The sequence below is a fragment of the Cryptomeria japonica genome, chromosome 6 (genome assembly GCF_030272615.1).
Source record: "Cryptomeria japonica chromosome 6, Sugi_1.0, whole genome shotgun sequence".
NCBI classification, from domain to species: Eukaryota; Viridiplantae; Streptophyta; class Pinopsida; order Cupressales; family Cupressaceae; genus Cryptomeria; species Cryptomeria japonica.
In genome coordinates this window covers 405329350-405401438 of record NC_081410.1, presented here as the reverse complement: position 1 = coordinate 405401438, position 72089 = coordinate 405329350, and positions in this window count along the sequence as shown.

The following is a 72089-nucleotide window of genomic DNA, read 5'->3' as shown; positions in this document are numbered from 1 at the left end:
TTATACCTCTAGTATTAAGCTTAACCAGAACTGTAGTCAGACATAGGAGATGCTATTGTTTCAGTTCATTCTTATTTCTGGATTGTAGTCTAGATTTATTTTGTAGTCAGTGAGGATACTTTGTGATGAGTGTATGCTCTAGGTTGTTGGCCTTCCTGCATGCGCGGGCCCCTTATTCTAATCACATACTTAGTGCATAAGTATTATCTGACTATGGATAGGCTTCCCACCATGGTTTTTCCCTTTACCGGGTTTTCCAAGTACAAATATTGGTGTTATATGTTGTGGATGCATGGTAATTGGTTTATGATTTATGTTTGTGCTTAATTGATATATCTACTATTCTAATATTTGGTTTATGCATTCCGGTAAAAGTTTTTGTGTGCTTTAAGTTTCATAATCTGTTAACAACTGATTCCTCCCCCCCCTTAGTTGTTCACTGATTATCCTAACAATTGGTATCAAGGCTTGGTCCTCTCTGCAGAAGCTTAACCACTTGAGGAAGACCCTATGGCGACTAATCATTCAACTTCAATTGCTTATCATAAGGACAACCCTAGGCTCAAAGGAACAAATTCCAGAGTATGGAAGCTTTGAATGGAGACTCATTTGAGATGTCTTAGCAAGGAGATTTGGGAGATCACTGAGAAAGGCTATACTCCTTATGATCTAGCATTTGGAAACCCTCCTCTAACAGACTTGGATAAGAACATTGAAAATGATTGTAGAGCTAGAGAAGCCCTTTTGAGTGTCCTTTCATATCAATAGGTAATGGTATTAACAGACAAATCATCTGCAAAGGCTATATGGGATAAATTGGAGACTCTAAATGAAGGTGACCCTATTGTTAAAATTGCTAAACTTGATGGTTATCGGGTAAGGTATGAGAACTTGAGAATGGAGGAAGATGAAAGAATTACAACTTTTATGGAAAGAGTTAATGAAATTGTCTTGGGAATTCAATGTTGTGGTGGATCTCTAAGAAAAGATGATATTGTTTTTAAAGTTTTGAGAGCTTTTCCATCTACTTACAAAATGAAGGCTACTGCAATTAATGAGCTGAGAACTATGTCTAACACTTCTGTTAACAGGGATTCTTTGGTTGGAAAGCTATCTACTTTTGAGCTTGAAGAATTTGGTCCTCAAGGAGTTGCAAAGACAGATTCTGCATTCAAGGCATCTACATCATCAACTGGTAAGAGTGATCAGAAAGCATTATATGCGAAGGAAATGGAGGATATGAGGAAACAAGATGAAGAGATTCAAGAAATTGAAGCCCTATTTTCTAGAAGAGTACCTAAAGGTCCGACATGAAGTAAGTATGAAGGAAAATCACCTTTCAAATGTTTTGCATGTAATAAGATAGGTCATTTTGCATCTAGATGTCCTGAGAGGAATTCAAGATTTGAGGAAAAAGATAGAAGTTATTTTAGGCCTAACCATGATTATCAGAACAAGCATAAGTACATGAGGAACAAAGATAAATCATGCTACTATGCAAATGAGCAAGGTGTAACTGATGATTCTAATAATGAACCGATGAAAGATTCATCTAGTGGATCTGAAAATGGAAAGGAATGGGTATTCTTGGCTTTCAAGGAAGATACTTCGAAACTTGTCAGTCATAATGAAGAGAAGGAACTTGTTGCTAAAGTTGAAGACAAAGATGAATGGCTAATAGATAGTGGATGTTAACATCATATGACTAGAGATAAAAGGAATTTTTTATCTTTGCAAGAATTTGATGGTGGTCTTGTCAGATTTGGAGATGACAAAGCATGCATGATCAGAGGAAGAGGAACTATATTATTGGATGGTAAGCATAACACTGGTAAAATTTATTATGTTGGAGGTTTAAGGCATAATCTTTTGAGTGTAGGACGGTTGGTGGATACAGGATTTCAATTACAGTTCAAGGATGGAAAATACAAAATAATTAATAGATCTGGATTGGAGATTGCAACTGGTACTCAAACTAAAGGTAACATATTTCATTTGAACTCTGGTGAGTAGATATGTTTGATTGCACATATTGATGAGAGTTGGCTATGGCATAAGAGGTTGTGTTATGTGAATTTTGATTGCATTGTAAAGATCAGTTCAACTAAGGAAGTTAGAGATATACCTAAGATTGTGAAGCCTCATAATCAAGTATGTAAGGAATGTCAAATGGGTAAGCAAGTCAAAACTTCTTTTAAGAGTATACAAGAAAAATCTAATGATTTTCTTGATCTTATTCATACTGATTTGTATGGTCCTACTAGAGTAAGAATTTTTCAGGTTGATAGATATTTCATGCTAATCATTGATGACTATTATAGAATGATGTGGGTTACTTTTCTAAGGGAGAAATCTGAAGCCTTTGAAAAGTTCAAGATCTTTAAAGATATGGTTGAGATAGAGACAGGATTGATAAAATGTTTAAGACTCGATCATGGTGGTGAATTTAACAGTTATTGTGAGAAACATGGGATAAGGAGACAGTTGTTTGTACCCCGGACACCTCAGCAGAATGGTGTTGTGGAAAGAAAGAACATACCTATCTTGGATGTAGCTAGATCTATGATGATGGAAGTTAATTTACCACATATCTATTGGAGAGAAGTTGCGAGGACGGTGGTGTACACATTCAACATAGTTCATATCAAAGGAAACATCGGTAAGACACCTTATGCGTTATGGTTTGGTCATACACCTACAGTTAAGTATTTCAGAATCTTTGGTAGTAAATGCTATATCAAAAGATGATTCCATTGGAAAGTTTGATCCTAGATGTGATGAAGGAATATTTCTTGGTTATTCTAATAAAAGCAAAGCATATAGATGTTATAACAAAAGATTGCAGAAAATTATGGAGAGTGCTAATGTCAAGGTAAAAGAGCATAACAGAGATCAAATCAAAACTTATGAGAGAGAACCAAAAGTGGAAATGGTTATACCTAAACTGATAACACCTGTACTAGAATAGAATGTTGAACTAGTTAATGCAGCAGTATCAGAAAATTCAATAGTAACTGAAGATCAGAGCAGGGAATCAAAATGTCAAAAGACTCCTTGATATGTAAGGTTGAATCATTCAGAAGATCAGATCATTGGCGACAAGAGCAAAGGAGTAATGACAAGAAGAAGGTTGGTATTTGAAGAGGTATGTTTAATTTATCAAATTGAACCGACATCAGTAGATGAAGCATGTAAAGATGAATGTTGGATAAAAGCTATGGAAGAGGAATTGGATCAGATAGAAAAGAACAACATGTGGACTTTAGTTCCCCAGCCTAAAAATAAGAATGTTATTGGAACTAAATGGGTTTTTGGGAATAAATTGAATGAAGATGGAAAATTTGTGAGGAACAAGGCTAGATTGGTTTGTAAAGGATATTCTTGGAAGGAAGGAATGGATTATGATGAAACTTTTTCTCTGGTAGCTAGGATTGAAGATGTGAGATTATTTATTGCTTATGTTGCCCAGAAGAACTACAAGGTTTATCAGATGGATGTTAAGTGTGCATTTTTAATGGATATCTTGAAGTGGAAGTTTATATTGAGCAAACTGATGGATTTTCACTTTCAGATGACAAAAACATGGTTTGCAGATTAAGGAAAGCTTTATATGGATTGAAGCAAGCACCTAGAGCTTGGTATGCTAGATTGGACAAATATCTTTTGAAGCTTGGTTTCACTAAAGGTAATGCTGACAGTAACATGTATTATAAGATCACTAATGATGACATATTGATTGTTGAGGTCTTTGTTGATGATATCATTTTTGGAGGTAAGGATAAGTTATGTATGGAATTCTCCGATAATATGAAGAATAAATTTGAGATGTCTATGATTGCAGAAATGAGATTTTTCTTAGGTTTGCAGATTACTCAGACTGATAAAGGTATTTTCATCTGTCAAACTAAGTATGCTAGAGAGTTGTTGAAGAAATTTGGTATGGAAAATTCCAAACTAGTTGGTACTCCTATGGTTACTAGTGAGAAATTGACAAAGAAAGATGAATCAACCCCGGTAAATCCTACAAGGTATAAATCTATGATTGGAGGTCTGTTATATTTGACTCAGACTAGACCGGATATTAGAGTGATCTGAGAGAGAATCATGAGTGTAGTGAAAAGGATTTTCAGATATTTGCAGGGAACAACTGAATACAGTTTATGGTATCCTAAAAATGATGACTTTACACTATGTGCATATACAGATGCAGATTGGGCTAGATATATAGATGACTAAAAAACACATCTGATGGAGCTTTCTTTCTCAGAAAGAAACTTGCTTCATGGATCAACAAGAAATAGTCATGTACTTCTTTATCTACTACTGAAGCTGAGTATGTTGTTGCTGCTACAAGTTGCACACAAGTTCTATGGATGAAGCAAATGTTGAAGGATATAAGGGTAGATTTTAATGAACCGATATTTATTCACTATGATAACTTTGTTGCTATTGAGATATCAAAGAATCCGGTATTTCATTCTAAGACAAAGCACATATCAATCAAGTATAACTTTTTGAAGGAAAAGGTGGAAGCAAATGAAGTCGGATTGGTTTATGTGAACACTAAAGAGAAGATTGCATATATCTTCACAAAACCTTTGCCCAAGGAATCATTTGAGTATTTTAGAGATAAATTGGGGGTCTCTACCCCTCTAGTAAAGACTTGAGTGATTTTGATTGGCATCAGTCCGGTATGCATTTATCATAATTATTATTCATTCTGGATTGATGAGATGGTGCTACTACTCAGGGGGAGTAGTCAACTGTATGTTTCAAAGGTTTTATGATTTTTATTTGATGTTTATGTCAGATTTTTGGCATTGATCTCAAAGGGTGAGAGATATTCATGTGAAAAATAGAAAACAAAGCTTAACAGAGATATCCATCACAAGGGGAGTTTGGTCTTTGGTTCAGAACTTCATTGATATATCATTTGTTGGATGTCTTCCATTGGGGGAGACTTGTTTGGCATTTTCTTGGCACTTGGATGTTTTTCACATATAGTGTTGTCATCAATGCCAAAGGGGGAGATTGTATGCAATTTGGAGGAATTTATTATGTGTTGCATTGATGTTTGTCATTGATGTCAACACTAGCTTGTTTGGTTGTCTACCAAATTCAGCTAGAGTGGTTGGACTTTACTGATGATCAGGAGATTTGTCTCTGGTATATTCTGATTGGTGGAATTGGTTTGGTTTGGTCATTCATGTGGTTCAGATGCTTGTCACATTCAGCTGGTAAGTGTTTTATCGACAATGCTTTGTTGAATACCATTTGATGAATTTGATAAGTGGTGTTAGTGTAGCTTCTAGAAGGTTTTCAGGATGCTGATGGTTATCATGTTTGTTTTCCAGTTGATTTGGTGGTATGTCATTTGTCTTATGGTGACCTATTTTAGGTCAGGTGTTATTCTACTAGGTTATGGACCGGTTCATGTAACGTGTTGGCAGATGCTCCCGATGCATTACTGGTTGGATTCATTATTTGGTTAATGTTGTTTCATTCTTAGGCTGACTTTATTTATCATTGGTTTGCGGGTTTATGTAATGGATTTATTGTATTATCTTTTAGGAGGTCAACCTAGTTGTTTAGGTCCCGGGTTGGTATAAATATGATGTAAGATCTCTTTATAGATCGTGGTCATGGTCATGGGATTATTTGTGTATGAATAAAGTTGTAATCATATGTAGAGGATTTGGTCGATCATAGAAGATCAAATTGGGTTTGTGTAAGAGGTTTTAGACCTATGGTATTGAGCTTAACCAGAACTATACTCAAGCATAGGAGATGCTATTCTTGCAGTTCATTCTTATTTCCGGATTGTAGTCTAGATTTCTTTTGTAGTCAATGAGGCTCCTTTGTGATGAGGAGTACGCTCTAGGCTGTTGGCTTTCCTGCATGTGCAGGCCCCTTATTGTAATCACATACTTACTGCAGAAGTATTATCTAACTGTGGGTAGGCTTCCCACCGTGGTTTTTCCCTTTATCAATTTTTCCACGTACAAATATTGGTGTTATATGTTGTGGATGTATGGTAATTGGTTTATGATTTATTTTTGTGCTTAATTGATATATCTACTATTCTGGTATTTGGTTTATGCATTCCAGTAAAAGGTTTTGTGTGATTAAAGTTTCATAATCTATTAACAATTGATTCAAGCCCCCCGCTCTTAGTTGTTCACCGGTTATTCTCACACAAACGTCTCCAATTCTACCCAGCACTCAAAATAGTAGCAAATTCATAACTTGTCACATAGAGATGCCAGGTTAAAACTTCATGAAACTTACTCCCTCCATTTCTGCCCCTAAAAATTTTGGAATCTTAAAATAAATACATGCAAATGAAATTCCCCCAAGTGGCATGAATTTTGGATCAAGGAATGTCAAGTTATTGACATTTTTGTACAAAACCCTGGGAAATGAGGGTTTTCAGACCCGATTTTAGAAAAATGGTTGGATCTTACTCAAATATGCACCAAAAGGCCTGAAACCAGTAGGGAATGAAACCTAGTTCTCTTTTCTAATAATCCATATTATTTCCTTTTATCAATAAATACATACAATAAAGATATAAGGTCTGCAACATGTATTTTTACAACAAATCTGCTAGAAAACAGCTAAGTTTTTGTATTCCAATCACCAAAAAATACATCAACAACCTTCCTCTCAATTTTAGAGAGGTTTATATAGACCACATACATCCTTCCAGTCAATCATAACCACCATTTGAACCTTATGACCATTGGAAACCACCTTTTTTCAAAAAATTGTCATCAAGAAAGCAAAAATTGTCTTGCGACTTTTGCAATGTTGACAACTTTTCACTCTACCCTATCATACTCACCTAGAATAAACAAAGTAATTAAAAATAGACCAAATGTGGCTCAAATATTCTATATACATTGATCTCACTTAGTTTGACACCTTTGGGTGACCATTGACAACTAGTTGACCAAATACGTCCTGATAGGTTACAAAGTCCAAAATGACAAGAATGCCTTACATAATTGACAAAACAAATGAACTAGTCCAAGGGACCTTATTACATCATAAGAAAATGAAACAACACAAAAACAAAAAGATAAAATCCTTTTGAGTCACTAGGTGCTCCTACACCATACTCCTAGGGAACAGAAAAACTCAAGTCCCTTGAGGAACTAGATCAGCAACATAAGTACCATACTTCAAAATATCTTCTTCACTCATCCATGTTGCATCTTCAGCAGGTAGGCCACTCCATTTGACAAGGTACTCCTTGTAGGTCTTATTTCTAGTCTTCTTGACCACCTCGGTGTCCAATATGCTCTCCAACGTCAAGGGTTGGCTAGGTGGTAGATCCTTCACCCAAACTTCATCTCCATTTGATTGAAAACCTGCATCTGGACCTACAACAACACCTTTGTAAGGAAAAAAATATGAGATGTTAAAAATAGGAGATATTACTAAGTCTTGAGGAAGTTCAATTTCATAAGCATTAGGACCAAATTTATGCACAATCTGACAAGGTCCAATCTTCTTCATGAGCAACTTAGTTGGCTGCCCTTTAGGGAGTCTCTCTCTTTTCAGATGTGGCATCACCAAGTCCCCTACCTTATACTACACATCTCTCTTCTTCTCATTATCCTTCTCTTTGTACTTTTTAGTGTTCTTGTGAAGGGTTTCTCTCACCCTATCATGGATGTCTTTCATAGCCAATGCAAAATCCTATCCTTGAGCACTCCTTCTTTCCAATCCTTGTAGGTCCCTTAATTCAAGAATACCTCTTGGATGAATCCCATTGACAACTTCAAAAGGACTTCTTCCTGTTCTTTTGTTGATAGAATCATTATAAGAAAATTCTTCTTGAGGAATGATCATGTCCCATGCTTCTCCATGTTGTTTTGTGAAACATCTAAGCATATTTTCTAATGACCTATTCACCACCTAAGTTTGTCCACCAATATGAGGGTGATAGGCTAATGTAAAGGACAATTGAGTGACCAACTTCTTCCACAAGGTACGCCAAAAGTGGCCCACAAAATTAGATTAATCCCTATCAGTCATAATGTTAATAGGCAAACCATGTATTCTAACAATTTCTTTGAAGAATAGCCAGCAATATGTGAAGCATCATTAGTACATTTACATGGCAAAAAGTTAGCCATCTTACTGAATCTATTAATCATAACAAAAATACTATCAAAACCTCTTTGAGTTCTAGGAAGAATCAACACAAAATCCATACTGATACTCTCCCATGGCCTATTAGGAATAGGGATTGGTTGATATAAACCTGCATTTGATGATGTACCCTTGGCCCTTTGACATATGCTACAATCTTCCACAAATTTCCTATCATCTAATTGTAACTTAGGCCAAAAATAGAATCTCGTCACCTGTTCAAGTATTTTATCCAACCCAAAGTGACCCCCCAAACTTCCACAATTCTTTTCGTTGATAATAGTTTTCCTCATAGAGCATTTAGGGGTACACAACTGACTCCCTTTGAACAACAACCCCTATTGCAACAAAAACTTAGAAAAATTAGAATGATAGGAATCTGATAATTGAGTGCAAACCTCATATATCTCACTGAAATCTTCATCATCTTTGTACATTTGTTTGAGGGAATCAATACCCACACTCTGCAACTGAATCTCCTTCACCATGCACACCCTCCTACTTTATGCATTTTCCACCTTATTGGCTTTCCCCTTATTGTGTTTAATAGTTAATGTGTAGGCTTGAAGATGTTCAACCCACTTCATATTCTTGTGACTAAGCTTCTCCTATCCATTCAAAAAACTGAGAGCATGATTGTCAGTATAAACAATGAATTCTTTAGGTAAAAGTTAATGCCTCCATTTCTTCAAGGCTTGTACCATTCCATAGAACTCCAAATCATATGTAGAGTACTTCCTTTTAGCATCATTGATTTTCTCACTAAATAAAGCCACTGGTTTGCCCTCTTGACTCAAGACAACCCCTATGGCAAGATTACTAGCATCACACTCCACTGTGAACAACTTGTTAACATTAGGTAAAACCAGAATGGGTTATTGTTCTACTCTCTTTTTCAGATATTCAAAAGATTCATTTGCTTCATTTCACCAAGAAAACTTACACTTTTTCCCTCCTTTGATTGTGTCTAGGATAGGTGCACATATATGACTGAAATTTTTGATTAACTTTCTATAAAATGTTGTCAATCCATGAAAACTTCTTACATCACCTATTTTCTTAGGTGTTGGCCATGTCAAGATAGCCTACACCTTGGCTGGATCCATCTTCAAATCCCCTTTTGAGATTACAAAACCAAGATATACAAGCTCCTCCTTCATGAAGATACTCTTTTGCATGTTGATCATCAACTTTTCATCATGCAACTTCTTCAAAACTAGGTTCAAGTGCTCCAAATGCTCCTCCTTCTTCCTGCTAAACACAAGAATATCATCAAGATAAACCAAAAAAAAATTACTAATAAATTCTTTCAATACCTCATTCATGAGGCACATAAATGTGCTTGGGGCATTGGATAGCCCAAAAGGCATCACCATCCACTCATAGAGACCTTCATTTGTCTTGAAGGTTCTCTTCCATTCATCCCCTTGCCTTATTTTGATTTGACAATACCGACTCTTGAGATTAATTTTAGAGTAGTAGCAAGCCCCTCCCAAATAGTCCATTAGGTCTTCAATTCTAGGCATGAAAACCTATATCTTATGGTAATCCTATTGATGGCCCTAGAATCAGTACAAAGTCTCCATTTACCATCCTTTTTAGGTGCTAGGACTGTTGGGACAACACATGGACTAATACTTTTCCTCACCAACCCCTTATCCAACAATTCTTGCACTTGCTTGGCAATCTCCTCATTCTGAGATGGAGTCATCTTATAAGATGGTTTGTTTGGTAATGTAGACCATGGTATGAAGTAAATCTAATGGCTTATGTCCCTAATGGGTGGCAAAGTGTTAGTAATTTCCTCAACCATTATACTCTTATACCTGTCCAACAATTGTTACACCTCCTTGGTAATTTCTCCCTTACCGTGACTAGGCACATTAGGATTGTTTTTGGGCTTCAAAATCAAAGCATACCCAGGGGTTCCTTCTTCCTTTAGAATGTCTAGAAACTCTTTTCCACTCACTAACATGAAACTTGACCCAATTTTATTATCCACACTCTCATTCAGTAAAGGATCCATCTTATATTTTCTCCCATTTTTGGTTATGAGAAGTTTTCCCATCATGTTGGGATTGTACATCATATTGTCATGGATGTTCTAACAACAAATGGCAAACATCCATGGGGATAACCTCACACAATATTATATCCTTGTATTCCCCTATCTCAAACTCTACCCAAGATTGTTCATCCACTAAGACCCGCTGCCCCTTATTCAATGATGACACCTTATAAGGGTTAGCATGAGGTAATATTTTCAATTTTAATTTGTCTACCATCTTTGTGGAAACCAAATATTTAGTAGAACCCGAGTCAACAATTACCTTACATAGATTACCATAGGCCTTGCACATGGTTCTAAATAATCTCTTCCTCTAAGGGGGTTCTTTCACTTGAGGCAGCTTCAACATGGTTCTCCTATCATCAATATTTCTCCATCATGGGACGGGGCTACACTTCCAATTAGGGAATTGACACTTTGGAAATCTTCTTCTTGAATCAGTTGGTTGCTTCTCTCTCCTCCTTGAGAGTTTGAGGCTTTCAAGGGACACTTGCTTGCAGTGTGCCCTACTTGGTTGCAATTGAAGCATCTCCCTGTGAAGACACTAGGACCGCTTCTTGGTCCTCCAAACCTACCCCTTCCATTGGGTCTCCTTCCTCTAAAGCCTCCTCTTGAACCCAAGTCTCCACTTTGTTCTTGTTTGCTAGACTCACCTTGGGGTTTTTGAGATTTTCCTCTTCCCCCAAAATTTCCCTTTCCTCTAAAGCTCTTGCCTCCTCTTCCCCTACTATATTTCTCACCTTTTCTTTTCAACTTATCTTCATCCCTCAAATCCATTTGAAAGAATTCATCTATTGTCTTAGGAGTCATCAGACTCATCTCATCTTGAATGTTGAATTTGAGTCCATTTAAGTACATAGCAAACTTCTCCTTTACATCTTCACGGTGTCCTATGGAATTCCTCTGTGTAGGAAACCACATCCAAATCCTTCTGCTTCAAGTTTTTCATTCTCTTATATAGTTGCACTTCATAATCAGCAGGCATGAATTGGGCCTTGAGTTTGGACACCATCATGTCCAAAGAATGAATCATACTCTTTCCCATCTTCACCCTTTCACCTTGAGTATAGTACCACCAAGTCAAAGAAGAACCCTTTAGTTTGGTCTTTGCAAACTTCACGTTCTTCTCTTTAGCCACTTCTTTGTACTCAAAATAATTATTCTAGGCATCTATCCAATCCACAAGTTCTTCAGCATTCATCTTCCCACTATAGGTAGGAATCTCCATCTTTGCTTTAGAAGAGTATTTTCCTATTGTCTTTAGAGCTTCAAGGAATGGTCTTTGATCAACAGGTGTCTCTAGCTCCTGCATGGGGTTCTTCTTCTTAATCATCTTGCTCCCCTTCTTCATCAGTCTCCTCACTTGGCCCTTTTCCTTTCTTCATTGCCTTTAGTTCAGCCTTGAGTGCCTCCTTGACCTCGTTCTTGATCATATCTTCCATCTCTTGGAATTTATTAGCCACCTCTACAGACATTCCCTTTGGAGGCATTATGCTGTCATCTTCTTGGCTCTCTTCTACTGACATACACCAAAAAATTTCCTCCCAATGATCAGACTTGCTCTGATACCAATATGTTGCAGAACCTTGAGAGGATTGGGTAACTTAGACCAACTTTGGTCACCACTTCCAAAATTTGTTTGGGACCACTTAGATTAGACTCACAATCAATCTTAGACTCCTCACAAGGATCTAGGCATCAACAAAAACATACCAAGCATGATAGACCACACATCATGCAAAATCAAGCCTAAACCCCACTAGGCCTCAATGCTCAAGCATGAGACAGCCATGAAGTTGACGTGGAACTCTTAGGGAAGACATAATAACACCTTGGCACATGTTTATGAAGACAATTTAAGACCCCAAATTTTTTTGTTTTGATCCCAACTTCAAACAATGACTATCCACCATGTAGATCAACCCCTAGGCCTAGTAGCCCTCAACATAGGACAACACCAAAATACACAACCTCAAGGTGATTGAACCCAGATTATATGCATTAAATTTTATTTCTCAACAAGGCCTTAAACATAGTACAAACTCAGACCTTGAGTCTTTATGCAAACCCCCAAAGTGTAAAATTGACCTACTAGGCCTAGAGCCCCAATTAGGCCACTTTTACAAAGAAAGTACCCTCAAAATAATTCAAATAAACATTTCACCACTTGAGAAACCTCCTAATAACTCTGAATCCACCAAATCCATAATAATTTATGTTCCAAACATCTCCAATTCTACCCAGCACTCAAAATAGCAGCAAATTCATAACCTGTCACATAGAGATGTCAGGTTAAAACTTCATGAAACTTACTCCTCCCTCCATGGATTCCCCTAAAAAAAATTTAATCTTAAAATAAATACATGGAACTAACATTCCCCCAAGTGGCATGAATTTTGGATCAGGGAATGTCAAGTTATTGATATTTTTGTACAAAACCCTAGGAAATGAGGGTTTTCAGACCTAATTTTAGACAAATGGATAGATATCACTTAAATATGCACCAAAAGGATTGAAACTGGTTGGAAATTAAATATAGTTATCTTTTATAACAATCCATATTCCTTTGATCAATAAATCCATAAAATAAAGATATAAGGTCTGCAACACGTGTTTTTACAACAAATCTACAGGGAAATAGTGAAGTTTTTATATCCTAATCACCAGAAATTAGATAAAAAAACTTCCTCTCAGTTTGAGAGAAGTTTATAAAGACCAAATACATCCTTCCAACTGATCATAACCACCGTTTGAACCTTATGACCATTGGCAACCACCTTTTTTCAAAAAAATTGTCATCAAGAATGCAAAAATTGTCATGCAACTTTTGCAATGTTGACAACTTTTCACTCTACCCTATCATACTCAGCTAGACTCAACAAATTCATTAAAAATAGGCCAAATGTGGCTCAAATATTATAAATACATTGATATCTCCCACTTTGACACCTTTGGGTGACCATTGACCACTAGTTGACCAAATACATCCTGATAGGTTACAAAGTCCAAAATGACATGAATGCCTTACATAATTGACAAAGCATCATGAATTGGTCCAATGGACCTTATTAAATCATAAGAACATAAAAAAACACAAAAACCAAAAGATCAAATCCTTTTGAGTCACTAGGTCCTCCTGCACCAAAAAACCCACTCAAGAGTACGCTAGGAGAGATGATATCCCCAATGCATCCCAATTTGAAATTCCTCTATGGGGTGATGAAATCCCCAGTCAAAGATATCCGTCAACTACTAAAAGAAAAAAGTGGGTGTCGTTATCACCTTTCCCTCTCTCCCAAAACCCCGAAGGCGGGTGGAAAGGTACTTAATGCAACAATGGGCCCACCCTAGACACAAAAAAGTTAGTTTTCCCTTATATATCACAATGTGTGATTTATTCTATTGATAAGGCAGATTCATGTCAATTTTAAATCCCAAACTGAGGTATGAGATATGCATGTACATGTCTATTTTAAACACCAAAGTGAAGTGTGAGATCATGCATGTTAATTTTAATCCCAAGATTTATTTTAAGCACCAAGATGAAGTGTGAGATCATGCATGTCAATTTTAAACCCAAAATCCAAAAGTGAATTAACCCTAAAGGATCCTGCAATCAAATTATCAGTAGTCTCAAAATAATCTAATATGATAAAGCCTTCTCTGTAATTTTTCCACATGCTGCAAATAGGGAATCGGTAACCAAAAAAACCCACAGAAAACAAGAAACCAGAAAGCCAATTATCTACCAAACGAATGTGGTACAATAAACCTATGAATGTGTAAGCCTGATTGAATGAATGAAGAATTCTGATAGGACGATTGTGTAACACTATTAGGATGATTGCATGACCGTAACATGACGAATGCGACACACAAAAAAGAAGAGGATTAAAACCTAACAAAAAATAAAGACAAACAAAAAACCTGCAAAACCGAATACTAACCCCTAGGTAGATCTCTCATCAACTAGTTTATGTTAATCAAGTCATATTTAACTATGTATGATAGAACAAAGTTGTCAAATCTTGCAATAGCCACTTGTTTTTCTTGATTCTTGTATTCTTTTTTCCACTTTTAGGATTCACTGGTAATGTCTAGATTGCATTTTCTGTTCAGTTGTTCTTTGAGCACCTGAAATCTTAAACTTCACTTTGTGTGCCATGAGATATTATATTTAAAGTAGCATACAAAGGTAAACTCTTCAAATTTTCAAAATTTAATGATGAGTTAGACAAAACAGAGAACCAAAAATAGAGATAACATAATTGACATAATGGAAAATTAATAACAATGAATGCGTAAAGCTGTCTAGACTAATGTGTAATCATATTTGCATGAATGTGTAATATTGTCTAAATGAATGCATAAATATGTCTATATAGTTGTGGTAGCATGTCTGAACGAATGCGTAATATTTAGATCTTCTTACGGAATCCATACAAAACCTGCCAAAATCCTCAAAATCCATACAATTATGCAAAAAACACAAAAGAAACGCAGAAGGATAATTAGTTGTTATTCACATCAGGTTCACCAAAGACTATTGCAGATTTTGAAGATTCCCAGAGGATTCTAAGTTTAGAAAATTGTGGAATATAGAGAATCCCTCTGAAGCATATGATGATAGTGATAATGAGATACCCTCAAGTCAAACTCCAATAGTTGTTACAAAATCTGCAAAAACATCTATTTTGAGTGAGACCATGCTAGAAAAATATTCTTCAAGGGCAGCCATAATGGAAAGATTGGGTTATCAAGGTGGTGGTCTGGGGTCCAAAGGACAAGACCCTTAGATGCCACTAGAGAATCATTGAGGCATATCGTCAAGGCATTAGAGTTGATTCAATAGGGAAAGGTGATAATTATAAACCTGAACCTCATTTTATTTTAGCTTCAAATCCCGATACTCAGATTCAATCATAACTAGAACATGGTGGAGAATCAAGTGCTACTGCCATTGGTGGGGATGGTATGGGTACTAGTACTATTTGTAGTCAACAAGTGCAAGAAGAAAAAGACACTCAGAAGAGGCCAATAGTAGAAGATAATATATAGAATCCCAATGATCAAGGCATGTTGAAGTAGCCAAATCTTATGACAATAATGACGAGTATCTGTACAACTCCAACTACATCAAGTTCCATTATGAAGGTATTATTTCCAGCTCCAAAACAAGTCCTTGGCCCTCAAATGAATCTGATAACCCCAAATGTAAGTCAGAGTGAGACAAGATTAGGAATGGGTTTTGCATCTTTTGCTACACCTCACAATGAATTGGTTAGAGCCATAGGTATAGGTGGAGGTGCCTACATCACTGCAAGTGCTATTTCACCATTCAAACATTCAATTGTGTCAGCAACCCCAGATTTTAATTACAATAATTTCTTTGATCAATTTAGAGAGAGTAGAAAAAAATAAAGAAAAAAGGAAGTTAATGATGAAGGTTGCAAGTACTACAACTATAGAGGAACAACCTGCAATGAACAGGGTATTTCCCACATATGACCCAAATAAAGAATTGATGGAGTGCATGGTTGTTATGCCCCCAATTCCAAATCAAAATAAACTAGAGAATTAGATTGATCCCTCCCAATTGCACATTAGCACCATCCAAATAGATTTCTCAGGAGTTAATAATGTGGACACAATTAATGTGTCAAGAAAGACCAATGAAGTGGTGTACACATCATTTCTCAAGAGAGAGAGAGAGAGATAAGATGGACATACACATACAAAAGTTACAGAGAGACCTATAAAATGAGAAAGCAAAGAGGAAAGTTGCAGACAACAATAGAAGTGAATTACAAATAAATCTACAAGTGGAGAGAATGAACAGTCAGAGGTAGAACTGAATGAACTGAAGAAAAGCTTAGCTGAAAGCATCAAAAAATTCGAAAGTGAAAGAGCCTCTTCAATACAATTATATAAAAATCTCTAGAATGTCACTACCTCAACAAAAAAAATTACAAGACCAATTGAAAAGAGAGAAGGAAAGAGCAAATCGGTGGGAAGAAAAAATAAATAATGAAAGACTGACACAAGAGCTGCAGAAGGCATACAATGATATTAACTCTCTCAAAGACAAATTGAGCGGATCTTGGAAACAAACAATGAGGTTTATAAAACAAAATATTTTGGAGCAAATAATGCTTTTTGCTGAACAATTATGTCAGTTGTTTGAATTGATTGGAAATCTCAGTGTACATTATGTGAAGCTTATTGAATACATTGCTCAGAATAGAAAGTTGATTTCAAGAAGAATATTGCAAATCAAATTTTGCAATCAGTCTACATATCCATTGACAAATATTTGGCATCCAAGGGAATTTATGACCAAAATTATGCCTCAGTAAAGGCTTCATCTGTCATTCAAAAATGTAAGAAACTATGGGAATCAAAAGAATGTTTGGGTAAGGCTGAAAAAAAGATGAAGAAGAAACACGGAAAGGTGCAAAGATTGACAAAACTTGGTATGCCGATGAGTTTTGATGCAGCACATCAATACATTGGAGATGTTGCTTTCAAAAGTAAGATGGAGGAAAAAATGAAGCTTGATTTGGCCCTGTTTTCTAAGGACACAAATGAGGCTAATTTTTTGGCCATGGCCAAACCATTGATAACCTTAAATGCAGCTTTGGATGAAACATTGATGTCAACTTCCACTTCCAATTATGAATTGCTGACAAATTTGCAAGTCACTTACTATATGTTAGAACAATTTGGAGTTCCATTAGATAGAGAGTGGAGCATGCTACAGAAGCTCATACAATGATTTCATAATATGTATTATATAATTTGTATTCCCAAATATAGTCAAGCTTTCTAATTTACTTTGTTTGTAATTCCAAGAATGTTGTAATTTGTCATGGCTTGAATTAACTTTGTTTTATCTTTGTTTTAATTCTGGAAAGGTCCTTAGACCTAAATCGGAGAGGAAGGTAAACCTTAGTGTTGGGAAATTTTTTAAAATTTTTTCCATATGGTTTAGGGTTTATCTTCTATGTTTTCAAAAGTTTAAGCCTAAAACCCTAAACCCTGGGTCCTAGCCACGTTGCATTCTCTTTTTGATCTATTTCAGTAGTGACCCCCAACAAAGTTTTTGGTGCCTTAAGCTATCCATTGAGGCCCATTATGTTGTCCTATGACCGACCCTTTATGTTATCCATCTGGTTCACCCCTCTTTCCTTTTTTGTTTAACTATCCTTCATCTTCGATCAGATCCATGACTAGTGCTTGCACATAGTTGCATGATTAAATTAATGGGCTGCCAAATGTTAACTCCACTACCCCACCGCTTGTGTGGTAGATGGGACCCACTCAAGATCATTGTGCATATATGTGGACCAATCAACAAGTGTCACATAGAGGGTAGGTTGACATGGTAGAAAGGTGGGCCCGACATGGTCGTGTCCTTTGCAGTTTACTAAGCAAATAGTTTGGCAAATATCAACAACCAAAAGTGATTGTGTGACTGTGCAACTAATCAAAGATGCATCCAAAGTCTTATCCCGCAATGTCGCTGTAGATGTGGAAAGTGGGACCTGTGAAGGCTGATGGTACATGTCTTGACCAATAAGACAAGAGCATATGGACAGCTAAGCCACACAATAAGAGTGTCGGACCTACGCCTCCATTTTCTAAGTGCGATAAAGGGAGACACTTTCACAAGAGATCTATGGTTGAGATTGTCGTGCGATTGCATGATTGGGAGAAGGTGCATGGCCAAGCTAACTCTACAATACCGAGGAGGCTTAAGAGGTAATGGTGAAAAAAAATATATTAAATCTACTATGTACCCCAACGTTCAAATACGAATTATAACCATTACCTCCGGCCATTATACCTGCATACGTGCCCACAATTAATGAATCCATTTTGCCTGTTACGATCTGAATTTCTCTGCTATATTAACATTGATCTCCCTCTAATTTGTATTTACAATGCTCTGCATATTCTAAAAATTGTTTTTTACTTTTTTCTATCATAATTAGGTTTTTTAAGAAGTGATTGTTCTCTGCACTTTCATTACACTCCTGCTAGCTTTTGACCTCCTTTGCATAATTCCATATTGCTCATTATTGTCTGAATGTTGTAGGATTTAATTGGAGTCAAATTATATAATCTTCTCTTTTCTCTTAGTTTGTATAACCCTAACCCTAGGAATGGAAGATTCTTTTGATTTGGGGAAGAGAAATTTCTCTAAAGAAATAATTGCACAACTCCCTAGATCATCAAAGACACAAAAGAGATCCAAGTCTAGGTCCTGTCTAGATGAATTCATCATTGATCACTATGCTAGAATCAGGGATGCATCGATTCCACCATTAGGTTTCAATATCTAGAGGAGAGGCTACAACAAGAAGAAGGAGAGAGTTCCAGTGTCCAACATATGGAATTTCAATCTGGCAAAACTTGCAGTGTCAAATGTCTATGCGAATACTGAAATGATTGTTGCAATTGCTGCAAATTACAAGGCTGATACTAGAGAGATTGTGTCCAGTGAAGGTGGTAGGTTAACAGAGATCACCAAAGATGTTATCAATGAAGTGTTCATTCTCAACCCTAACATAGATTGGGTTATTGATCTGCAAGAGCTAGATATAGAGTATAAGAAAAATGAGCTCTTGTATAGAAGAAGATTGGCATCATTCAGGACTCCACACATAAAGGGAGATTATAGAAAGTTGACATCAAAGCAGACTGTCCCTTATAGAATAGACCTATTTATCAATTACTTTTTGGATACGTACTTTGTTTTATGTCAAGTCTATGTTGCAGATGCAAGGGACTTGATTCTAAACTAGATGTTGATGGTTTGTATGGATATCCAAAGCAGGGATAACAATAAGCCTTTCGACTATGCTTTTGTGGTAGCTCAGGGTTTGCATAATGCCTTGTGTGATTTCAAAATGGGCAAATATTTTTTTTTCAAGTATTACTATCTCCTAGTGCATATACATTTATACAAAGGTCTTAAGGTATGGCATCCTAATTTGCATATTGTAACCATGGCTAAAGGAGAGAAGCTTTTGATTCAGGAATGGACCTATATCTAGGACTCACATATGAATGAGTCAAACTATTTGGTTTTCAAAAATTTCTTTGTGAGAAAGCTTGTGAGTATTTTGCAGAAGGAAGTTAGGTGGGGTCTAAGCCCAATAGCTAAGGAATTTCTTAGACCCCAAGCCCTTAAGCCTGAGTTAGGTATCACCCACAATTGGGGATCTTGGTTCTACTTTAAGGACCACACAATCATAAGGGTTTTTGGTAGTCCTGTTACTCCTAGGATTTTGCCAATTACTATTCAGGATAGGGTGGCCTTTTTATAAATCATGCATCAATTAAATGAGGCTAATAAGTCTTTGATGGGAGGGCCACACAATAAAGGATCAATGATCCCATCACAAGTTGTTGGGATGTATCACTTTTTAAATAGGAAGGCATATGATATCTTGGATTTTATGTTGAACAAGTATAGAGTTCCTCGAGCTAGATATAGGTTTTATGACTCTGAATGGTTTGTCAAAAAGCTTGGGAAGACTAAAGCATCAGAGCATCAATGGGATGAGGAAGATGATGAAGAACTCATAAGGATTGCAGAAAACTATGAAGAAGTATTGAAAAGAAAGGAAAGGTGGTATAAAATCCAATATAAGGAAAATAGAAGAAAGAAGGGGACAATTCTTACTCCCCAACATGGGAGATGCAACTAATCCTAGAAGTAAGGATGAGAGAAATTTTTTCTACTTATATAGATGTTGATAGAATGCCCCTACCTCATGAGAGACCCCACTTGGATGTTATACCCCCAATGCAGGTAGTAGAGGAGGAAAGGTTAGAATCCCCTCAATCAATTAGCTCTCCCATTGGCCCTTCTTCCCCTCCCCTGAGCCCTCAAGAACGTCCATCCACATCTTCTCTTGATCCAAAATCATCACACCCTTCCCCCTCACAAATATTGCTTGCAAAAGATGCCATGAAGAGGCCCATGAGTGCACCATATTTGAGTGGTTCTATTTTTCAAGTCCCAGAGAGCCCTAGGGTTGTCACTCCCTAGCATATATTGTCTCCAAGAAGAGAAATCTCTTTCTAGTCATATCAAGGTTTTTAATTCCAAGGGGATGAGCCCTTACCTCTTCACAGGTTTGATACAAGGATAGGGGTTACCATTCAAAATCCTCCTAAGGAGTGGGCCTTGATACTTTTAAACTTGGGGGAGATCTCGGTGAAGATGTGAGATTGAATGCTTGTGAACAATTCATGAACGATGATATTTCATAAATACCAGGGAATTCAAGCATTTTGTTATAAGAAATTTGACACATGAAATGGAAAAGACCAGAGGTATTAACTTTGATAATTTGGAGAATGAAGAAGGATTTAGATTGAAAGTTGAGGTCCTAGGAGTTGCAAAGGAACAGGTTTCTACTATGACCCTAGAGATAGGAAGGCATGTTGTAAAGAGGAGTGTGGTACTCCTTTTGGAAGGATGGGACATCTCTTTTGCTATTGTTTTTGATGAATTGAGAAGGAGACATGGAATATATCTAGACTCAATGGATCCAATGCAGAGACGGGAAGTACTTTTAGGAGCACTATTTGATATTGATCATCTTGATCAACTAGTTATTTGGTGTCTTCATAGAGTCACAAAAAGGCCTAGTATGAGCTATGAAGTTGATCAATTATTTGGGGGTCTATTAGTCAAAAGAGTGGCTGGCACTTCCATTACAAAGGCAACAAGCCTCAATCTAAATGTGGCAAAATATATAATCATGAGGTGGATTTGAAGACAAAGGAAGAGGTCACAATTTTGAGAGAGAAGGTGACTACTCTAGAAGAACAGTTGAGAGAAAAACCAACATACACACGTCTAGGTAGGATTGAGCATACATCTAATGAAGATATGGGATTAAGGAATGATCTGTCTCAAGCTAGATTGGAGATAGTCAGTTTGAGTAATGAAAGGGATGTGCTAAAGATGGATGATTTGCAGATGGAGACAAGAATAAAGATAGATATGGAAAAATCATTGTTGAAATCAAAGATCAATGAAATTTTGGACCATGTTGATGCAACATGGGATGAGCACAAGGATTTGCTGAGGTTTTCTCAAGAATATTTGAGATGGCAATGTTTCATGGCCTACTCATTATCTCATATGAGCAAGATAATTTCAGTGTTGGATATTTCATTGATTAAGCCTCTCCCATGTTTCAAACATGACATGATCAAAAGTTTTAAAACCAAGTTTGAGATGTTAAAGCAACTCTTTATTATTCAAAAGATGAATACACAGAAAATTAGTGGTGAACTCAGAGGCTTTCAGTGTTTAGTCGTCAACCACATTCCTACTTTGCTTGATAGAGAAAGAATCAGAACAAAAGGAGAAAAGGTCCCAAGATCCAAAGGAGATTGGAAGGTTGATATCAAAACAATTCAAGATCAGATGTTTCCAGATATAACTTTAGATGATAGACAATTCATTAAGAAGTTAGAATCCTACATGGATGCACTGTCAAGGTTCAACAGTGGTATGACCAGAATAGAGGTGATCAAGCCAAAAATTGAAGATGACAACTATCAGTAGCATCTCAAGGCGCTTCATGACCTCAAACAATATGGATTTGAAGACTTCTAATATTTTTTCCTCTCTTTTTTATGTTTCTTCTAGTTTTAAAATTTTGAATTTTCAAATGAAGAAAAGGAAGACTCCAGATCATCTCAGGTTATCTTCAACAACTACCACTTGTGGAGGAGCAGAAAAGAATATATGTCTTGTCAGAAGGCTCAAAAGTTTTTTGTCTTTTTCCTGTCATTCGGTCACCTAGATTTTGATTTTGTAAGAGGCCCAAAGCTTGTTGCATCCTCAAGTTTTCTATAAGAGGATATTCAAGGCCTTATTTAAAAATATTCTTCTTCCTCAAAAAAAATATAGTTCATATATTTTGAGGCTATTATATTGTTATTTACTAAGGGTAAACAACATACATCAATGTTCATATGTTTTATGGTGCAATATTGTGATCTTGTGTCATGTTCCATTTGTAGTTCTTCAAAATTTTGAATATTCAAATTTGCATTTGGCAAAAACAAAATTGAAAAAGGAGGCTACTAAGAACACATCAAGAGGATTCAAAAGTTCAAGCAACATGGATTTGATCACTTCTAGTCCTTTTTCCTCTCTTTTACTTAGTTTTCAAATTTTGATATTGTAGAAGGCCTAAAGCTTGTTTCATCCTCAATTTTTCTATAAGAGGGTAATCAAGGCCTTGTTTTTCCCACTCCTCCAACTTCTATATATACTACAAAAGTCCAATAGAAGTAGATATACTAATTCACCAAGGATGAATAATATACAAAAAGTCAACAGTTGTTATCTAGAATCATGAATCAATGAAATTGAGGATTTTTTGGTTGAGGTTCATATGTCTACGCTGTGTTGTTCAGTTTGAATGGTGTATACACATAAAATTGGCTATGAGAAATTAAATAAATATGTTAGATTTATTTAATAATTATTCTTCTATTAAATAGTTAATTTGAAAAGATTAATTAATTAAATTCATTTCATATTCTTCTATTAATTAAATTAATTAAAACATTTTATTAATTAATTCATTTATCCTTTCTTCTAATCAATTAATTAAATATCTTATATTTAATTATACTTCTATCCACTATCCTATAGTCTCACCAATTAAATAATTTCTTAATTATTTAATCTTCCTTTCCAACTCACTCTCATCTCCACATCACTTCTTTGCCAACTCATCAACATGTGGCTAAGATATTAATATTTTAAATATTAATATGCATCATTATCTTCAACTTCCCAATTTAGTATTCAAATAATGTGTGCATACACAAATTTCAAAACCTCTATATATTCTCTCCAACCTTCCTACATCATTGGTAGAAGTTGAGTCCACTTGTCCTCTTATCCCTAAATCTTCTCCAACTATCCTATATTCTCTCAAGTCTTCTTCTCAGTCAAGGTGAGATGAATGACACTCGGCTTCTCCTTCCACCTTTTCCTCCATCCTATAGGTGTAGGAGGAACATCTTCCACCTTTCTCTCTCACATCTTAACCTCTTCCTCATAGCCATCCAATTTGCAAGATTTAATCATGACCATTGATCTCTTCCACATAAGATTATGTACTCAAAAACCTATAAATAGAGGTCTCCTAAGCCATTTTTGATACTAATAGCTAATCTCATAGTCAATCAGGAGTCTTTATCTTTGTATCTGTGAGTTTATTTCCTTAGAATTTTTAGAGTTGTTTTTGAGAAATTTGGCATAAATCATTGTCATAGTTTAGCTTTGCGTATTATATCAACTACCAGTTCATTCCACACTTGCCATCTTGGAAGCTACCAGTGCTTGTTTGAGAGCAAAATCATCTACAACCAAGAACAATGGGGTTAGGACACAATGAGACATAAATCATGAAGGTATAATCTTTTATTTGCTTTTTCATTTCATGGTGTTTCATTGGTTGAAGCTTGAGTTATATTTGATTGATAGACTAATAAGTTTGCAGGTTTAATCTTTGAGGTGAAACTTAAGTTTATACATTCTGGTGCCCACCATGGGGGCGAGGCCTCCCACTTCATTTTTTAATATCATGTCTAATTCTCGCTAATGACATGGATTAATGCTTTTGTAAACCTGTTTCATGCCTATGTGAAATAAGGTAGCGCTTTTATAGCTTAGGATAGTGCTTTTGACCCTCAGTTTAGCACTTTTTCTCTTTAAGTTAGCATTTTCATTTCACAAGTTAGCATTTTTGTCTTACATGTTAGCACTTTTGCTTCCTAGATTAGCGATTTTTCTTAAGAAATCATGCATTTACTTAGCAATTTAGCACTTTGATTGCACAGGTTAGAGATTTTTTCTTGTAGGTTGGCACTTTTGCTCAATAAGATAGCACTTTTATTGTTTTAGCGCTTTCATTTCACTCTGCTGCAAAAAAAATGGATTTTATAATCTGTCTTCTAACGGATCTTTGTAGGTTTGACCATCCAAGACCAATTTTGGCAAATTATTGACTTGTGTGCTTGTAGGTTTCATTTTGAGCAACTTTAATGCATTTTCACATTTAATTTAACGAGGAGTATTTTGGGAAGTAAAAAAATCAAACATGTTTCACCTAGCTTAACTAAGGGGTAAATGAACAGCATGCAACTTGTATCATGTGTTTTCAGTAAGGTAGTTGTGCATAGGTAATTTAAAGGGTAAAAGAGCCATTGTCTATCGTGCTTGTTTGAAAGTAGTAGGTGAGTATGCTCTCACCCTAATACGATGATCAGAAAGATAAATATACTTTTATTCCATGTTTTACCTTTAGAGGGCCTACCTTCTTGAGCTTCCTTGAGGGGTCCAGTAAGAGGGGAACGACCCAAGTGGAAATGGGCTAATACTAAGTCATTCCGATCCACACTAAATAAATCGTATCTATGACAAATGGACAACATGTGTTGATTAGTTCATACCGACAATATGTTTCCCCATAAACTCTATGGAGCACAACCTCTATAGGCTGGGAACCTTCTTTATTTACAGAATGTAAAGTACCACATGTATGGCCACATGACCGGAAGCCCTTACTAAAAACCCTTTTGTATTAGTTGCCAAAATCCTTCTAATTGTTGGCTCAGGAGCTCGGACCTCTTAAGTAGCTCACACACATACAGTTCTTAGTAGAGATATGCAGTTTGCGCCCATGGGGAGTTTTCATGGAAACTGGTGCTTGGCTGCCCCAGAGAAGTGAGTGTAGAGGGTGGAGCTAGTGGGGTCAAGCACCTAAATATCAACTTTGAATAGTATAGCCTTGGGAGAAACCCCATGTAAGATTCAACAATTATTGTCTCAGCCTACCCATAGGATTTATGCTTTCTTGTGCACTTTGCTTTCTAAACATTGTGTCTTTTATGTCTGCAAAATATTCTCAAAATGGTCAAAAACTTGAAAAATCATTAGTCTAAAATGAGTCAAAACTTTGAGAACTTGCTGGAAAACTAAAGATTTCATTTGACACAATAAGAAACACGCTTTTACATCTTTGGTTCTCAGAAAGGCGCTTTTGCAACACAGAAAGGCGCTTTTGCAACTCAGAACAATGCTTTTGCATCTTAAAACAATGCTTTTGATCAATAGTACAACACTTTTGACCTTTAGGATCACGCATTTCTCAACAAGACAACGCTTTTACATCTTTGGTTCTTGCTTTTACTGCACAGTACAACACTTTTGTTTAATAGAGTAGCGCATTTGTTGCGCAGAACAACGCTTTTGATCAATAGGTTAGCACATTTGTTTTCCCTCATCTGCAACAGTGACCATTTCCACATATCAGACCAAAATTTCAACATCATTTCCAGATACCCTTTTTTGAGGAGGTTTATTTTCAACTGTCACAGGTCTTCAAACTAGTCAAACAATTAAGTTATCAATCAAATAGGCTATTTTCCAAAGGTTTTTATAGGCATAAACATCCAACAAGTTAGTGATTCAACCATCTTAAGTGCAAATCAACATCATTATCAATTTCTTATCGAGATATATCAAATTCTTTATCACGAAAATTGATCATATCAACCTTTGTTTATTATCTTGGATATATCATTCCTCTTTGGACCTAGGTTTTTATCAAAATCAAGATTGCACTCACATTGGAATCAAACAACTTGTACATCATTAGATGCTTATATGACTTTTAGATATCGCCTCAAGAAAAGAAAACCAAGTTGGAAGGCTATCTTGAGCAAAAGGAAATTCTTATACATTAATCGCAAGATCTTGTTAAAACATAGAACATTCCTACACCATTTTTGTCACTATTTACGTGGTTATGGAATAGAGTTTGATGGAGAAATTTTTCAAGCACATGCTTTTCAACAAAAAGATGCCTTATCACAATGCACTAATAATGGCGGTAAAATCAACAAAGCTTATCTTCCTAAACCAGTGATCACCTATTAAGTTGCATTTTAGAAAATCAAAAACTTGGGAAGTTTTCAAATCAAGCACATGTTAGTTTGGACTAGAGCTCAACACAAGTAGATGAGAAGACAAAAACAAATGGACGATGATGATTCAATATTTTAAACATTTGGGTACATAGATGTTGATGAAGAAGTTGTCAATAACACCATTAGAGACCTTGAACAAGATTCTAGATTGACAAACTAATGGAAAAACTATTGGAAAAACAAAAGAAAAAGTACATCATAATGTTGGCAAATTCAGGAGCTAAATTGCCACAAGATTTTAACATGGAAAGATCTAAACAAGATGTGGGAACAAGTAATAATCAAAACACTGATGATCCCAATGATGATAACATAAATCATGAGGAAACAAGAGGAGATAGAACAAGAAGAGACCATGGTGATGCAAGGAACCAAGATAAAGCAAGAAGAGAGCGTAGTGACAAAAGAACTTATGAGGATGCAAGGAGAATTTGTATTGATAATCCTTTGTTAACTCTCACTCAACAAATGCAAACCTTGCAACAACAAATACAAGATATGCAGAATGGAACAAGTTCCAAGAAATATTCATTGGAGGATAGATGTCCATATCCTTTTGATAAAAATTTAAACATGATACCATTCCCACAACATTGTGAAATCCCTAAATATGATAAATATGATGGGAAATCTGATCCTCAAGATCACATTAGGGAATTTTGCACCATGAGTATGGAGTTTGCACACGATAAAATTTACCTGATGCGTCTATTTCCTAGAAGCTTAAGCATACAATCAATGGAATATTTTTCAAGATTACCATCTCGGATTGAATCTTTTCAAGAACTTGTGACCAGATTTATCTCACAATGCTCTTACAACATACGAAATGAGATAACAATGCTAGATCTATGCAATATCAAGAAAAATAATGGTGAACCTTTCATGGCCTTTTTATAGTGATGGAGATGAATGTTCAATAGATATCTGAGAAATGTACCAGATCAAGAGAAAATAGACATATTCATTGACAACCTTACCAGTGAAATGAGTTATTGCCTCAAAATGCAATGTCCTCCTTCTTTTGCTAAAATGATTGAAAATGGTCTAAAGATAAAGGATACAATGGTAAAGAAGGGAGAGTTGAAACTCTACAACAGTTCGTACAACAACAACAATAACAATCACAACAACAACAACAACAATGGTAACAATAACAATGACAAACCTAAATTCTAGTCAAGGAATAGGAATGTTACCAATGGAGGAAATGATGATAACAATGCTATCAAACAACAACCACTATTTTACTTATCAAGTCAAGTACCAAACAAAAAAAACCTAGCGAATAGTAAACCCAAGTCTTTCTTCTCCAATCCCTGCAAAAAAATCACAAACATTGGTGAACCATTAGAATCAGCTTTGAAGACTCTTCTTGCGAATAAATTGTTTACCTTACCAGAAGCAAGAAATTATGAGCCTCAAGTCAAACTGAGTTGGTGGAATGACAATCATTTTTGCAACTATCACCAAAACAAAGGAAACCAAACCAATGATTGTCAAAGATTGAAGCACCTTATTCAAGATTTAATCGATAATGGAACTATCACAATGGATGGTCATAAAATGAATGAATTGCATCTAGCATTCAAAACCCCACTCCCAAATTATAAAAAGGTGAACAATCTAACCCAAAAGATGACAAGGGAAAAACTAAGGTAAACTATACTTACACATATGATGATATGGTCAATGTCATGATTGTTAAAGAGATAACACCTTCAGAACCAATCAATGTCATTATAAGAAGCAAAGCAAAGGTTATATTTTTTAGTACAACAAATGAATCAACATCCATTTCAGGACACTACAATTTAGTGGAACGGTTGCAAAAGATACCCGCTCAAATATCAATTTTGGAACTCCTAAAATTTTCACCTATGCATAAGGAAATATTGGAAAAATCTCTAGTAGAAACAACGGTCTCAAAAGATTTGGATGTGGATCAATTCCAAAACATGGTGGGACACCTCATAACCCCACATTTCTTATCCTTTTATGTAAATGATGACACATCCTTACAACACCCTCACAATGCTCCCCTACATATTGAAGTCACCATTCATACAACCCGTGTCAAACACATACATATTGAAGTCACCATTCATAATCCATTCATTTGAGGGACAAACGTCAGATGATGAGTCACTTGAGAGTGAATCACAAAATACCAATCTTGAATTTGTTAGAGTTAATTGGAGAGCGGTTGGGAGAGATTATCCTTAGGAGAGTTCTATCTATGACATAGCCTATTCTACACCAAACTATGACTATTACATCATGAACCTTGAAATACCCAATGATGATGATGACTATGACCTACCCCTACTTCATCTAGAACTGATTGATTGGGATAACTTAGAAAACCTTGAATTGGATGTATTTTCCAATGATCATGACTTAGTCGTATATCTTAATGCCATTGAGCCAATCACACCTAAGATATCTTCCACCAGTGAATCAAGTAACACTTCTTGCAGTTAGGAGAGTACCAAACTTTCCAGTCGCAAAATTGAAATAAAACAAGGGAAAAGACCTAGTGCTGAAAACCATTTCATGGCAACACTAGATCAATCAAGAGGAAAAATAAAGGATGTATCTCACAATGAAAACCTCCTTGAGGTGCAAGAATATGGAAAGTTTCACACTCTCCTTGCATATTTTCAAGTGAGATCTGCTATGTTGATAGATCCAACAGAAGAAGTAAACATTGACACATCAAAGGAGCCCAAGGTCCTTCATCCTGCTGCATCATTATTAGATGAAGTAAAGAAAGACTACATAGAATTCTTCAAACAAAGGTAGATAAATTTTGCTTGCTCCTATGCAGACATGCCAGGACTTGATCCATATCTTATCATGCACCATCTTAATGTGGATCCAAAAGTAAAACCAGTTAAGAAAAAGTTAAGAAATATGCATCCACATATTGCTCTACTGGTCAAAATAGAGCTTAAGAAACTATTAGATGTGGATTTCATAAGACCTGTCGCTTATCCAGAGTGGGTTTCAAGCATTGTGCCAGTGTTGAAACTGGATAAAAGCATAAGAGTCTACACCGACTTAAAATATTTGAATAAAGCATGTCCCAAAGATGATTTCCCATTTCCCTACATTGATATAATTGTAGACTTATCAACAGGACATGAAATGTTTTCCTTAATGGATGGATTCTCAGGGTATAATCAAATAAGAATCGCCCCTGAAGATCAGGAAAAGACAACATTCACTTGTGCATGGGGTACTTACTATTGGAATGTCATGTCATTTAGGCTCAAAAATGTAGGAGCAACTTATCAAAGAGCCATGACAACAATTTTCCATGACATGATGTATACATTTATGGAAGACTATGAAGATAACATACATGCAAAATCTCATACAAGAAAAGAACATTTTAACATCTTGGGCAAGATCTTTGACAGGTTTGAATAATATCAGTTAAGATTAAACCCAAAGAAATGCGCATTTGGAGTTACCTCTAGAAAACTTCTTGGGTACATTATATCAACTTGTGGAATTGAAGTAGATCCTGAAAAAGTTAAAGCTATCATGGAGATGGAGTCACCTAAAAACATAAGCCAATTGTGTTCTCTACAATGGAGATTGCAGTCAATCAGAAGATTCGTCTCTTAATTAACAAATAGATGTCATCCCTTCACTCACCTATTACACAAGAATATTCCATCCAAATGGGATCATAAGTGTGATGAAGCCTTTATGCAAATCAAGGAATATTTGGTGAATCCCCCAGTACTGGTATCACAAATCAAAGCAAAACCATTGTTGCTTTACATTTCAGCAACAAATGTATCACTATGAGCTCTCTTAGCACATCATGATGAAGAAGGAAAAGAAAGAGCAGTGTATTACATCAGTAGGACACTTTTAGGCTATGAATTGAATTCTACATCAATTAAGAAGACATGCCTAACATTTGTATTTGTAACTCAGAAATTGCAACACTGTATGCTAACTCATTCTATGAAATTGATAGCAAAAATAGATCCACTGAAGTATTTTCTAAGCAAGCCAACTTTGACAAGAAGATTGGATAAATGGGTTAGGATACTAAGTGAGTTTGATATAAAATATGTTGATCTAAAATCTATCAAAGGAAAAGTAATTGTTGATCAATTGGCTAAAGTACCCCTACAAGATGACACACCATTACACATTGAATTTCCTGATGCAGACATTTTGACAGTTAGCACATTTTTTTGGGAATTATACTTTGATGGATCCTATACATTACATGGATCAGGTGTTGGACTTTTGTTCATCACACCTCAAGGCCACACAATTACAAAATTATATAGACTATAATTTCCATGCACAAATAATATTGCAGAATATGAGGCATTGGTTATTAGGATAAAAATGGTCATTGAATGGAACATCAAGGAATTGCATATTAATGGAGATTCACAACTCATAATAAACCAGATAAATGATGATTATCAAACCAAAGATGACAAGTTGATGCCCTATAAACAGCTTGTTGAATATTTTAAAGAGCACTTTGAAGAAATGTCACTTACTCGGATCCTAAGAAATGAGAACAAAGCAGCAAATGCAATGGCTACAATAGCATCTCTTTTGCAAAATCAAGAGAATCAACAACATTACGAGTTCTTGGTGGAAGATATCTTGCATCCTACTGTTGAATCCTAGAATACCCACATGATTTTCCATATATCTGGAACCGATCAATCCTTATATAACCAAACTTATCAATACTTAAAATACAATATCCTTTCTCCTGACCTATCCTACAATCAGAAGAGAAATTTTATCCGTCATTCATCCCGATATATTATCATTTATAATACTTTATATAGATGAGGTCTATAAAGCACTATACTGAGATGTCTCAAACAAGAGGAATCTGATGAAGTCTTAACGAAGTCCATGTAGGTATTTGTGGCATGCACTCAAGTGGTTTAACATTGGCTAAGAAACTTATTCGATTAGGTTACTATTGGCCTACTATGCAGAGAGATTCATTTACATATGCCAAGAAATACAAATAATGTCAGATACATGGGAATCTCATCCGCACACCAGCACAAGAACTACATCCTATGGCAGGATCATGGTCATTCTCTCAATGGGGTCTGACCTAGTGGGTAAGATAAATCCTTCATCTTCTAATGGACATAAGTTTATTTTGACTGCTACTAAGTATTTTACTAAATGCATTGAAGCAGTAACTCTGAAAAACGTGACAGGAAATCAAATATCACCATTCATCCTGAATTATATAATCTGTTGCTATGGATTCCCTATGACCATCATCACTAATAATGGGAGGCCATTTAAGAATGAAGACGTGAAGGAACTATGTGAGTGATTCCATATCCAACATAGGTTTTCTACACCATATTATCCACAGGGAAATGGTCAAGTTGAGGCATCAAACGAGACAATCTTAAAGATCCTAAAGAAAACCGTTAATGAAGCTGGTAAAGACTAGTATATTCAACTAAATTCTACTCTTTGGGCATATCGAACCAGCATCCGCACACCAACGGGGGAAACTCCATACTGCTTAGTCTATGGATCAGAAGCTATATTACTAGTAGAAGTAGAGATACCTTCTCTACGAGCATCCTTGAAAGGTCTTATCCCAAAAGAAGAAGAACGAGTCTCTAGACTTCAAGAACTTGCGCTGATTCAGGAGCATCACCAAAATGCTTCAGATCATTTGAAAGCATACCAACAGAGAATGGCATGAAGTTACAACCACAAAGTTAAGCCACACATTTTTCATCTTGGAGATCTAGTTCGAAGGGAAAATCCACAAAAAATCAACAAGACCGAGAAAAGAAAGGTAAATTTGAGCCAAATTGGTTAGGTCCCTTTGTCATGGTAGCAACATATGGTTCAGGAGCATACTGATTATCTACACCAGAAGGAGATTGGTTTGATGAGCCTATCAATACTATGCATATGAAGAAATTATATTCTTAAAAGTATCAGCAAAAAGAAAATACCACAAAAACAGTGAAAAAGCAGAAAAAGCCTAAAAATCGGAAAAGCAGCAAAAAACCCTAAAAATCATAAAAAGAAAAATACAAAAACAATATAAAACAATAAAAAAAACAAAAAAAATTGAATATAAAAAAAATGCAATAAATTTAGATGGTGAAAACCCGATAAACAGGCGCTATCTAAAAGTGAGTTTCTCCATCTATGAGATCACTTTGCCCATTTATCCATCCTAACCCATCTGCTCACATCTATCTATCCTCGCATATCAATTCTATCTTTCGCATCCACTGCTTTGAATCATTAGCAGGAAATATGCATCTTATCAATAGTTATCACTCTTTGATATACTTATCATACTCACTGTCTTGAATTTTATCAGAATCAATATGCATTTGTATCCCACCATGGTTTGGATCATCCTTTGTACATCCATAATAAAGTTTGTTTCTACTGGGGGAAAAATCCTAAACTCCTTTTGATAAGGGCATCTTTAAAAGCTTTGAAAAACTAAAAACATTCAAAAAACTTAGAAAAACCACAAACACCTCGGGTTTTGAAACAAACGACAAACAAGGCAGCGAAGATCAAGACATTTGTAACAACTGGATCGTGAAACTCAGAATTCAAAGATTCAACCAACAAGTACCAAAGGATTATCAATGATCATTCATCAAGATGATTATATCAGTTAATAACCATGAGAACATATGTGCGACACACAAGATTTAGTGTTTATCTCTTGATTTTCACTAATCATGTGTCGTACGCAACTCATTGATGTCCATGACTAGAGGAGCTATGATGGGGCATGATTATTTTCTTTATTTGTTGTTTGTGGTTTATCTCCTTAGTAAGGTATGTACTTGTCTAAGGATATGATCAACAAAATATCATGGAGGACATTCTGAGTCATGTATGAAAAGGGATAATCCTTGTCTGTTCTACAAGAAATACTCAGGTCAACTTGATTCATCATATGAAGTTTCTTGTATAAACTTTCTATATCAAAATACATGTAAGAAGCACTCAGGTCAGCTTGAATCATTATGTCAAGTTGCTTGTATTTTATTTCAACATTTAAAAGCTCAATGATGAAATCAAGCACTATTGCAAGACAACATTTGAGGAATGGCAGTATCATTTAAGTTGGATAATTTTAGATTAATTCATTGTAAGTTGCATTATAAGAATTTCATTTGAGATCAACAGTCAAAATAAAGATTGAGTATAGTTGGACAAACAAAAACAATTGCATTAGTTTGCATTCAATTATCTAGGTTCATTACATTTAGGTTTGCATGTTATTATAATCATCATGTCATTTATCATTCATCATTTATCAATTGCATTCATTTTAATTACATTAGGATTGCACTACTGTAATTTGCATTGATCATATCATTATTAGTTGCATTAGATTAATTTATCGTTTGCATTTAGTTATCATTAGTTTCATTTATAATCATTTTCATTAGGTTCATTTAATTGAATTTGTGCATTTAGAATCATTAACCATATTATTATGTCATCATTGTTTATATTTCATCACCTAATCATTATAGGAATTATCATACATAATCATCATATTGCATTCAAAAACTCAAAATCATTTCATTATTTCATCATCACATGCATATACATCAAGGAATAGAAATAAACATCCATTTGCGTATGTCATCATTATAAGCATTTTCCATATAGATCATTACATTTTAAAATCATTTTCATATGAATATAATCATTTCACATCATCATTATCATGTAGATCATATAAGTCTTAGATAGAATCAATATCATCATCATAACATCAAGATAACATCATGTAATATAAAGGAAAGGCAAGATCATAATCATATCATCTATGTAATCAATATCTTCATCATATCAACCATGTAGTCAAATAATCATCATTATCATGTAGATCATATAAGTCTTAGATAGAATCAATATCATCATCATATCATCAAGTAACATCATGGAATATAAAGGAAAGGAAAGATCATTATCATATCATCCATGTAATCAATATCATCATCATATCAACCATGTAATCAAAGCATAATCAGCAAAGCATCATCCATGTAATAAATGCATATAGATCATATAAGTCATCATCATCAAAGTAGAATGCATAATAAATCATGAATCATAACCATCATATAGAGTCCATGTTTGCATATCATCATAAACATAAAAATGTCCAAGTATACAATGATATCACAAGGAAATAATCAATAAAAAAATAATCAATAAAATAGAATGTCCCATGATAAAAATCAATATCTCATATCAATATGTTAACTAGGATGAAGAGCACCACTCTTTTCAGATGTTTTAGGCCTCACTGATCCTCCTACTCCCCCCTTGATGAATAAATACATCTAGATCCTCCTGCAACATGATATCAACAAAATGTCAGTTCTTGATCCAATCAATCACTTTGATCAATCAATCAGCTATCCTATACTCTCACTTGAGATTTCTATCAATCTCTTTGACCACATATTAGTGGCGCTCATTCATCATGAGGTTATGCATCTAGTCTATCCAATCTTGAGTTTAAATTATTGACGTTCATCAATCATGAAGTCAATCAAACTCTACCCTATCAGATCATCAAAGCATTAATCAAACTCTATCAATCATCAAATCAAGCAGAATATCAAAGTAATCAAAGAGCAAACATTTTCATCAACCAAATTTGTAATCTTTTCAATCAAATTATCGTGAGATCAATCACTCAATCAAATTTTTTAACAATTTCATGATCAATCTCTCAAGGGGGTACACAATCACGATTTTCATCTTAGTCAGGGGCATTATCGAGACTTGATTTAATCTTTGAAACAATGTTGTCTCAATGTCATTTCAAAGAGGGGCAAAATGTATACACATAAAATTATCTATGAGTATTTAAATAAATATTTTATATTTATTTAATAATTATTCTTCTATTAAATAATTAATTTGAAAAGATTAATTTATTTAATTCATTTCATAATCTTTTATTAATTAATTTAATTAAAATATTTTATTAATTGATTCATTTATCCTTTCTTCTAATCAATTACTTAAATATCTTATATTTAATTATACTTCTATCCACTATCCTATAGTCTCATCAATTAAATAATTTCTTAATTATTTAATCTTCCTTTTCCAACTCACCCTCATCTCTACATCAGTTATTCTTTGCCAACTCATCAATCTTGTGGCTAAGATATTAATATTTTTAATATTAATATGCATCATTATCTTCAACTTCCAAATTTATTCTTCAAATAATGTGTACGTATACACATTCCTCAACCTCCTTATATTCTCTCCAACCTTCCTACATCTTTGGAGGAAGTTGAGTCCACTTGTCCTCTTATCCCTAAATCTTCTCCCATTATCCTATGTTCTCTCAAGTCTTCTTCTGAGTCAAGGTGAGATGAATGACACTTGGCTTCTCCTTCCACCTTTTCCTCCATCCTGTAGGTGTAGGAGGAACATCTTCCACCTTTCTCTCTCACATCTTAACCTCTTGCTGATTGCCATCCAATTTGCAAGATTTAATCATGACTGTTGATCTTTGCCACCTAAGCTTATGTACTCAAAAATCTATAAATAGAGGTCTCCTAAGCCATTTTTGAAACTAATAGCTAATCTTATAGTCAATCAAGAGTCTTTATCTTTGCATCCATGAGTTTATTTGCTTAGCATTTTTAGAGTTCTTTATGAGCAATTTAGCATAAATCATTATCATAGTTTAGCTTTTCATATCATATCAACTACCAGTCCATTCCACACTTGCCATCTTGGAAGATATTTGTGCTTGTTTCAGACCAAAATCACCTACAACCAAGAACAATGGGGTTAGGACACAATGAGACATAAATCATGAATGTATAATCTTTTATTTTATTTTTCATTTCATGTTGTTTCATTGGTTGAAGCTTGAGTTATATTTGCATGATAGACTAATAAGTTTGCAGGTTTAATCTTTGAGGTGAAACTTAAGTTGATACATTTTTGGTGCTCACCATGGGGTGAGGCCTCACACTTCATTTTCTAATATCCTGTCTAATTCTCGCTAATGAAATGGATTAACACTTTTGTAAACCTGTTTCACACCTGTGTGAAATAAGGTAGCACTTTTACAGCTTAGGATAGTGCTTTTGACCCTCAGTTTAGTGCTTTTTCTCTTTAAATTAGCATTTCCATTACACAAGTTAGCGTTTTGTCTTACATGTTAGTGCTTTTGCTCCCTAGGTTAGCATTTTTGCTTAAGAAATCATGCTTTTACTTATCACTTTAGCGCTTTCATTGCACGGGTTAGCACTTTTGTCTTGCAGGTTAGCGCTTTTGCTCAATAGGATAGCTCTTTTATTGTTTTTACGTGCTTTCATTTCACTCTACTGCAAAAAATTTAGAATTTTATAATCTATCTGCTAATGTATCTTTGCGGGTTTGACCATCCAGGACCAATTTTGGCAAATTATTGACTTGTGTGCTTGTAGGTTTCATTTTGAGCAACTTTAATGCATTTTCTCATTTAGTTTAACTAGGAGTATTTTGGGAAGTAAAAAAATCATACATGTTTCACCTAGCTTAACTAAGGGGTAAATGATCAACATGCAACTTGCATCATGTTTTTTCAGTAAGGTAGTTGCGCATAGGTAATTTAAAGGGTAAAAGAACCATTGTCTACCGTGCTTGTTTGAAAGTAGTAGGTGAGTATGTTCTCACCCTAATACGGTGATTAGAAAGCTAGACATACTTTTATTTCATGTTTTACCTTTAGAGGGTCTGCCTTCCTGAGCTTCCTTCAGGGGGTCAGTGAGAGGGGAATGACCCAAGTGGAAATGAGCTAATATCAAGTCCTTTCAATCCACTCTAAATAAATCATGTCTATGAAGAAAGTCATGGACAAAACGTGTTGATTAGTTCATACCGACACTATGTTTCCCCATAAACCCTATGGAGCGCAACCTCTATAGGCTAGGAACCTTTTCTATTTACAGAGTGTAAAGTGCCACATGTATGGCCACATAATGGGAAGCCCTTACTAAAAACCCTTTTGTATTAGTTGCCAAAATCCTTCTAATTGTTGGCGCAGGAGGTCGGACCTCTGAAGTGTCTCACACACATATGGTTCTTAGTAGAGATATGCAATTTTCCATGGGGAGTTTTCATGGAAATTGGTTCTTGGCTGCCCCAGAGAAGTGAGTGGCGAGGGTGGAGCCAGTGGGATCAAGCACCTAAATATCATCTTTGAATAGCGTAGCCTCAGGGGAAACCCCATGTGAGATTCAAAAATTATTGTCTCGGCCTACCATAGGATTGGTTCTTGCTTGTGCACTTTGATTTCTAAACATTGTGTCTTTTCTGTCTGCAAAATGTTCTCAAAATGGTCAAAAACTTGAAAAATCATCAGTCTGAAATGATTCAAAAATCCAAGAACTTACTGGAAAATAAAAAATTTCATTTGACACAATAAGAATCATGTTCTTGTAATGTATAACAATGCTTTTGCAACCTAGAACAATGCTTTTGCATCTTTAAACAACACTTTTGATCAATAGGTTAGTGCATCTGTTTTCCTGCATCTGCAATAGTGAACATTTCCACATATCAGACCAAAATATCAACATCATTTTCAAATACCCTTTTTCGAGGAGGTTTGTTTTCAACTATCACAGGTCTTCAAACTAGTCAAAGAAATATGTTATCAATCAAATAGGCTATATTCCAAAGGTTTTTATAAGCATAAACATCCAACAAGTTAGTGATTCAACCATCTCAAGTGTGAATCAACATTATTATCAGTTTCTTATAAGGATATATCAAATCATTTATCATGAAACTTGATCATGTCAACCTTTGTTCATTATCTTGGATATATCGTTGCTCTTTGGACCTAAGTTTTTATTAAAATCAAGATTGCACTTACATTGGAATCAAACAACTTGTAAATCATTAGATGCTTATATGAATTTTAGATATCACCTCAAGAAAAGAAAAGCAAGTTGGAAGGCTATCTTGAAGAAAAGGAAATTCTTATACATCAATCACAAGATCTTGTTAAAACATAGAACATTCTTATACCATTTTCGTCACTATTTACGTGGTTACGGAATGGAGTTTGACAGAGAAATTTTGCAAGAACATGCTTTTCAACAAAAAGATGCCTTATCACAGTGCACTAATAACGGTGGTAAAATCAATGAATCTTATCTTCCTAAACCAGTGATCACCTATTGAGTTGCATTTTAGAAAATAAAAAACTTGGGAAGTTTTCAAATCAATCACATGCCAGTTTGGATTAGAGTTCAACACGAGTAGTTCAGAAGACAAAAACAAATGGATGACAACGATTCAATATTTCAAACATTTGGGTACACAGATGTTGATGAAGAATTAATCAATAACACCATTAGAGACCTTGAGCAAGATTCTAAATTTGACAAACTAATTGAAAAACTATTGGAAAAACAAAAGGAAAAGTACATCATAATGTTGGCAAATTTAGGAGCTAAATTGCCACAAGATTTTAATGTGGAAAGTTTGAAACAAGATGCGGGAGCAAGTAATCATCAAAACACTGATGATGCCAATGATGATGATGTAAATAGAGTAAATCATGAGGAAACGAGTGGAGATAGAACAAGAAGAGACCATGGTGATGCAAGGAGCCAAGATGAAGCAAGAAGAGAGCGTAGTGACAGAAGAACTTATGAGGATGCAAGGAGAATCCGTATTGATAATCCTTTGTTCTCTCACTCAACAAATGCAAACCTTGCAACAAAAAATACAAGATATGTAGAGTGGAACAAGTTCCAAGAAATATTCATTGGAGGATATATGTCCATATCCTTTGGATAAAAATTTAAACATGATACCATTCCCACAACATTGTGAAATCCCTAAATACGATAAATATGATGGGAAATCTGAGCCTCAAGATCACATTAAGGAATTTTTCACCATGAGTATGGAGTTTGCACATGATGAAACTTACCTGATGTGTCTATTTCCTAGAAGCTTAAGTGGACAATCAATGGAATGGTATTCAAGATTATTGTCTGGGATTAAATCTTTTGAAGAACTCATGAATAGATTTATCTCACAATACTCCTACAACATACAAAAAATGCTAGATCTATGCAATATCAAGCAAAAGAATGGTGAACCTTTCATGGCCTTTTTATAGCGATGGAGATGTTCAATAGATATTTGAGAGATTTACCAAATAAAGAGAAAATGAACATATTCATTGACAACCTTACTAGTGAAATGAGTTATCGTCTCAAAATAAAATGTCCTCCTTCTTTTGCTAAAATGATTGAAAATGGTCTAAAGATAGAGGATGCAATGGTAAAGAAGGGAGAGTTGAAACTCTACAACAACAACAACAACAACAACAATTACAACAACAACAACAATGGTAACAATAACAATGACAATCCTAAATTCTGGTCAGAGAATAGGAATGTTACCAATGGAGGAAATGATGATAACAATGCTACCAAACAACAACCAATCTTTAACTTATCAAGTCAAGTACCAAACAACAACCAAGAGAACACTAAAACCAAGTCTTTCTTCTCCGATCCCTACAAAAAATTCACAAACATTGGTGAACCATTAGAATCAGCTTTGAAGACTCTTCTTGTGAATAAATTGATTACCTTACCAGAAGCAAGAAATAGGAGTCTCCAGTTAAACCAAGTTGGTGGAATGAAAATCATTTTGCAACTATCATTGAAACAAAGGACACCAAACCAATGATTGTCAAAGATTGAAGCACCTTATTCAAGATTTAATTGATAATGGAACTATCACAGTGGATGGTCATAAAAGGAATGAATCGCATCTAGCATTCAAAACTCCACTCCCAAATTATGAAAAAGGTGAACATTCTAACCCAAAAGATGACAAGGGCAAAGCTAAGGTGAAATATACTTACACATATGATGATGTGGTCAATGTCATCATTGTTAAATATAAAACACCTTCAAAACGAATCAACATCATTATAAGAAGCAAAGCGAAAGTTACATTTCTGGGTACAACAAATGAATCAACGTCCACTTCAGGACACTACAATTTAGTGGAACAATTACAAAAGATACCTGCTCAAATATCAATTTTGTAACTCCTAAAAGTTTCACATATTCATAAGGAAATATTGGAAAAAGCTTTGGCAGAAACAACAGTCTGAAAAGAATTGGGTGTGGATTAATTACAAAACATGGTGGGACACCTCACAACCCCACATTTCTTATCCTTTTTCTGAAAATGATGACACATCCTTACAACACCCTCACAATACTCCCCTACATATTGAAGTCACCATTCATACAACCCGTGTCAAACACGTACTCATAGATGGTGGAGTTGGCTTGAACATTTGTGCATTAAGTTTAATAATGGCTTTGGGATATTCATAAAATGTAGTGGATCCAAAGAAGAAAATAACTATCAAATCCTATGATGAGGAAGAGCATTCTTCTAAAGGGATTGTGGTGTTGCCAATCAAAATAGGACCCGTGGAAAGAGATACATTATGCCAGGTTCTAGATTTGAATCTATCTTATAATATTTTTTTAGGAAGACCATGGATTCATGACATGCAAGCAGTTCCTTCTACATACCATTAGTGTGTTAAGTTTCCTTATAATGGACAAGAAATCACCATATCAACAGACGCCGATCAATATTGCAATAATCTGAAACAAGCACAAGATGCAAGAGTTCCATATAACAGACAAGCAGTCTATCTCAGTAAGGAAACTCAAGAAAAATTGTGGGAAACCTTTGAAAAAAAGCTCAAATTAAATGATGAAGGAATGGGAAAGTATTCTTTGCATAACTTACCACTTTCACCTAAATCATATGGAAAACCTACAAATGCTCAACCATGTATCTCCCAGAAATCAGTTGAAATGTTTGATGGAGCATTTGTTAGAGCTGGAACACTTTCAGAGGAAACTGAAGACAAGGATAGTAGTAGGTTAATTTATTAACTTGTAAATAGAAATTTGAAAAATGCAATTGCATATAAAAATTAAATGACATTGATAGAAACATAAAATATCATCAAGCACAATTAGGATTTTGTAATGCGACAGATGAAATACATTATGCAATATGCAACTAAAAGTTTAATAAATACCTAGTAACTACTAGTGATAAATCTCTTAAATTTACCAAATCATCTCATCATCCTAATCATTGAATCGAGAGCTTCCTTGATTATTGTTTGTGTTTTCTTCACTCTACATACCTCCGCTTGACCACATCTCAAAACTAGTAGTACATGTGTCACTGACATCCATTATGTCACTGTCAATTGTCCCACTTTGGTTTGCAGTGTTGCCCAACCCTCTTCTTTTAGTTTTGGACTTCTAGATTCCTAGTGCCCTTTCATAAGGAAAACTTCGGACATCATACATTGATGTATACAACCATAAGCAATTTTCCAAATTCTTGTCTAGTTTGTTCCTTATCTTTTATTTTAAGAACCCCGAAGCATTGAAAACTCTTTCATCCTCCACCGAAACCAATATCATGTTTTGACATAAATCAACAAGTTTGAGAAACTCTGGTAATGAATCAACCAAGCCAATTGTGTGCTCTAACCTATATTTGTCTAAACCTTTGTTACTGATCTCTTTTCCAAGGGGTTCTCCACTTTTTTTGATTCTTCAAATTGATGTGTCATAGTTAATGCAAAATGAGCTGATTTCTCTCTAAGAATTGTTTTATTTAAAATTCCTTCTATAGTTTGTCCATTGATTTCTACAGATTTGCAAAAAATAGTTTATCAAAGTCATTATCCTATTGCAAAAATCAGCTGGATTGTTGAGTTCCCAATATTGAGGAAACACAATAGACATGGCTTCAAGTAACTCATCATGAGGGAATCATTTTCTAATTTATGAGGAAACAAAAGAGGCAACTTTCTTCAGACTAGCAAACGCATAATCAACAATCTTGCTAAATTTCCCTTGTGACACTTACTTCTTGCTTCTTAGAGCACTTTCTTGGTTCCGTGATTGTGGCAAGGTGGTGCATTGGTATCTCAAATCCACGTAAACTGACACATAACTCCCTGTTTGCATTAAATTGAAAAAAATTGTTAGGATTGTTCAAATCTGTCAATTTCTACCAGCTAGCAAATTTTACATCTACAAATGTTTGTTCTGATTGATAGAGATTATCGAGGGTCATGCATGTCTTTATGTAGCTTAGCATATTTTTCAATATACATAGCTCTTTCTCGGGATTTTTTCACAAGATGGTTAATTTCCTTTAGCATGGGGAGAAGACCTGCTAAAGTTAGGATTGTCTCTATATCACATAACCTACGAAGCAGGTGAGGAGCTTTGTCTATTGTGTTGCGATGTTCCTACATTACTCCAATCAAGAATTAATATTCTAAATAAACTCGATGCGTTGGACCATGCAAGGAGATCCATATGGTATCGACATCCTTAAGAAGCTTGTTCCCATTGGTTATTCCATCGACAAAATTTTGAAATTCCAAAAACTGTTTGGGACTTCGACAGAAGTATGAGTAGAGCTCTCTAATTAAATCTTTAACATTTGTTACTATAGGATACTTGCTCACAATTTTAAAATCTAGATTCATTCTATGGGCCATGCAGTGAATGGCAGTCATGTAGGGTGAACAAGAAGTTTGTAGCTTTATGCAAAGACTGTTCTTATGACCTTTCATTACTGAAGCTCCATCCGTTCCTACACATACAAATTTTTTTGCAATTGTCAAGTCATCCATAACTCCGTATTCAATTAATGAATTTTTAACTAGTTGAAATAGAGTTTATGTTGTCACACTCTCCTTCAATTTAGAAACACGTAGTAGATGAGGCTTGCAGACATTATTCTTTATGGTATAAACATGCATACATACCCAAGACATATTATCTATTGTTGTAACTTCATCCAAAGACAATGCAATAAAGTTTGACCCTAATTCTTTTCTTTATGTCTTGTTTTTCAACCCCAGCAAGACAAATTGTCCATTCCCAACCACTATTTACTGACCAGTGACTATTAGGAAAGTTAGGAATGCCCAAAAAGTATAATAAGGTATTAATTTTTGGGTAGTCTGTCAGATGACGCCCTCTAGTCAAAATATGAAAAACAACACTTAACTGAACAGTTTTTCCCAGTTGTGCTACTGCCATTACCTTTCCAAAAATAACTTCAAGAGAACCTCCAAATTCAACGATCTTTTTCTATCTTTTCAAATGTGTATCATATTATAAGGCACACTTAACATGCTAACATTGCTCCTTTCTTTTCCATCTTGTCACTGATTTTTCAATTCCATCTATGATTTTCTTTTCATAAACTTTGTCGATATTCTTTTCAATGGTGTCAAGATTCAGCTACAACCTCTTCTCATTTTTATATTTCCAACTACAAATCTTACACCTGAATTCTATTGGAGGGTAACCTTTGTTTGGATTCTCCATTGTTTCAATGAATGGATACTTTGACACCCAATCAATTTAAAAATGTCTTTCCATATCCCACTCCCAACCCATTTTGTTATTTGGATTTTCTTTTCCCCTTTCTTGCATCATCACCATCTATGTCATTGTCAACCAGGTCGATTATCACATTCCCGCTACCCTGGGTATCTACTAGATCTTCTTCTAAATTGTCATCTGAGATATCGCATTCGCCACGTTCTTCAATATTTGGTGTAAGTTGTGAATGTGGTTGTGGTATTTGTGATGATGTACCTTCATGATCATCTTTTTGACCACAAACATTGCTAAAGTAAGAATTTAAGGTTCTGCATTTTTCTGCCCTCTCTTGGCCTTCACCACATTAAGGAGTGTTACCCTTCTTCCTGTTCGACATCTCCGACAAAATAAAGGCTACAAAAAACTATCTACTTGTTTAAGAAGAAATAACAGAGTATAAGATTCATTGCCCCTAGGGCCTAGAATCTAAATGTCTAAGGCCTCCCTGCTCAATAAGAATGATCTAAAAATTGCTAACAGATTGAGATGAATAATATAACACTTCAAAGAAATGATCACTTACCTTTACATTCTCGGAGACTAGCACATAGAACTAGTAGACGGCAATGCAACAATGGTTGTCATTGTCTGTAACTTGGCTACTAATCCAATTTGAGAGCTCCAAACCGAGTACCGACCAAATTGTGTAAAAATAAATTTGATCTTTCATACAATCTTATAACAATCCATATTTGGTGAATATTGCATGAATTTGAAATGGTATACAAAAAATTTGGCGAATCCCACTTAATTATAACACATCTTATGGAAACATAGGGCGAATGAAACATCGACAAAACATCTATGTTGTAATTTACTAGTTGATTATGGACCATCCATTGGGATGGACTTATAATAGAATTGCCGAAATCAATCCTGCCACAACATTGAATGATTAATGGTATTGGCGAATATTAGGGAGAATTAAGACACTCTTCCAAAAATGTCAGGCGAATTGGGTCCTTATGCAAATTGAACTATTGTTGGCTATTGGCGAATTACGCTAGTGCATTAAGGAACACTTCCAAAAATTCAGGTGAAAATATTAAATAGATCGTTGTGAAAATGTAGACTCTATTAGTGAAATCTTTAAATCGTTACACATAATAGGAAAATGAAGGCGAATTGAAATGCATTTGACCAAAAAATTATAAATTTGGGGTGATCCGGCCACCTCAATCGGTCCAACTTATTCACCATTTTTTAAATGTCTGATACCAAATATTCGCCACTAAAATTTTATTTTCTTGCTCGGACTGAGGATTAGATAAAAGATGAACAAGATTTAATGATAAAAGATACCTGGGATGATCAAGATGACAAATTCTCTAGGATGATTGTTGAAGGGTGAGCTAAAGAGACATGGTCTTGATGACACATGACTAAAACAACACAAAAGGATGAGGCTCATTGACACATATGTACAAGCAATACATATGTACAAGGAACATGGAAACCACTAAGCACACCAAGGACACCTAAGATTGGATCGATGTATATAAAAATCACAGACACCAAGACAAACTATGTATAGGAGAAAACCACACAAATACCCTCATGGAATGTTTGGGTGGGAGATAAGGAGGCGAGCGTGCAGTGAGAGCAAGAAAATCCAAATAGTTGAATGATACCAAGCATGAACGAAGAACAAGGACCTAAGGGACAATGAAACTTCCCTTTACACATGGTACTTGTTTATAGGTTTTTACCACCTATACTTATCCAAGGCGTCACATGAAGTGGTTTTCACCATAGGATGAATTATTTCTCTTCACTATTTTAAATTTTTTTCATTTATTCAACTTTTTTTCCTCATTTCTGATTTTTTTGAATTTCTAATTTTCTTTTGTATTTTTTGAATTTTTGAAAAGTGGGGCACCCTTCCACATACTAGGCATAGAATCCTTTCAGGTATAATATATTGAGTGGATCATGAAGAGGGTCCCCCTCTAGTGTAGACAACTGATAGGCCTTTGAACCATATTTAGTTGTAGTTGCATATGGACCGATCCGGTTTGGCACAAACTTTCCTTTTGTTTCCCAATATTTCTCATTTTAGGGTTTCTCTCATAGGACCAAATCACCCACCTCAAGCTCATGAGGATGAACTTTCATCTAATATTGCTTCTAGAGCCTAGTCTGATATATATGGAGTTGATCATAAGCTCATTGATTCTGCACATCAAGGAGATCTAGTTGTGTGAACCTTGCCACCCCATAAGCTTCATCAGAGATGAAATCTTTTAGGGATATCTATAGAGATGTAAATTTGATCTCGATTGGTAAGACAACTTTAACACCATAAATAAGGGAGTATGGGGTGGCATCGGTTGGGGTTCAGATACTAGTGCAATAAGCCCAAAGGGTGGGATTAAGGTGGAGTTGTCAACCACAACTAGTTTCATTAACAATATTTTAAGGATTCTCGGCAAGGTTGTGTTGGTTGCCTTGGCTTGGTTGTTACCTTGTGGGTAGTATGGTGTGGACCAACGATGTTGGATATAAAATGTGGAATAAAGACCATGCATATGTTTGTTCTTGAAAGGGGTACCATTATCAATAGCAATTGTTAATGGGACTCCATAGTGATAGATAATATGATAGAGGATGAACTTGGAAACCTGTACACCAGTGGTGAGGGTGAGAGGGATGGCTTTAACCCACTTGGTAAAGTATTTAGTAGAAGCAATGATAAATTTGTAGCCTTTGGAGGAGGGGGGTGGATCTTACCAATGAGGTGAGGGCCCCAAGTAGAAAAAGATCAAGGTGGTACGATAGGCTACAAATCCTGTGTTGGGACATGAATTAGATCTTTGTGTTGTTGACAAGGCACACACTTTTTAACAAACTCACAATAATCATGTTCCATAGTGGGCCAATAGTATCCCACTATTAAGAGTTGTTTGGCTAAGACATGTCTACTTGTATGAGCATCATAAGATCCGGCATGCATGTCCTTCATTGTAAGATATTCCTTGTTGTCATCTAAACATCTAGTGAGGATGTCATGATAGCCCTCATGATATAGATTATCTCCCATAAATGTAAAGTGAGCAAAACGATGTATAAGATTTTGGCATTCATTTAGGGATAGGTTAGGCGAAAGGGTACCATCTTTGAGGTATGTAAAAATGTCTTGGTACTAGGGCAATTAGGGACCAATGTTGTTGCACACCATCTCCATGTGAGATGCCTCAAATGAAGGCTGGAGAAGTTACTTGAGCAAGAATTCATAGTTGGGATTAGTTGATTCAATATCAAGAAGCAACCCTATGGTGGCCATGGCATCAACAAATTTGTTTTGTACCCTTGGGATTTGATCAAATATGATAGATTGGAAGTTCTTCTTAAGATCATCATCTGTCCTTTTATAAGGCAATAACTTGTCATCCTTGGTTTGATAATCATCCTTTATTTGTTTGATAACCAATTGAGAGTCTCCATAAACTTAAAAATCCTTGATGTTTCATTAAATGACTATCTTGAGACCTGTTATGAGACCTTCATACTCATCTATGTTGTTTGTACACGAGAAGGTCAATTTTAATGATTTTGGGATAATGTCTCCTTGAGGGGTGACAAAGAGAAAACCCGACTCCGATCCTTTCTAAGTGTGTGAACAATCAAAATAGATCTTCCATGGGGGTTGGGTTGTGATAGTGCAAACATATTGGTGTCTCAGACAGTTGATTTTCTATAGCCTACCTTTTAATGGCCTTTCTGTCGACATACTGAATATAAAATTCGTTGAGAAGCATTACCCATTTTTCCATGTGACCTGTTAGGGTTGTCTTTGTTAACAAATATTTTAAGGGATCAATCTTACAAATGTGTTGGACAATGTAATTCAACATGTAGTTATGAAGATTTTGAGTGTAGAAAACAATCACGAGACATGCATTCTCCATGGGTGTGTAGTTAAGCTCATAACCAACTAATATACGATTGATATAGTATGTTGAATGTTACTTTGCTTGATCATCATGTTGGGCGAGCAATGCCCCCAATGCAACTGGAGTGACTGAAATATACAACAACAAGGGTCTACCTAGAATATGTGGCATTAATACCTAGGGGATGAGCTAGATAGTCTTTTATCTTATGAAAATCTTGTTGGCTGGAAACATCCCACTTAAACATTGGGCCCTTCTTTAGGAGATGCCTAAAAGGATGACATTTATTGGTGAGTTGAGTGATGAATCATCTGATGAACTAAATTTTTCCTTACAAGCTTCACAAATCCTTTAGTAGTGTTTTAGGAGGCATTTCTAAGATTGCTTTGACCTTAATGGGGTCAACTTCAATCCCACATCTAGACACAATAAAACCTATGACTTTACTTGATGTCACTCCAAAAACACATTTCTTAGGATTCAGACACTACTTATACTTGGAAAGACATTCAAATATGTGCTCCAATATGGCAAGATATGCAGCCCTTGTCTTGGATTTATCTAATATGTCATCCACATATTCTTCCAATATCTTATGCATGAGATCATGGAAAATCACTGTCATGGTGTGTTGATAGATGGCTCCTACATTCTTCAAACCAAATGGCATGACTTGATAACAACATTTTCCCCATGGAGTTGTGAATGCTATTTTATGTTGATCGTCCTCTACAATCTTGATTTCGTTATATCTAGAAAAACCATCCATAAGAGATAACATTTCATGGCCCATTATGAAATCAACAAGGATGTCGATGTTGGGAAGTAGTAATTCATCCTTTGGGAAAGCCTTATTAAGATCTTAGAATTCTATACAATTTTTTATCACCATTAGGATTGGAGACAGGTACCATATTGGAGATCCACTTAGAATAATCAATTGGTTGGATGATCTTGACCTCCAATAACTTTTCCATCTTTGTGTTATCTAAAAATTCTACTTGAGGATGCATCTTTCTTAGATTTTGTTTAATAGGCTTCACATTTGTCTTGACAACAAGGTGATATACTACAAGGTGTGGATCTAGGCCCAACATGTAAACATAAGACCATGCAAAATTGATGGGCCATCTTTGAAGAACTTGAGTGAACACTTGGAGATAATCAACAAATAGAGAGGTGACCACATATGTGATGCATGGATTCTTAGTGTTTCCCAGGTTAATTTATTATGTTTCATCAATAAGGACGGGATATCTATTAGGTTGTTGTATATCCATGAGGGGAAGAGAGAAATCCTCATCTCCTGGCACCTCAAAGAGGTTCTCACCAGAAGTTACACCCTTTCTTCTTACTATTTTGTTGTTTGTAGGTGCCTCAGAGAGGTTTCAACTATTAGACTTGATTTTTTAATTTTTTTTCACTTTTGCGGTTAAGGATCCCCTCTTCCCCAAAGTAAACTTGAGGATCTAGCTTATATACTGTATTTGAAGTCAGATCATGGTATGGTGCACATTTAGTTGCACCTGGTAATTTGAGGAGTGTTGGATCATTTTGGAATGTGTCAAGGTGTGAAAATTTTTGGTCCTAATTGATGAGTTCAGTGTAGAAAAGTGGGAGGTCAATTAGGAGGATGGCTATGTCAAAAATGTTTGAAGTGCAAAAGGTTGGGGAGTTCTCTAGATCATTGTATGCTTGTTTGAAAACCTCCTTAGGTAGGTCTTAGATGTCAATGAAACCACTCTCTTCATTTTGAGAAGTACTTACTGAAGTTGAGGCTTCATTGGAGGGATGTCCAAAACCAAGCCCTTGATGATTGACATTAGGAACTATATCTAGAGGCCTCCTAATTCCTTACTTTTTTTGTCCTAGTTCTCCACCTTAGTATCCCCATTGTTTGGTGGCCAATTTGTGAGATGTTGTATATTTGTCTTTAAATAACCAAGGCAGGCATCATTATCTTTAAGAGAATATGTATAGATCCATTGATTAATTCCCCCTTCTATAACCTCACAATTTAGCTCCCCATGCAATTGAAATATGGTATGACCAAATTCTTGAATGGTGGGTTCCTTATTTTTTTGCTCTTTGGTGGGTTTACCATGGGCATAAGGATCTACTAGCAGCAAACCAACTATAAAAGTTCCTTTTAGAGCATATTCTCCATACCCAACATCATTGATCTTGAGTTGGGAGAAGCACGATGAGATGGAGGTCTTTCTTTTGCAACAATGAGTTTTGTATTGGGGTCAACATATGAGGATGATGAAACGGTGTGAGGGGTTTTGATGTTAATCCCAGGGCAATGATACGAATAGGAGGATGAGGCATCGAGAGCACAATATTACTCAAATGGTTGAGAGTCTCCTCAGATAGTGATTTCATAGTCTTAGTACAAGAATTTTAGGCATTTTTGGAAGGTGGAAGAGATGGATTGCATGGCATGAATCCATGGGCGACCAAGGAGGATATTGAATGGAAGATCAAGATAAATGATGTGGCACAATTTATTTTGCATCACTGGACCCACTTGAATAAGAAGATTTATCATTCCAATTGAACTCCTTTCAACATTTTCATATGCCTTTATTATAATAGTCTGGTTATGCATATATGTGATAGTGTACCACACTTGAGTAACAAACTTAAGCGTACAAAGATTTAGGGTAGAACCATAGTCGATCGAGACTTGTTTTACCTTGTACTTTTTCACAATTGCCTCAATATTTAGTGGGCAAACATGATTAGGATCATGAACCATAGCGTCACATTGGGTAAAGCTAGCATGATATGTGGAAGATAAATGCACGAACATGGCTTGGAATTACATGGGATCAATGTTACTTGGGACACAAGCTTCTTGTAGATTAAAAGTAAGAATTTTCTGATGCACATGTGATGACTTAAGTAGGTCCAAGATGAAAATTTGTGTGGGACTCCTCCCTAAGTGCTCTAGGATATCATACTACATGGTTACTTGAGCTTGAGGAGGGGTAGGATCTGCAGGACTAGGAATTGTCATACGATCTCTTCTAGTAGTTACTGCACATTGAGTATTTACCCCTTTTGACATGAATCATGTTAACATGATCTACGACATAAGTAATACAACCAATAGTGTTATTGTAATCAAAGAGAACTGTGTTATAATTGATATGATTAGTTATATTGGACTAACCAAAATCAAGCATGCTAGCTTCTCCCTAATGTTTAGGGAAAACATTCTTGTACATACATGTCAATTGGGCTGCCCTTGTCAGATGCTCGCTACGACGTCCACGTGATACCTTGATGCTATCTCATTTGAGTGCAAGAAATCTCTAGAATGCTATATAGGGATCTAGTTCTCTCATTTTCTCTTTCATGAGTGGAAAACGTGAATAGTAAATTCTCAAATTTGCTAATATAGGGCATTCTTAAGCCCTAACTTTTACCGTCTTGGTCCCTTTTTCAGGACTATTTTTCGCACTATATCTTGTTGTGGACTCCTTCTTTAGTGTCATTTTTTCTCCTAGGTTTTGTTTTCTATTATATTTCCTCCTATTTGTTGGGGCAATGTCTCTTCCAAGATGTCACTCAGTCCCTTCATTCATGTGCACCCTCTTGAGGGGGCATTAATAACTCTTCATTCATCATGGGCTTCGCTTAGCTATCAATGTTTGGGGAATTTTTGTCGCCCCATTTTCTTTGAGTCATATGTGTCTTTGTTTTTCTTTGCATTGACGTTATTATAGTGCCACTACAAAGAGGGGGGAAAATTATTAACTCTTCCTTCATCGTCGACTTCTCTTAGCTATCTGCATCTAGAGCATTTTTGTCACCCCATTTTCTTCAATTCATTTGTCTTTGTTTTTCTTTGCACTATCGCTATTCTAGCGCCACCACAAAGAAGGCAAAATGTAGACCCTTGAAACTTGATAATATATGGAGTTTTTTTTCTTGCGCTATTGTCATGTATGTATGTATGTATGTATGTATGTATGTGCATATGTATGTGATATTTTCTCTTATTTTGGCTGGTTATCTTATTGTTGGAAAAGTCTTCAAGCACTCCATACATACCATGGATCTCTTGGAAACATTGTCAACATCAACTACATATGCAAATTGGTGATTATGGATTATTGTAGCCTTAGAAATGTGGTACGATTATACAAGATGTGATCTGACATAATTATAGTAGTTGAAAAAAGTACAACCCCTTTATGTTGTGAAGTACTAAGGAATTATACATGCATTTGTGTTGTATGATGAGAAAACATGATTAATATCTTGAACCTTGAATAGTAGATTTGTGTGACATTGCCTATAACTTAAAAATTTATTTTTTTAGGCCCATTAATGGGCCTTCTAGGGTTGATCCTAATCCAATCACAAGACCTCTATAATAAAGGACACCACCAGAGATAGACTAGATTAAAATAAAATTTGATGGAGCTGCACGTGGCAACCCAAGACATGCTAGGGTTGGATGTGTCACTAGGAATCATTTGGGAGTCACATTGGCAACTTACTACCAAGGCTTAGGAACGATGACCAACAATATTGCAGAAGTGAATGCAACTTTCCTTGCTATTCAAATGGTGAGCAGACTAGGAGTGAGGAATACGCATCTAGAAGGGTACTCAAAAATTATAATTTAGGTGATTGCAAAAGGGAGTGCGGTGCACTGGCAGATTGACAAAATGGTACATGTCATCAATAGACATCTCAAGGAATTTCCAAAATTCAAAATATCTCACATTAGAAGGGAAGGAAACCATGAAGCAGACAACCTATCTAAAATGGTTGTTGATCTCAAAGAAGGAGAATACAAATGACACCTTGCTAGGGAGCATGAAGTCAAATTGTATTTATTATTGTGATTCTTTCCCTCATAACAGTCACTAAATGAGGGTTAGGAAGCTAAGCCAGTACACAAAATAGTCATAATGTGGCTCGTAGTTTGAGTACGCAGATGATCTGAGGGGATTTGAGGGATATTATCAGTTGAGTCATTAAGGTACGATTGGTGGAGGTGATAGGAGGAACATGCAGATGAAATCACTGGAGGAGAAAACGGGCAGTGTGCTAGAACATGAATTTACTTTGGCACGTTAACTCCAGGCTAACTTACGAACGAGAGGTTCAAAGTTCAAGATCTTTGTATGGTCAAGATTGGTTTTGGCCTAAAAAGTTGCCAAAATTAATTTGAAAGGACAACAAGTTGGGAGCAGCTGTAAAGGACAAAATGATAACATATGACATAACTCCCATCCATTTCCAAAGTTGGTGTGTCTAAGAAGATTGGTGAATAAAGAAGAGTAGAAGAAAAGAGAAATGGAAGCCAATTTTTTACTGAGGTTGACCAAGCAGCAGATTGCATTTTGGGGTAGGATAAAGGATGAGAGGCTTGCCAATATCTTTGTGTTCGATGATAGGACATTCATCACACAGGTGAAGATTATGTTGGGAGATGGGTTTCTCAAGGCAAAATTCAAGAACTAAACGAATGCAGGCATTGTTTCTATGTTCCTGGCATGGTGCTTTGAATTAGAGCTAAAGGATAGTGTGTGGAGAATAATAATGAGGTGCGTAAGGAAGGAATGGTTGCAGGGTCTAGATATCTTGATGGTGATGGCTCGAGATATGAAGGGTTTGGTGTGTCTAGGAGGTGATTGGTTACATGTTAGTGAATATACCCCTCCCCTACAACCATTCTTAATTTGGAGCATAAATTGTAATAAGGAGGTTAGAAGAATGTTGGCCTGGATTGGGATGCAAGGGGTGAAATTTTTCACTAACAGAGTGGAGGAGAGGGAAGTTAGACTGGAGTAGGTGAAATTGGGTCCCTACAATGAGTATAGGGCATTGAAGAAGAAGGAGGCCCTTCCAAAGCGTAGGCATGAGCAACTGACTAAGCCGAAGAGGACGAGATGCATCTACATTATGTTGTGAGGAGATTCATCTAGGGGTCGATATGAACTAGAAATATCTCCAACTGAAGTAGTTGATGGCAAAGGGAAGGTGATAGTGGAGGCAAGTTAGATAGTGAGATAAGGCCCATTTTTTTGTTGTGTCTATACAACATACTATGGATAGATGCAGATAGTTGTTAATTAGGATATGATTGTGGATGCAAAACAATGGTTATCACACACAACTAGGTACTCAAGCTAGAGACATAAGTTTCCATTGAGAAGCTATCTAAATTCCATTCTTCTGACTCATTTATCTATCAATCCAAGGACGTGTAACTTGAAATGGGACTGCAAAATATATGCACTAAGAATATCCAGGAACAAGTCTATCCTACTTTTATGCAATTGAAAGTGATTAAACAACCATTTACAAAAAAGGAAATTGCTTGGAATCACAACTTTAAAGATAGTATTAATTTATGCTAACAAAATGCCAATTCTTCAACTTGTATAGAAATAACTATTCTACCCCGTCGTGGCCACAAGAACAATCACAAAGTTATAAACTGTGGTTGCAGGAATAGACAATGAGCAAGCAAATGAAACATAGTTAAGTAACTTGAAGAATAAATTGCATAAAAGACAACCATACAAAATACTCACCAAGTGGGCCCCCTTGGATGAGTCTCCTAAGATGAGAACTACAACAGAAATTAACGATTAAGCCCACAACCATACCAAATTGCTATATTGACTTAGAAAATAGATACTTTCTTTATTCGGAAATCAACTAGACAACATAACATTACTCAATAAAATATCAAGAACTAACTAACACAGGAATGCGTAAAGGATTTATAACATTTATCCCTAGCAACAAATCCCATAATATTAGCTCCACTTCCCACCATCTAGGTGGAAGCTTTATTTAAAATTCATAAAATCTAGGAAAGCTAAGATAATCAGGATTCTTGTCCTTCTTTGATCATTTGTAGATTTTCCCTATATCCTCTCTAATATCCTTCATGACAACTAACAATCTTTATTAATGTATCAAGATTAGTCTACAGACTCCTTAATGAGCAGGGATAGTAGTGACCAAGTCCATAATAGATCTTTGAACTCTTCTTGCCTTGTTGTCCATCTTTTGTCCATGTTGCCCTGTTGCTATAAATGAGACCATGTTCCTTCATAAATATTGTTCCATGCAGCTTCCACACAAAGGTTAGAGCAAGCATTCTATCCACACATCATGATCATTTATTTTGAACACATTCACTAGTCACACATAAAAATAGTAAATACTTATAATTGCATTTATAAAGTTCATGGTTCTGTCAGAATAAATGTTTCAACTATAGATAATAAGACTTATCAAAACAAGCATATAAGGTTGGTTAAAGTATGTTCATGAAGTCCATCAACAAATATAAAAACCCTTAAAGATGGCAAACTGTCTATAAAAGAAACATAAAACTATGACTTGTTAATGATGATAGAATTTTTGAATAAATGGTTTTATGTTAATTTTGAAGGAATACTATTGAAACTATGGATGTAATCTTTCACCCTTTGAATATATGAAATACCAATTATCGATAAAAAATAATAATATTTTTTTTATTAAATGTAATATTTTCTTCATATCATGATTTCTTGATCATTGTTGATATTGGTGAAAGAATTAAAGGAATAAGACTAATTGATATTTTATGTATTACAACTAGTGGAACTTTTATCATTATATCAAACAATTATATTTCTTTTTTTACTTCTAATGGACCCCAATAATTGTTTAATACATAATTTTATGGCTATTCAAATATGAATATATAATAGATCCTAATATTAATGGTTTGAGTGGGAGTTATTTCAATTGGTTTGTCTATGTGATTGTTAATACAATCTATGGGATAAGCTATGAATCTTCCCATAAAATGATAAATTATCAAACAAACTTATATACATGTGTTCTTTAGTAATCTTGTGATAATAAACTTAATTTTTCAATAATTAAAAATATTGGGATTTAACTAATGAATCATTTGGCTATAACCATGAGGAAAAGTGTGAATACAAATGATAGTATAATTCCATATAGAAAATATATGTAAAAAACATTCTAGAAGTAATATCATAATAATACCCAATATTGTTGTATTTGATACTCTTCCTATTATAAAGTCATTATGTATATATACTTTGATGTTGCATAAAACATTTTCAATCTACGGATTTTTATGGAACCATTGTATTCAAGATTGATAATCATGAGAAAATCTACATCTCATTTAGATGCAAGATATGTTAGGAATAATTTTGATTTTTAGCCTTGTGGCATATACATGCTAGAAGTTCATAAGTTGGAATCAAGTAACCTAATAAATGAAGTGTATTCATGGCATGCTTTCATTAAATAATTTATATACAACAATAAATATAGATGTAACATACCTAATCATATGTTGTTATAGATATTAATGCTAAGTGCTAATGCAACATGCTAATCTTTAAGGCTAGAGAAATTATTACTAGTTTTAAATCTGTTATTATTGAGCATGCCTTTAGGGAAAAGAATGTCGTTGCGAACGGTCTTGCTAACCTTGGCGTTATATCCGAAAAATAAAGCATATGGAATGGTGAAGATAATATTGATTTCAATATTAAAGACCTTATTAGAAAGGACAAAATTATGGGGAAGGAAAGATTGCATTTTAATCATGGTTGTATTAATGATTAAACATCAAAACTTTAAAAAGGAGATGATAGCTTGTCAAAAGGGTAGAGTTTTAAATAAGAATATTAAAAATTTGCATGCTTTGTGGGTGCTTATTTTCAAGTGTCTGAGTGTCATCTGGAAGCTCACTTCGAATTTGCTGAAGCAGAAAAATTGCAGAACGAATTCAAGAATGGGAGGTGACCTTAGAAGAGAGGAACTCGGTAACCTTTCTAGATGGTGGGAGATGCCCAAGGTCTAGACGAAGCTTGAGAAGGGTTTTATGATGTCATTCATGGAAAAATTGGTGGATTATGACAAAAGCAGAGTTAACTTGGTGGTTACTAGAGTAACTGAAAACTGGAAAAATGGCACTTTCAAAATCCATGGTGTCAAATTCAAGCTGGACGTGGACCTCATCTCTACGGTCACAGGTATGCCCCATACTGGCCTCAATTTCTTTAGGGACCTAAAAGTCTCCAATAATGTTGTGAAGCTCTTTTCCCGCAAAGATAAGGAGAGAGCTAAATTAGGCAAAGTGTCTAGTGGGTATTATGAAGCGTATAACATTAAAAAAATTTGGGGTTTTGTGCTTAATGCCATTATGGAGTATATCAATGTGGAGGGTCACTTCACTAGGATCCATACCTATCACTTTGTGCTTCTGAACCACTTTAGGCATGAGAAAAGGGTGTCTCTTCCTTATTACCTTTTCAGGTCCCTATTGCACTCGTTGAACAAGCATAGTAAGAACCCATCTTCTCCTGTGCTACATTATGGTCTTATTTTGCTCATTTATGAGCATTGTAAGATTTTGGCGATTCAAGAAAACAAAAGGTTGTCGGTGTCCCCGGGCAAAGGCAAGAGAAAAAGTGAGGATTCTGGGCCCAACAAGGATGAGCAAAAACAAAGTAAAAAGGCTTTGCAGAGAAAAATGTGGAGGACACGGATTTGAGCCATAAACATAAGGATGTGGAGGTTGATCCTAAGTATACGAGAAAAGAAGGTAGTGATATGGAGACTGATGATACTAACAGGGCGGAGAGCTAGAAAGATGAGGAAGTGGGGGAAGAGGAAGGAGGAGAAGAGGAAGATTTCGATCAAAAAAGCTCGGTCAAGGAAACATCCAGAATGGACATTGGTAATGAGAAGGAAAAATAGGAAGAGGATGAGGGTAATAAGGAGGAACCTACCCACAGTGCGAGCCCTAGTGATCTCATCAACTAGCCCATGGAGGAGTCAGATAACCAGAAAAAATAGGAGGACAAAGAAATGGAAACAGAGCTGAACAAGGATAAGGAGGATACGAGCATGGAAAAGGATAGAGCTGGTGATGAGATGAATATTGGTATGCTTATCATGAATAAGTTTAAGAACCAGTTTGATGCTCGTCTGGGTTTAGATAGATGGGTTTATGAAAGAATTAATAAAATAGAAAAAAAAGGCTAAACATCAGGAAGAACAGGGACATAAAGGTGAAAGAAACTTGGAGCAATGGAAAAAGGAAATGGACCAAAAGGTGGAGAAGCTGGAAGTTCAAATCAGCAAGCTGGAGGAAGGGAAGGCTGTCATGAAGAACTTCCTGATTTTGATTTTGAAGATCCTCAACTCTGCGACTAGGAACATGGAGGAAATAGCCAAATACCTTGATGGTCCCAGCCCTACCAAGTCTATTGTGGACCTTGATGTTGAAGAGGTTGCTACTGAGGCTAGGAATGTAGATAGTGCTCCTAGAGGTGCGACTAAAAGGACCAGGGTGAGCTTGAAAAAGGTTGCCTTGGCTTCTTCAAAGGAAACCCCAATTCTCAAGGAGAATATCAAAGAAATGCAAGGGATTAGTGAGAAATTAGCTAATGCCCTTAAAAACATAATGTAATTTGTCTTTTTTTTGTTTTTTTTTATTGTTGCTAGTAGTGTTGGACTTTTGTGCTGGTTTTTTCGTTGTATGTCTTGTTTAGTTTCTTAATGCTTTTATCTTTTATGGTTCCTTTGTAAAGGGTTTCAGGGTCCCTTCAAAACCTGATTTTCTCGTAATAAAAAACATGCTAATCTTTTACTAGATGAATTAAATATTGTCTTTTTATACAACACTCAAATTACATTTGAACTATTTCTTCAGCATATATTGAAACTTAATAACTAGTTGAAAGGAGATAACATAAACATAATTTAAATTTTAAATTGAGAAATGTATGGATTGATTTTATTCAAAATACGAAACAAATAATTTATAAATTCAATCCAAATTCTTGAAATAATAAATTAATTTAGATAATTTTTTAACTTTTAGACATTAAATACTACTTATAACACTAATTATTACTAAAAGAAAATCAAAATCTACCCAGAATAATTGTTACCATTACAAAATTCATAAGTGGAAATTTTCCTTACATGATTTTGAATATTCATCATACACATAATGAGTATCATACTTGCATAGCATCAAAGTATGATATACTAGCACTTGCACCCCAACGAGTGCAATAGTTACGTTGATAGTCAAATATAGTTTGGGTAATTTATTTAGAGGACCAAGAGGTTATAGGGAATGAAAATTGCCTTTGTTAGGACTAATTGTGTATAATATAAACAAATTGAAATTGAAATGTGAAGATAACTAAACATGAATGAATCAAACTTAGGTTGAATTGGAAAGTTGTGTAAAATGTTTTTATAATACAATTTTGTTTACAATATATGAAAATAATTAACTTAAAATCTGACCGATTAAATATAATACATTTATTATTTTATCATTGAGAGATCTTCTATATACCTATCATAATTGAGAAAAGCATACAAAAATTTGTATTATTAACTTCAATGATATGTAGGCTTGTTCAACCTCTGTCTTGTTCTCCAAAATAGTTTTTTCCTTTTTTGTTCCAAGATGTCAAACAAATGTTGCACTGCCCCAAAAAAAGTAAGAAATAATCAAGAAAATGAATCTTGTATGGAATTTGATGCAAGAACAAATCTAAAAATTGAATCTTATATTGAATGTGGCACAATAACAAAAAAAAAAAACTCAATTCGTACATTTGCCCAAATCATGTTATTCGGATTTTTTTTAACTTGTCTAATAAATGATCTAATCAATACGTCTCAATGTGGTGGGAAGAATGGAAAACCTATTTCATGATTCTAGGAATGAAAAAAACAAAAAGTGGAATGAAATCATGGAACGATGATAAAGAAACAACAAAATGAAGCTTTTTGATGAATGCTAAGAGAGAAATGTAATGAGAAACATTTGAAGCAAAAGAAAGGGATTGAATGTGGCACAAAAGTAAAAGACCTAATTACATTTGCCCAACTCATTTTCGTCAAAATTTTAGCAACCCAACCAACAAATGATGCAATCAATTGCTCTCATTGTAGTGGGAAGATCAGAAGACCCTTTTCATGATTGAGAGCTAAGAGAGAAATGTAATGAGGAACATCAAAACCAGGAAAAATAAAATTGAATGTGGCACAAAAGCAAAAAGACCCAATTCAAACATTTTCCCCAAACATTTGCTTCAAAGTTTTAGTTAGTTATAGAGAATTAGAGATTTAAAATGATGATTAAAGCACAAATATGAATGCTCTAACAAAAAAACAAAAAACTATTTCTGAAAAAGAACATCTACAAAATAGAAACATAGTCAAGCCTCTACCCACTTTGTTCGTAGGAGGCTTTGTACTTTCAAAATGAAGATGAAACAACTCTTGTTTGAAAGCATTTACTGATAACATCCCACACAAAATGAGAAAAAATGAATGGTAGAAGTTGCAGGTACGATGGAAGTAGATTTATATTCCCTTGAGGCCTAGTTATTACTTTCATGCCAAACTCAAGAAGACACATTCAACAATGAAAGATAAATGAAGACATACTACAGTATCGATTTGCAGGTATAAGGCATTATTTTTCTACCAACACTAACATCATCTCGCAATCTGAATCAGACCATCTCCCTGTTACTTTGTCTATCAATCATGAGGCACCTAAGAACAAAAACTACTTCAAATTCCAAAGTATGTGGTGGAGGGATCCTAAATTCATTGACCTACTTAAAACATGGTGGCTGGAAAGCAACACCTTTTCGGGCTCTCCTAGCTTTTGTTTTGTAAAGAGAATTCAATATATCAAAAACAAAATCAAGCACTGGAACAAGTTCTCATTCAAGAATATCTTCTCTGAAAAACTTAGAATTGAAGAAGAATTGGAAGAAATCAATAATAGAGTAATGTTGGTAGGGATGGTCAAGGAAGACTTTCTGAAAGAAAAACTCCTTAAGGAACAATATGTGGAGTTGCTAAACAAAGAAGAAGTCTATTGGCAAGATAATTCGAGAGAGTTATGGATTGCTAAGGGCGATCGTAATACAAAAATTTTCCATGCGACTTCAAAAGTCAGAAGGAACAAGGATAAAATCACTGCAATCATGGATGGTGGAGGGGCATTGAGAAGTACTGAGGCTGAGTTAGAGCAAGTTGCACTCGACCATTTTGTTAAATTATTGGGGAATTACTGTCAGACAGGGGATGCATCGGATAACAGGCTCTTCGAACTTGTGCATAAGTTGGTCTCTCTTGATGAGGCAAAAATGTTATGCGAACCTTACTCTTTGGAAGAAGTTAAAAGGGCTACTTTTGAGCTTCACCCTCACAAAGCTCTGGGCCCGAACGGTATGACTGCTGAGTTCTATCAGAAATGTTGGGACTCTCTGGGATTCGATATCTGGTTAGTCATAGAAGAATTCAAGGAAAAAGGGAAGTTTGTAATAGAAATGAATAATACAATCATTGCCTTAATTCCAAAAAAACAAGAATGAACTTCAATGCACGATCTTAGGCCCATATCGCTATGCAATACCATATACAAAATCATCTCAAAAGCTATGGCTAGCAGACTGAAGAAGCTTTTACCTCACCTCATTTCAGAAAATCAGAATGGGTTTACTCCTGGAAGAGAGTTAGCGGACAGTATTATTTTAGTATTTGAAGTCATGCACTCCATTCATAAAGAGAAATTAAAAGGTATGATCATAAAGCTTGATGTTGCAAAAGCTTATGATAAGGTGATATGACAATTCTTGATTAAGTGTCACGGCCTGACTTAGACCCTAGTTAGATTTACTTTACTATGCCAGATACTTATACTATTGACATTGTAGACACCCAAAATTGTCATGTCTAATTAAATAAATATTTTATTTATTTAATTATCTAAGCTTAATTCTTCTATTAATTAAATAAATCTTTATTTATTTAATTAATTCATTTATCCTCTTCTAGCCTTATTTCTCATTTAAATAAATACATTTATTTATTTAAATTATCATTTTCCTAAATTAAATAAATATCTTATTTATTTAATTGATCCCACTTCTTCTATTAATTAAATAAATCTTTATTTATTTAATTAATTCATTAACCTTTTCTACCCATGACACATGTCATTCATCTCTTAATTCATACACTACCTACCCCTCTCATTATTTTATTATTTCTTTTACCTACCCTCTAATCATAGCCGACCTCCTTTTACACCTCTCAATCTTATCCCTCCATTTCATATTGTGTCTTCTATATAAGGAGATGCTTCCTTCATTATCAAACCCTAATGAGTTAACTACTTGATCAATTGACTACACTACGATCCTACTTGCAACCACATTCCATTCTTTGTTGAGCTCTTGTGCACATAAAATCTGAGAGCAAATATATCAAGCAAGATCAATGGAGATAGGAAGAATGAAGATAAAAACCCTATTGGACATGTGATGGTATAATCTTTGTGATTTCATGTGATTTGCATTGTCTTAGGTAATCTTCATATGTTATGGTGGATCTTTGTTGATTGTTAGGCTAGGGTTTTGTGGTTGAATTCATTTAGCCTTTCAATATTGTTATTGTTGTTATCCATTTTCACCATAAACATTTTGGCACGCCCGGTGGGACCCTTGTCCCTTTTGCATTTAACCTTTTGTTGCAGATTTTGTGTTTGAAGTTGCAGATCTGGCATTTTCAACAACATTTTCAACATTTTCGCGTCTGCATACTTTCGGATCACGTTTTTGATTTTCTGGCGCGTCTGCGACATCTGTAATCACATCCATGTTTTTGACAAATTTTTATTTTGCAGGTTTCCGAAAGGCGCGTCTGTGGTTTTTATCCGCGTCTGTCTCACAGAGTCGCGTCTGTGTTGAGGGTAATCACGTCTGTGTATCATCTGTTTCAAAATTTTGAAGTTTCATTGATTCAGTTTTCGGATTTTGCATTTAGGGTTTCAGATCTGGTTTATTTTTGGACTAACATTTTCAGATCTAGCTAACAAAATTGGTGCAGCTTGTCTTGGAAGCAAAATCGTTTGGTTGAAGGCCCCTATTTTCACAAAGTCTTGTGGGTTTTAAAAATTTACCTAACTTGTGTGCTTGCAGGAAGGGGTGATCATTTGAAAACAACCCAAACTACTAACAAATCTTTGGTGTAGGTCCTTGGCAAGGTTTTTTTGGGGATTTTTATTGTGTGCCTTGTTTTCATAGACTAGCAAACACTTCCATTGGTGCACTAAAATTGAATCATTGTCTTTTGTGTCTTGAGCAATAGGCTCTTTTTGTTTAATCTTTAGAGGGCCTGTCTTCCCGTGTGGTCATTAGGACTACTAGTGAGAAGAGAACGACCCAAGTGGTAGCAAAAGAAAAGCCATCTTCTTCCGAACCACTATAAATAAATGTATTCATGGTGAAAACTATGAATAACGTGTGCTGATTAGTTCATACCGACACTATGTCTCCCCATAAACCCGTTTGATCAAATTTATTTGATCAGCTGTAGGGCGTAACCCCTACCGGCTGGGAGCCTTTTGTATTTACAGAGCTGAAAGTGCCGCATGTATGGCCACATGAGCGGATGCCTTAACTAGCACCTTTTTTTTTTAGAAGCCCAAATCCTTCTAGTTGTTGGGGCAGGAGGTCAAACCTCTGGTAGCGGCCCACACACATACGGTTCTTAGTAGAGATACAAAGTTCGCCATGGGGAGTTTTCATGGGGACTGATGCTTGGCTGACCCGAGAAGTGAGTGCCGAGGGTGGAGCCAGTGAGGTCAAGCATCTAAGTATGCGCTCTGAATAGCGTAGCCTCTGGGGTAAAACTCCATGTGGGATCAACAACTATTGTCTTGGCCAGCCATAAGAATTGTGCTTGACTTATGTTAAACATTCAAAACATTCAAGACCAAACAGCAAAACATTGTGTCTTTTGTGTCTTCAAGTGTATGCAAAACATTTTTACATCAAACAACACACTTTTTTTGGAGTCATTTTGAGTCTAAACACTTGCAAACATTGGGTCTTCATCAACACTGTGTCCTCTTGTCACGAAAAATAGTCAAGCAGTCAGATTGGGTCACAACAAAACAACTTCACAGATTGGAAAAATTGCACAAAATTTGCAGAAACGCGTTTGTGTCGAGCATAATAGCGTCTGTGTTGTCTAGTCACGTCTGTGAAGGACAGAATCGCGTCTGTGTTCTAACAGTCAACATTGCATTTGGCAAACAAAAAAATCTCAGAAGCGCGTCTGTGTTAAATAGAGCAGCGCCTGTGTCAGGAAACCGCGTTTGTGAAGTATACAGGCACGTCTGTGTCCAGAATTGAAAAACTACTACAGTCTAGCAAACATAAACAAAAAAATCTCAGAAGCGCGTCTGTGTTAAACAAAGTAGTGCCTGTGTCGGGAAACCGCGTCTGTGAAGTATACAGGCACGTCTGTGTCCAAAATTGAAAAACTATTACAGTCCAGCAACAAACACAGTCAGTTTCGGAATTCTTGAGCTTCCTAGGTCATTTCTCCAGGGTTTCATTTAGCATTCAACTTGTCTTTGGGTCTCACAAAGTCCATCATTGCTTTACATCTCACTTTACATTCACATTTGTCTAAACTTGAGTCAAAAGGTCACTTGCTTGTCCTCATCATACTTTGTCAACACACTACATACAACAACACTTTTCTAAGTGGTCCCTCATCAAGGTTTCTTACCTTTGGGTCTCATTTGGTTTTACTTAGAGTCAAGGTCAACTTACCTCATCAAGAGAAACTATCCTCTCTTTGGAAGTCACACCTACTCTACTACATACATACTTGGTCTTACACTTTGGACATTGCAAGTACACTTCAGACTCATTTACATTCCATTCAGCTCTTGGTCTTCCATACTCTTTGCATTTTCATCTAGTCCCACACATCTTGGTCAATACCTAGTTCATGGTTGAAACCCGTCTTCAAAAATCTAGGAGAGAAACTAAAGAGGCTCAAGAGTCCGCAAACATGAGTTCTTATGAGTATGACAATGAGATCTTTTTCAATTCTGATCATACTACATTACCTGACATGGATGTCTATAGAAACAATCCAAATGTTGAGAACATGGACACTATAAACAACAATGCTACACACAATGACAATGTGGACAACTTTTCAGTACATTCAGCAGATGTGGAAGAATCCATTATGAATCCCCATTTCAATCGATTGGTTGAGGAAATAATGAGGAGGGATAGACAATACTTCTTACAAATGATGGCACAAAGTGGAGCCAAGATACCTCATGATTTTGACATGTCTCAAATAATGGAACATAGACCTTTGCAACAACCTCACTCCAATATGGATCAAAGGAGACCTAATAGTGGCGGAAATAGAGGACCACATATGGTACCTGAATCACCATCAGCTTTGCTTCAAAAACCAGAGGTCCCACATACACATGGTCAAACATCTGATACTTACCTTCGTAGACCATTATGGAAGTCTTATGTAGACAAATATGCTCAATCACATACTAATGCTAAGGATCAACCACCAAAACAATTGGATGTTCAAAGGCATGCTCAAAATTTGGACACAAGGAAACCTCATGTCAAAATTGGGGGCAACACAATGGAACATGACATGCCTATAGAATATGGTATACATGCGCAAAATAGATATGGGGTTCCTCAACATGAATCTATACCAAGTGGTCCACATGTGCAGCATCATTACAGACCTCCTCCATATGAACATGTGTATGATCAATACCATCCATATATGCAACATGCTCTTCCTCCAATGGGTACCTCAAACATAGGATATGGTCCAAGAAGTTGATCTCCACCTAAGAGCAATTTGGAGCAACAAATCAAGGACTTACAAAAGAAAATGGAGGACATAAATACACCGAAGCCAACATACACAATGAGAGACATACGTCCTTATCCATTTGACAAGAGCATTCCAATGCCTCCATTTCCTACACATTTTGTGACGCCTAAATTTGACAAGTATAGAGGAAAAGGGGATCTTAAGGCGCACATAAGACAATTTTTCACAGCTTGCATTGAGGTAGCAGCAGAAGAGACATATTTGATGAGATTATTCCCACAAAGCTTAGGTGATCAAGCTATGGAATGGTTCTCCCAACTTCCACCCAGAATTAAGTCATGGGGTGACTTAGCAGAGGCATTTATTCAACATTTCTCCTACAACATAGAGACAGACATATCAGTCACTACTTTGTGCAATACTAAGAAAAAAGAGGGAGAATCTTTTGCATCATTTTTACAAAGATGGAGAAATCTAGCCAGCAGATGCTCTTATGAAATTCCACAAAAACAAATGGTAGAAATGTTCACCCAAAATGTTAACAAAGAGATTGGTTATGACTTAAGGAAAGCTTGTTTGTCCACCTTCAAGGATGTCATTGAAAAAGGCTTAGCGACAGAAAAGGTCCTAATTGAACAAGGAGTCATTAAAATATTCAAGGAAAACAAAGATGACTTTAAAGGAAAAGAAAAGCCAAGATTTTGGAATAAAAACAAGAACACAGTCAATGATGGTGTTGTCGATGCCAACACAGTGCGACCCAAAGTCATCTTTTCAGGATCAAGTTCTACAAACAATCAAGTGAATACTCAAACAACTTCTAGATCACGAAGGAAGTATACCCCTTTGGGAGAACCACTTGAGTTAGTTTTCAAGAAGTTAGTGGCAAACAAGGTGATCACAATTCTAGATTTCCCGCCATATGAACCAAAGGTCAAACCAAATTGGTGGAATGATGATGAATATTGTGAATTTCATAAGAGCAAGGGTCATAAGATAGGAAATTGTCATAGACTGAAGAACATCATACAGGATCTCATTGATAGAGGTGACATTGAGATTGAGGGACATTCGTCTAATCAAGACCATGAGATGTTTAAGGAACCATTCCCAAAACATGACAAGGGAAAAGCTAAAGTTACAGAGGATCAAACCAACTATACCAGAGCATCTTACAATTATGATTCAACTATTAATCACATTTCAATGGACAATTATGTCTCTACCATTATCATTAAGGACAAAGCGTCCGAGAATTCTACTCAGAGACCCAGGATTGTCCTAAAAGGTGTTGGATCTTCTTCCAAACCTACCTCTGAATGTCATGTTACAACTCGTCAAGGCAAAATCACTTTGCAAGGTGCTCCAACTAAAAACACAGCCTCCTCATCAACCAAACCTGAGTATGACCTTGTAGAACAGTTAGGGAAGACACCCGCACTCATCTCCATCCTTGAGCTCTTACGCATATCCCCCGCTCATAAAGCCATTCTTGACAAAACCTTGAGAGACACCGTCGTTCCTACTGATCTGAACGTGGACCAGTTTCAAGCCATGGTGGGATACCTTTCCATTCCACACTCCCTTACTTTCATAGAAGTCGATGACACCTTCGTAAGTCAGCCACATAATGCACCATTACACATTGAAGCCTTCATACACAAACATCGAATAAAATGAGTCCTAATAAATGGAAGAGCGGGTCTAAACATTTGCACATTAAGCACTATCACACAATTGGGATATTTTGATAAAGTTGTAAATTCTACAAACAAGATCACCATTAAGGCATATGATGATGAAGAGCGTTCATCCAAGGGTACAGTCATCTTACCTCTTAGAGTTGGGCCAGTTACAAAGGATGTGGTCTGTCAGGTCCTGGATTTAAATCTCACTTATAAGATATTGCTAGGATGTCCTTGGATTCATGAAATGAGGGCAATCCCATCCACATATCACCAATGCATTAAGTTTCCTCATAATGGAGTGGAAGTAACAGTTAACGGTGATCCTAATCCATTCATATACTGCAATAACCTGAAATCAAAGACTGAGACCATCATTCCTAGTAATCGGGAGGCTATTCCTTCGTCGGCATACATTGATCCTAAGTCATTAAAACCTTCGACATCAAAACAAGGTGAGCTTAAAGGCAAGTTTCAGGACAAAGGCATGGGGGAATATACTTTCAATTAGACCATGTACTTAAGACAAGTCATGAGTTCCCCAAAAGAATATGGAAGACCACATCCTAACAAGCAAATCTCCATCATGACGCTCAAATGGGACCCTACTACCTTTCAAAGATGGGGTGAACTAGAAGAGGAAGATTTATACCAAATGCTTTTCAGAGACAATGAAGAGGAAACACAAGACCACATCAATCTACCATGTGAGAAATATGGCAAAGGCTTCAAAATGCTACAAAAATTTGGGTATGATGGAAAAAGCCCTCTGGGGTTATGAAAGGAAGGCATCATTGAACCTTTACAACCTGAATTGACTTTCAAGAAGGAACGCTTGAAAGGACTTGGTTTCTTAACTTCCAAAGTCCACACCCAAAGGACAGAAGAAGCCTTACAAATCAAAGCTACCAAGATTCAACAAGAGAATCGCTATTCCACATATTCCAACGAATGGGAATGGGGTTCCGACAAGTCTTCCAGTGACTATGAGCTCACCAAGACATTCAGAGAGCTGGATGAACCCACAGAAGAGGAGGAGTTTTATAACAAATTCAGAGTTGGTCAAGAAACAACCCATGAGGAGTCTACACAGTCCTTGTCTCAAGGTTCTAGGTTGAAATCACATAGGATGAGAACACCTGTTCCGGAATGCGCTACTAGTGATGATAATTTGGATTCGCTCGTGATCGAGACTGATGAGGAGAGTGCCATCGATGACCTCGATAATTACCTTGACATACCCAAATATAACCACATCTTCACTCTTAGCCCCGCTAACTTCGAAGACATTAACGGCCTTCCCCTTGTTCACCACCAACTCATTGACTGGGATCATGAAGGACCTGCATAGTTGGATACATTCCAAAACGATGAAGCTTTTATTGATTATCTAGGCATACGAGACGATCTTCCCCCTAGAGACCATAAAGCGGGATACACCATAGAACTCAATAGCGTGGCATATTTTGGTGAGGGTGTCGGACCTTCCAGTCGCAAAAATGTGAAAATAAGAACAAATCAAGGGTCTTATGGCGAAAACCACATTGTGGCACTATCTGACCCCAAAAAAGTAAAAAGAAAGGACGTATCTGAGGGTGAAAACCTCTCTGAGGTGCCCAAAGATGGAAGGCTCGACATTCTCCCAGCATCATATGAGGAAAAATCATCCATGTTGGTAGAGGAGACTATCAAAACAAACATCGGTACAGAAGAGGTTCCACACAACATATTCCTAGCTCAATCATTGACAGAGTCTGAAAGGTCAAAATTCATAAGTTTCTTCAAAAAGCAACAAATCAACTTCGCCTGGTCATATGCTGATATGCCTGGATTGGATCCGGATTTGGTAATGCATCATCTGACGGTCAAACCGGGGGCAAAACCAGTAAAACAGAAATTAAGAAAAATGCATCCACCAGTGGCATTACTAGTCAAAGTAGAACTTGAGAAATTACTCGATGTCGGATTCATACGCCCAATTGATTATCCTGAATGGATCTCTAACTTGGTACCTGTCAGTAAACCAGACCGCAGCATCAGAATTTGCATAGATTTCAGAGACATTAACAAAGCTTGTCCCAAGGATGACTTCCCATTACCAAACATTGACTTGATTGTTGATCTCACAGCAGGTCATGAAATGCTATCATTAATGGATGGATTCTCTAGTTATAATCAAATAAGGATCGCACCCGAGGATCAACATAAAACAACATTTACTTGTCCGTGGGGAACTTTCTGCTGGAATGTCATGCCTTTCGGGCTAAAGAATGCAGGTGCTACATACCAAAGAGCCATGACTACTATCTTTCATGATCTCATGCATGTAACTGTGGAAGATTATGTTGACGATCTCTTGGTCAAATCAATAGACAGAAACACACATTTGGACATACTTTCAGTTGCCTTTGATCGGTTGGAAAAATACAAAGTAAGATTAAACCCTAAGAAATGTGTCTTTGGAGTAACCTCCGGGAAGCTTCTAGGATTCATTGTATCCAAAAGAGGAATTGAAGTGGATCCAGCAAAAGTCAAAGCTATCTTGGAAATGCAACCACCAAGAAATATCAGTCAACTTCGATCCTTACAGGGCAGACTCCAGTCCATCTGAAGATTCATAGCGCAACTGGCAGATAAGTGTAATACTTTTCAACACCTGCTACATAAAAACATCAAATTCAAATGGGATGACAACTGTCAACAAGCTTTCCAGATGCTCAAAGATTATCTTCTAAATCCGCCAGTTCTGATGCCACCAGTTCCAGATCAACCACTGTTACTGTACATATCAGCTACTCCAACAGCACTGGGGGCACTCTTAGCGCAACAAATCGTTGAAGGCAAGGAAAAAGTAGTATACTATATCAGTCGCACATTGGTGGGATACGAGCTAAACTACACACCAATTGAGTGCGCATGTCTTGCTGTGGTCTTTGCTTCACAGAAATTACGACATTACATGCTTACTCATAAGACAAAGTTAGTTGCAAGGATAGATCCGTTGAAATACCTTCTCAATAAGGCAACGCTTACTGGGCGACTGGCCAAATGGGTAATGATACTAAGTGAATTCGACATCGAGTATGTGGACAGAAAAGCAATAAAAGGACAAGCCATCGCAGATCAATTAGCAGATGCTCCCATGATAGATGATGTTCCTCTAAGTTCAGAATTTCCAGATGAATCCATTTTGACAATGTCACATGCAAAGCCATGGCAACTATACTTTGACGGCTCATATACACAGCATGGGGCAGAAGCTGGCATCCTCTTTATAACTCCTCAAGGGGATTCTATACCAAAATCATACCGCTTATCATTTCCTTGCACTAACAATATAGCAGAATATGAGGCATTAACAACAGGATTACGAATTGCAGTTCAATGGAAGATCCAGGAACTTCGTGTTTTTGGGGACTCCCAACTTGTTATCCGTCAAGCAACTGGTGATTATCAAACAAAAGATGAAAATTTAATGCCTTATAAACAAATGGTGGATGGTCTGAAACAACATTTCACAAAGATAGACTTTGAGCAGATACCAAGAGAGCAAAATCGAGTCGCAGATGCCATGGCTACAATTGCTTCATTAATTGATTTACCTCCAAACGAGACCCGCTATGAGTTCTTGGTGGATAACCTTTTGGTCCCTTCATATGAGATAATGCCTACTGAGATGATATGTGTTGTCGGTCCCGAATCCCATTTATATGGTTCCATTTTCACATACCTACAAGACAATACTTTACCTCCTGATCTATCAAATAACCAATGTCGCACTTTCATTCGCCAATCCTCTCGATATGTCATTTTAGCTGATATCCTATACCGGCGAGGTCTAGATGGCACTCTTCTTAGATGTTTAGAAAGCGACGAAGCTCAGGTTGCTTTACAGGAAGTGCATGAAGGAATATGTGGTCCACATGCTAGTGGTCCTACCTTGGCCAAGAAACTCATCAGGACTGGATATTACTGGCCCAATATGGAGAAAGACTCATATCAGTTTGTCAAGAAATGTAAGCAATGTCAAATTCATGGAGATCTCATACATGCACCAGCACAAGAACTTCAACCGCTTGCGTCTCCTTGGCCCTTTTGTCAGTGGGGACTCGATCTCATAGGCAAGATTCACCCTCCTTCTTCCAATGGTCATAAATTCATTATCACCGCCACAGAGTATTTTACAAAGTGGATTGAAGCTGTGCCTCTTACACAAGTTACTGGAAAACAGATTGCTACATTCATCCTCAACTATATCATTTGTCAATACGGTATTCCTGTTTGCATTATCACTGATAACGGGCGTCCCTTCAAAAATCAGGATGTTCGTGAACTCTGTGACCGCTTCCATATCTCTCATCATTTCTCCACACCATATTACCCCCAAGGTAATGGCCAAGCTGAGGCGTCTAACAAAACAATCCTTAAAATCCTAAAGAAGATAGTCGACGATGCTGGTCATAATTGGCATATTCAACTTAATCCTGCACTTTCGGCCTACCGCACAAGTGTCCATACACCTACAGGAGCTACACCCTATTCACTAGTCTATGGTTCTGAATCCATCTTGCCTATTGAGGTCGAGCTACCCTCTTTACGGGTCTCTTTGCAAAACATCATCAGTGATGAAGACTACAGGGTCTCTCGCTTACAAGAGCTGGAACTATTGGATGAACGAAGACAAATTGCTTTCAATCATCTCAAGGCTTACCAACAACGAATGAGTCGCAGCTACAATCACAAAGTCAAGCCTCGCACATTTGAGGTAGGGGACTTAGTTCTCAGAGAAAATCCTAAAAATCAACAAGACAGAGAGAAGAAGGGCAAGTTCGAACCAAACTGGCTTGGTCCCTACATTATTACAGCAGCATATGGATCTGGTGCATATCAGCTCTCAACTACAAAAGGTGAACCTTTGGAGGATCCTATCAACAGCATGCACCTTCGCAGG